Here is a 72,089-nt window from a genome sequence, read left to right as displayed (position 1 = left end):
TTGTGCTTCATTGATAGTTTGGGCAAAATTTTATTCAACTATAAGTGAAGACACATGCCCAAGCTTCTCCATCATTCTGTTATTCTTGAATATCACCAAAAATAAGTCTGGTTGCTATATTCCCTTGAGATCCTACCTAATTGGAACCCACTGACTAGACTTGACTTTGTCAAATGTTTCCTGCAATTGAGAAGTCATAAAAAAGGAACTGGCAATTCTCTAGTATATTTGATAAGCGTAGGCAATCAATCCACATAGATGGGTGAATCCACTTGGGCTTTAAGACGTCAGAGTTATTTGCTTTGCTTGTCTTCACATTAGACACTCATAATGTCAGCAGGCTAATTGCAAATCTTCTCTTAGTTTTGAGTAGGCCCAAACCAAATGGCTTTTCTCATAACTCTGTCAGACCCTCAGTCCCCAAAATCTTAAGGAGAGTATTGGGATTTAGGGAATAGGAGGAAGAGTGACACTTGAAAAGTTCAAAAAATTACTCACCAAAATTGGCAAAAGCTATCTATCTGAAAGGGGGTTTGTGTCAATTAGATGAGCCATATTTCTCTCCAGCTGAGCAATAAATTGCCCCTAGTAGGCTGACTGCATGTCTTTGCTTTCCAATATATCTAACTTACTACTAAAAAGACACTAGGGAAAATTAGAGTCCAGCATTTCTTAAGCTCCCTCAAAACGAGAAGTCTTATATAAAGATATTGTATTAAATGAGTATGGTCTTTTAAATAACACTAGCTATTTCTGAAAAGTCTGAAAGCTACTTAGAATTTTGCCTGTAGTTCCTCCTGACTCTAAAACCTTGCATTATAACCATGATTGTAAAGTTTTTCTTGATACCCAACTTTTAAGTATTTTGTTTGGCTCCCTTGGTTTCTTTTAATTCACTTTGGTTGCTCTGAGTTTGAGTGGTCTTGAAAATGCAGCATAATTGAACTTACTGTGATATCTGTCTTTGGTTGCATTTGGCTGCCTATAAAATCATGGATTTTTCAAAACTAAGGTCTAAAAGTATTTTTCTACTCTACTATCATGAAACCAGAATGTGGTGATATTTTCAAAGGCTATGAAAATAATTAAGCATTTCAAATTGACAGAGCATCCAAAGAAGCAAAAGTGGGCTTCTTTTTATTTGTTTTTAAAATTGAGTCCACTTATTAGAAGGAATTTTTATTAAATTAGTGTTTAATACTAAGTTGTTTGCTGTTGCCCAAGTCATCACAAAGGGAAAACCTTGCCCATTTCCTCCCTATAGCACAGACCCTCCAAATATGCTCTTGCCCTCTTCTCCACTTGATCCTTGGAAACATCAAACTATCTTTGACAGTTCTTATCTCATGTCTTCTCTGGGTCCTAAACAAACATAGTTGTTATTTACATTATATAGCCAAAACATTGGAAAGAAAAGAATGAGGAAAAACAGAACTCCAAATGTTCTCTGTGTTAAGACCATAAATACTAGGGGCTAATGAGTATGAACAGGGGAGCAGGAATTGGGAGCTTTAACATGGGAGGTAGAGCTGGGAGCTAGTGTGAAAGATGAACTGGGTGTCAGGAGTCAGTTGTGCAAACACATACCACAGGTCAATGTATAGTAGTGTATAGCAGGGACAAAAACCCCTGTCTTAGAGCTTGCATTCTAGTGCCATTCAGGTGTCATTCCCTTCCAAATTTACCATCTAAATGCTTTGGCCTTCTTTTCCATCTCTATTCCACTGCCACAACCACAGTCTCATCTCAAATTCCCTCCTGTCCAAACTATAGCAATTGTCTCCCAACTAGTTTCCCTGTCTCCAGGTTAATACCCCTGAAACCCACCCTCCTAATTGCCAACAAATTAATCTTTCTAAAGCCCATCTCTAAGCATATTACTCTTTTGCTCTAAAACTTCCAGTAGTTTCCCATTATTCTGAATTAATCCTAAAACTCATTAGTTTGGCATTTGCGACCATTCACAAAATGGCCCCACTTACCCTTTCAGCCTTGTCCCACCCTACTGACCTACCCCTACATTTCAGCCTCTCTATGTTTTCTCAACTCAATTCCTTTGTCTACCTTAGTCCCTTTGACTTGAATTCTGTTCTCCCCACAAACAATCCCACATGTCCAAATCATACTTATCTTTCAAGGTACACGTGGCACTAAAGTGGGTAATCACAGATAATCTGTATAAGTGATCCTCTTCTCAGCCATATGCCCTCCTCTTCCATAGAGCTGTCTTTTCAGCTACACTTGCTTTTGCTCAGATTTATCCCTAGGGTAAGATATAGTCCAGGGGCTGGGCCCTTTACAGCATGTGGACAGACATACTCCTTGATGACCTGACTTTCAAATATCACCTACCTGAGGTACCCTGCACTATCCTAGTGAACATATATGTCCCAGGTTCTGGCTCTCTCTCCTTCTTTTTCTGTCACATGTGGTACTATGGACTGAATGTTTGTTTCCACCTGAAATTCATATGTTGAAATCCTAATCCCTAAGATAATGGTATTGGGAGATGGGGCCTTTGGGAGGTGATTGGTCATCAGGGTAGAGCCCTTAAGAATGGGATGAGTGTCCTTATAAAAAATGTCATCACCCCTTCCACTGTGTGAGGACATAGCAAGAAGGTGCCATCTATGAGAAAGTAGGCCCTCCCTAAACACCACTGGCACCTTGCTCTTGGACTTCCAAGGCCCCAGAACTGTGAGAAATAAGTTTCTATTGTTTATAAGCTACTCAGTTCAAGACAGTTTGTTATAGCCGTCCAAATGGCCTAAGACATGTGGTCACTAAGAAACTTCATATCTGTTGCCAAGACCCAAAATGACAAATCATGGCCTTCACTTATCTACCAACTCTACCACTTTTCCTCCATTGGTTAGTTGCTATAATCGTTAAGTGTGAGGAATTACACTAAGGTAATCCTCTATATTAAAAGGTAGCAGTAGTGTATGTTCAGAGCTCACTGAGCTCACCTCAGTTCCAAAACCTAAGAACTTCGGATAGCCTTCCTTCCCCTCCCCACTCTGCCCATTGTCCCAGGCTGTCCAGAATCCAGGAAGCTATCCAGAATCCACAGCACCCTGTAGTTACTGGTGTTAACATTTAGAAGGGCAGCCCCATAAAAGTGATGTATGATTGCTGCCCTTTGGATGAACTAGCTCTCACCCAATTACCCCCACCAATATTTTCAACCAAAACACTTAGTTTGGTGACCCCTTAAAGCCACAACAGTTTTGACTAGTAAATATAAAATACTCATAATATAAAAACCTGTGAGAAGACTCACAGTATTATAATGATGATAATAATAATAAGTAACATTCATTAAGTATTTATTATGTCAGAGTCTGTGCTGATTACTTTGCCAGTATTATCTCAATTCTTCCAACAACACTATGAGGTAGACAATGCACTATTTTTTGTCCCCTTTTTACAGATGAGATAACAGGAGTACACAGAGATACAGTGACTTAGAAAGGGTCACACAGCTAATAAGTAGCAGGAACCATGACATCTGCTGATTGTGTTCCTATAGTCATCTCTGCCTAGGATATCAACTCCAAATGCCTTTTTTTCTGGCTTTCAGAACTCTTGCCTATCTACAACCCTCTTATTCTAATTTTTGATTACTGCCAGACAAAAACTCTCCCCTTTAGCTAAGCTAATTATCATCACTCTGGAGAACAATATTTCTTCAATTTTGGAGGTCTTTCTTTTATTCCCCACTATTCTCTGGCCTTCATCCTTTTCAAAGCACACTTCCAAACACATCTTTCTAGGAAGGCTCAACTCCATCTCCAATATTTAGCCCAGAAAATCTATAAAGAAACATAGAAGCATCAAAACATCAGTAACCAGTACACAGTACTCTTCAAAGTGCTGCCCTGCTTAGAGGTCAAGGAGGATTCTTTGAATTCATTCATGCCACAAATATTTACTAGGAGCCTACACTATGTGTGAGACATAATTTTAGGCTTTGAGGATACCACACTGAGCAATTCATGCCTTTAGAGGGGCACATACATCCTGATTGGGGAGACAACGAACAAAATAAATAAGTGAATGTTATAGTATGTTAGATGGCAGTGAATGCTAAGAAGATGGGAGTGGGAAGTGTTTTATGAGAGTGGGCTTCAATTTGTAATAGATTGGGTAAGATAAACTTCACTGAGAAGATGATATCTGACATAATTTAGGTAAATATCAGAATTGCCCCACCTGACAGCCACTTCCAGATACTTGCTAACTTGAGTAGCAAACTGGGTGGGGGATGGGGGGTGGGAAACAGGTGTTGAATAAAAGCTTTTGAAAAAGTTTGACTCTTTTAATGTGAATAAACTCACATTCAGAGAAGGTCTTTATTTAAGGTGTCTTCATCACAGCTTCCACCATCATTCATTCTTTTCTTTTTTTTTTCTTTTTTTCCTTTCAAAACTATTTGGGCTCTCTATAGCATAGCCTCACTTTGACAGGAAATAGATCAACATGGACCTTGGAATCAAACCACCTAGTGTTCCCATCTCAGCTCTGCCACTTACTTACTTGTGTGACTTTGAGGCAAATCACTTAACTCAGCTTCTTCTTCAGCAAAATGGGAATATAATTCTAGTCATCTCAGAGGGCTGTTGTGGTGATTAAATGGGACAATGTATGTGAAGTATTTTATACAGTGCTCACAAAAGCTAGGTTATTGTGGTAGTTGTTGCTGTTGGATTTTGTCAGTATGATATAGGTGAATTGGTGGCCACAACACCCTAAAACAGATATTTTTCAGCCTCCACCAAAAATATTAATTTAGATGTGGTTCCATATTGAAAGTAGATGTCAAAATAGTTATTTGGTGTGTTCATCTGTATGTGGCAGTGGTAAAAAATTGTACAGAAACAAACCAACAAGATAGCTGGGGGAAAATCAATAACAGCACAGCTGCAACTGGAGAATGGTTAACTTCAGCAGCCATTTACTAATATGAACAGATTCTCTTTAGGGGCAAGAGCAAGCCTTCAGCAAAGCTGGGAGTAAGAGCTATTTTGACATATGACTTGATGCCAGAAATATTCTGAATCAATAAAGATGCATTGCCTATTTAACTTGAATGTATATTTTTCTATTTTGCTGACAATTATTTGTGGGTAGAAAACACATCAAAAATATGTGTTTGAGCTAGGAAACATGCATCTTACCTTAATTTCAAACATATAAACAAACGTGTTTTGAAGCTCGATGAAAACAAATTTGTTTTGGATTCAACACCTAATATTCTACATTACAGCCTAAACTCTAGTTTTTTAACCAAACAATAAACCCATTAAGATAGAAGTACAGAATGGAAATATTGACACACTCTTCCCTCCACACTGAGCAAGAACATGATCCAAAATTAATGCTATTTGAGTCCTGAGTTTCCATAAACCTTTTACATATTTGCAACACCACTAAACGTTTTTCAAGAGGATTTTAAAAAGTGGGTGGAGGAGAGAAATAAAGACTTAGGTATTGGATTCTAGCCTAAGTTATTCTGACTACTCTTTACCAATTCATATGTATATATATATATATGTACCACACACACACACTGAGAGGTGAGTTTCATCCTAATTACTGCATTCTACTAGCAAACAAGAAAAGCAAAAACTAACAAAAACTTCATCCTTTAGCATTTCCTTCATGAGGTATACCCTTCCTACCATTTAGATCTTCTCTTCTGAGATACTTGTGGTAATTTGTCTTCCATAGATTCTTCCAACAGAATCTTGATTTCCCTCAGCATGCTTTAGACCCAGACATCACAAGAGAATAGTTGGAGAACTCCAAGAAAGGGGAACCCTCATACACTATTGGTGGGAATATAAATTAGTACAGCCACTATAGAGAACAGTCTGGAGGTGGCTTGCACCTGTAATCCTAGCACTTTGGGAGGCTGAGGCAGGAGGATTGCTTGAGGCCAGGAGTTTGAGACAAGCCTGAGCATGAGCAAGGCCCCACCTCTACAAAAAATAGAAAAATTATCTGAGTGTGGTGGTACATGCCTGTAGTCCCAGCTACTGGGGAGGCTGAGGCAGGAGGATCACTCAGTGCAGGAGTTTGAGGTTGCTGTGAGCTATGATGATGCCACTGCACTCTAGCCCATGAGACACAGCAAGACCCTGTATAAAAAAAAATCTACAAATGGCACTACCATATGATCCAGCAATTCCACTACTGGATATATATACAAAAGAAAGGAAATCAATATATCAAAAAGACATCTATGTTTCCATGTTTATGGCAGCAGTATTCACAATAACCAAAATATGGAATCAACCTAAGTGCCCATCAACAAATGAATGGTTAAAGAAAATGTGGTACATATACACAATGGAATATTATTCAGCCATAAAAGAATGAAATCCTATCATTTGCAGCAACATGGATGGAACTGAGAGTCATTATGTTAAGTGAAATAAGCCAAGCACAGAAAGACAAATATCACATGCTGTCATTCATATGTGGGAGCAAAAAAAAAAAAAAGTGGAGCTCATGAAGATAGAGAATAGATTGTCGGTTACCACAGGCTAGGAAGGGTAGGGTGGAGAGAAGGATGAAGAGGAGTTGATTAATGGATACAAATACATGGTTTGATAGAAGAAATATGATCTAGTGTTAGATAAGTAGCATGACTGTAGTTTACAATAATCTATTGTATATTTCAAAATAGCTAGGAGAGAAGAATTTGAATGGTTCTAGCATAAAGAGAAGGCAAATATTTAAGATGATGGATATCCCAAGTACACTGATTTGATCTTTGCAAATTATATGAATGTATTAAATTATTGAAACTATGTACACCTATTATTCATCATTTTAAAAGATGACATGATCTTATGTGTAGAAAGCACCAAAATATTCCACAAATAAACTGTTAGAACTAATGAACTAATTCAGCAAAGTTGTAGAACACAAAATCAACATACAAAAATCATTTGTGTTTATATATACTAATAGTGATCAATCTGAAAAGATAATTAAAAAATAATCTCACTTATAATAGCATCAAAAAGAATAAAACACTTAGGAATAAGCTTAACCAAGGTTGTGAAAGACTTATACTTTGAAAACTACAAAATGTTGATAAAAGTTAATAAAAAAGACAGCAATAAATGGAAAGACATTCTGTTTTAATTACTATGAGATTCAATATTGTTAAGATATCAATACTTCCCAAATAAATCTATACATTCAATGTCATCTCTATCAATATCCTATTTTTTTGCAGAAATAGAAAATTCCATCCTAAAATTCATATGAAATCTCAAGAAACCCCAAATATACAAAATGATCTTTGAAAAGAACAAAGTTGGAGGTTTCATACTTCCTGATTTCAAAACTTACTAGAAAGCTACCATAATCAAAACAGTGTGGTATTGGCACACAGACAGACATATAGACAAATGGAATAAAACAGAGAGCCCAGAAATAAACCCTAGTGTATATGATCAAATGATTTTCTCAAAGAGTGGCAAGATCATTCAACGGAGAAAGGCCAATCTCTTCAATAAATAGTGTTGGAATCTCTAGATAACTACATACAAAATAATGAAGTTAGACCCTTACCTTACACCATATACAAAAATTAGCTCAAAGTGTATTAAAGGCCTAAACATAAAAACTAAAAGTATTAAACTCTTAGAAGAAAATATAGAGGTAAAACTACATGACATTGGATTTGGCAAGGATTTCTTATATATGACACCAAAAACACAGGCAACAAAAAAGAAACTAAATAAATCAGACTTCCTCCAAATTAAAAACTTTTATGCCTCAACAAACACTATCAACAGAGTGAAAACACAACCTACAGAATGGGAGAAAATATTTGCAAATCATATATCTGGTAAGGGGTCAATATCCAGAATACATATATAAATAATACCTAAAACTCACCATTCTTCTAAGCAAAGTATTTCAAGAGTGGAAAAATAAACACCATATGTACTTAATACTAAACTGGAACCAATTGATCAACATTTATGTGCACATATGGAAGTAAAACTCATTGGAAATCAATTAGGTGGGAGGGGGAGGAGGGGATGCTTAAATTCATACCTAATGAGTACAATGCACACCATCTGGGTGAAGGGCACACTTATAACTTCTACTCGAACTGTATAAAAGCAAATTATTTAATATGTAATCAAAACATGTACACCCCTGTAATATTCTGAAATTTAAAAATAGAATATCTACAACTCAACAACTAACAAAGTCAATGTAAAACTGGGCAAAGGATTGAAATAGACATTTCTCAAAGATAGTTATACAGATAGCCAATGAGCCATGATAAGATACTCAACATCACTAATTATTAGGAAAATGCAAATCAAAACCTAAATGAGGTACCACTTCACATCCATTGGGATGGCTATTATAAAAACAAACAAACAAAAAACTCAGAAAATTGCAAGTGCTGGCAAGGATATGAAAAAATTGAAATCTTTGTCATTGTTAGTGGGAATGTAAAATGGTACAGCCATTATAGAAACCAATATGATCATTCCTCAAAAATTTAAAGAAAGTTACCATAGGCCCAGCAATTCCATTTCTGGATATATATCCAAGATAATTGAAAGCATGGACTCAATATATACGTGTACACCAATGTTCATAGTAGCATTATTGGCAAGAGCCAAAAAGTAAAAACAACCCAAATATTTATCAAAGGATAAATAATATGTGGTATATTCATACAATGGAATATTATTCAGCTTTAAAAAAGAATGAAATTTTGGCCCATGAATGAAGCTTAAAGACATAAGCAAAATGAAATAAGCCAGACACAAGAAGAAAAATATTTTATCATTTCACTTACATGAGACACCTAAAGTATTCAAATTTATAGAGACAAAAAATCGGTGATTGTCAGAAGCTAGAGGAGGATGAAATGGGACATGTTTAATGGATACAGAATTTCAGTTTGGGAAGATGAAAAATGGAAGATGGATGGTAATGATGGTTGTACAACAATGTGAATGTACTTACTGCCACTTTTAAGTGTACACTTTAAAAGTGGTTAGAATGGCAAATTTTATTTTATGTATATTTCATTGCAATATAATCATCCAGAAAAGAGTGACTAGCTGAGCTGGAGTAGATCAGTAAGAGTGTGATAAGAATCAAAATTTATAAAACAGCATAAGAGATGTAGTTAGAGACTAGGGGAGGAGTTTGGATTTTTATTGTAGGTAAATAGACATCAACTGAAAGTTCTCAAACAGAAGAATGATCCAATGGAATCAGTATTTCAGGAAAATTTTTCTGAATGAGCTGGAACGTGAAGATAGTGTAGCAGGGGCCTAGTGAGGAGTACTGTAGTGACAGTAGTTGAAATCATGGGAGTGAATGAACCCAAGTCAGTAACAGCAGAAGATGAGAATCAAGCTCTCCTCCGCTTCTGAAGGAAGCCAAGCATGTTCCTACCTCAGGGCCTTTGCACTTGCTGCTATCTCAGCCTAAATTTCTCTTCCCAGCCCCCAACTATTTACATGGTTCACACCATCATTTTACTGAGGTCACCTTATAAAGACTTCCCTGAGCACTCCAACTAAAATATCATTCACCCTGCCCCTGTAAAACTCTATCCCCTTACCCTGTATTATTTTTCTTCATTGCTCTATGAACAGTCCACGTTATACGTTTGCTTGTTTAGTTTAAGTTCCTTCCAACTACAACGTAAACTCCATAAAGGAGAAAATTTGTCCAATTTGTTCACCTCTGTATAACCAGCGTCTTTTACAGTGCATAGGGTATAGGAGGAGCTCAGTGAATATTTACTAAAAATGAAAATGAAGGCTTGAGGTTCTGAGTGGTAAGTGAATGATAAGAAAAAGAAAAACCTATAAGAGAGACAGAGTATTCAAAGAAAGGCAGAAAAACTCTGCATCGTGCCAGTTGCAAGGCAGGAGTTAAAATGTTTGCTTCAAGCCTCCAGTAGTTGAGATGTGCATGAAGAAAAGGGTGATCAACCATCCTGGTTTATTGGGAACAGTCTTGGCTTCAGAAATGAAACTGCTGTGTCCAAGAAAACCCCTTAGTTTTGAGCAAACCTGAACAGTTGGTCACTAGTCAGGGATTAGTTTTTAAAAGAAGCAGCCTAGTCTCAAACCATAAAAGACTAGTCACAAGGGGTCAGGGTAGTTGTTGGGGTGGCATGAGAATCTGATAAAGGAAGCAATCAGCTGCCAAGGCGACAGATGAGACAGGCTGCTGTTTAAGGAAGTGATTGAAAAGCAAGGTTAAAGATGTGTTTTAATAACAGCTTTTTTGAGATATAATTCACATGCCATAAATTCATCTTCTTAAAGTATAAAATGTATTAGTTATTAATATATTCACAGAGTGGTACAACCATCATCACTAACTAATTTCAGAATACTTTCATCACCCCAAAAGAAAGCCCATGAAGCCACCTGAAGCTGGGCTTTCTTTGTGGGTATTTATTATTATTATTATTACTAATTAAGTCTGTTTACATGGTATAGGTGTATTAAGATGTCTATTTCTTCTTAAGTTTCAGTAGTTTGTATGTCTTTGTGGAAATTTGTCCATTTCACTTATCTAATTTATTGGCATACAATTGTTCATAGTACTTCTTTATAATCCTTTTTATTTCTGCAAGATTGTTAATAATGTCATATTTTTTATTTCTGATTCTAGTCATTTGAGTCTTCTTTTTTTTTCTTTGTCAATCTACCCAAACATTTGTTAATTTTGTTAATCTTTTAAAAAGAACCAACTTTTGGTTTTATTGATTCTCCTTGTTGTTTTTCTGTTCTCTATATCATTAATTCTCACTCTAATATTTATTATTTCCTGCCTTTTGCTTACTTTAGGCTTCTTTTACTCTTCTTTTTCCAATGTCTTAAGGTATAAGGTTAGGTTATTAATTTCTTTTTAAAAATAGAGCTATAAATTTCTCTATAAGGGCTGTTTTGCTGCATCTTATAAGTTTGCGTATGTTATGTTTCATTTTCACTCATCTCAAAGCATTTTCTAATTTCTTAAGAATGTGTTGTTTAATTTCCTCACATTTGTGAACTTTCTAAATTTTCTTCTGTTATTGATTTCTAAAATAATTCTGTTGAGGTTGGAGAACATACTTTGTATGATTTCAATTCTTTCTAACTTCTCAAGGCTTGTTTTATGGCCTAGCAATGATATATTTTGTAGAATTTCTTGTGCACACAAGAAAAATGTGAATTTTGCTATTGTTGAGTATAGTGTTCTGTATATATTTGTTAAGTCTAGTTGGTTTGTAGTGTTGTTCAAGCCTTCTATCCTTGCTGACCTTTTGTCTAGTTCTATTCATTACTGAAAGTGTGGTATTGATATCTTTAACTACTATTGTTGAACTGTGTACTTCTCTCTTTAATTCTGTCAGTTTTTGCTGCATGTACAATCAATCCTCATTATTCACAAATTCCATATCTGAAAATGCACATACTGGCTAAAATTTATTTTCAATCCCAAAATCAAACCCCCATAGGGTTTTCATGGTTATTTGTATCCATGTGCACAGCAGCAAAAAAAATTGAGTTGCCCAAAGTACACATTCCCAGCTGAGGTCAAACGAGGTGATGCTCTGTCTTCTTGTGTCAGCTCTCATACAGAGATGTCCAGAGGATGGAGGGGGTAGGGGACAGTGCAATGTAGTACAGGAAGCTCTGGCTCTGGGGCCAGTTGGGTGTGTTTTGAATTCCAACACTGGCGCTTATTAGTAGAACACCTTAGGCAAATCATTTAACACCTCTGAAGCTTGTTTTATCTATCAGGATGACTTGTTTTTAGGATTTAAAAAATATAACATATATATCTAATATATACACATATTTATATTTATATACACATATTTATATCCCCTAGGAACAATGATTCAGTATTCATGGTGACTTTATAGGACACAACTATGATAAATAACAAGACTATCTTTATGCTCTATTTTTGAGTGTATATGTGTTTATCATTGCTATATTGTCCTGATGAATGACCATTCTATCATTATAAAATGTCCTTCCTAGGCTCTTGTAACAATTTTTGCCTTGAAGTGTATTTTTGTCTATTATGTTATTATCACCACTCCAGCTTTTTTTCCCCCCCTTTGGATACTGTTTGCACAGTATGTTTCTCCATCCTTTTACTTTCAAATTATTTGTTTCTTTGAATCAAAAGTGTGTGTCTTGTATATAGCATATAGTTCGATCATGTTTTTTAAATTCATTCTGCCAGTCTCTGCATTATAATTGGAAAGTTTGATCCATTTACATTTAATATAATTATTGATATGGGAGAACTGCCATTTTGCTACTTATTTTCTCTATGCTTTATATCTTTTTTGTTTCTCAATTCTTCTATTACTGACTTCTTTTGTGTTAAATAGATATTTTCTGATGTATCATTTTGATTCTCTTCTTGTTTCTTTTACTGTATATTATTGAATTATATTCTTAGCGGTTGCCTTGGGGATTACAATTATCATCTTCATTTATATCAATCTAGTCCATATTAAAAAAACTTAATTTCAACAGTATACAAAATCCTTGCCCCTGTATACCTCCACCTCCCTTTTATGCTGTTACTATCACAAATCATATCTTTAGACATTGAGTGCCCATCAACATAGATTTATAATTATTGCTTCATGCAGTTGTCTTTAAATCTGCTAGATAAAAAAAAACCCTCTCAGTTTTTGTTTACCTGGGAATAATTTAATTTCACACTTGTTTTTGAAAGATAACTTTGTCAGATATTGAGTTCTTGGTTGACAGTCTTTTTCTTTCAGTACTTTGAATATATTATCCCACCAATTTCTGGCCTCCATGGATTCTGATGAGAAGTCAGCTGTTAATCTTACAGAGAATTCCTTGTAGGTGATGAGTTATTTCTCTCTTGGTGCTTTCAAGATACTCTCTTTTTGTTTTAGGCTTTTGACAGTTTTATTATGAGGTACAAGTTGTGCTTACCTTTGACTTTATCCTACTTGGAATTTGTCAAGTTTTCTAGATGTGTAGAATAATGCTTTTCATGAAGTTTGAGAAATTTTCAGTAATTATTTATTCAAATACTATGTTTGGCTCTCTTCTCTCCTCTCCTTCTAGGTCTCCCATAAGGCATGTGCTGGTATGCTTGGTGCTGTTCCACATGTCTCTGAGTCTCTGTGCATTTTTCTAATGTCCTTTTGTTTTTCTCTTCCTTAGATTGGATAATCTCAACTGACCTATCTTCAGGTTCACTTTTTCTTTCTTCTGTCTGCTCAAGTCTGCTCTTGAGCCCCTCTAGTGAATTTGTGATGTCAGCTTTTATACTTTTCAACTCCAGAAAATCTACTTCCTTCTTTTTATATAATTCCTACATCTTTATTGATATTCTCCATTTGCTGAGACATTGTTCTCATACTCTCCCATAGTTCTTTAGACATGGTTTCCTTTAGTTCTTTTAACATATTTAAAATAGATAATTTAAAGGCTTTGTCTAGTAAGTCCAACATCTGGGCTTCCTCAGGTACAGTATCTATTGATTGCTTGTTTCCTTTATGTAAGCTATACTTTATTTTTTCTTTGCATGTCTCATATTTTCATTGAAAATGAGTCATTTTAAATAATTTAATGTGGCATGTCTTAAAATTCCACCTAGGGTTTGTTGCTGTTACTGTTTGCTGTTGTTACTGTTGTTACTGCTGCTATTTGTCTGTTTAGTGACTTTGAGATAATTCTGTAAACCCTATTCTTTGTTATATGTGGTCACTAAAGTCTCCAAATTACTGTTCAGCTAATAATTGGACAGAGATTTCCTTAAATGCCTTGAACCAACAAGTCTCTTATCTTTTGCAGAGGGGCTTTATTTGCTTGTCGGGGGTCTGCCTTTAATGCTCTGGTGGGTTACAATTCTGCCTTAGCCCTCACTCCCTGCTTGCACAGAGCCTCAAAGCAGCCATAGGTGAAATATTAGGTTTTCTCTGATCTTCCCTACACATATACACAGCTCTGCACATGTGCATGGCCTTCTGAATTCCTAGGAATAGGTCAGAACTTTTCAATGCTCCCTATAGACATCTCATTCCCCAGTTTTTACTTTTGAGTTTTTTTGGTCAGCCTCTTGTTTACCTAAACTGTCATCCCTGCCTAATGTATCTGTAATGTTAAACTATCTCCACTGATTGTTTTTTAAAACTACTCCTGGGAAAAGACTTCACAATGAATGAACTCTGAATCAGGTCAAATAAAGACCAGTCATATAAATGGGGATTTCCAAGAAGCTGTCAGGCTGATAAAATTATAACAATAACAATTCTTTGGAAATAGGGCTTTATGTGAGAACTCCAAATCCATTTTCCCTCTTCAGGTGGCTGCCAGGCTGCTGGTTCTCACAACTAACATAATTGTGAAGCAGTTGGTTTTCAAGGCTACCACTGAGCTAGGAAGAAAGAGATGGAAATAGACCAAGTTTAAATGCCACAAAGCTCACTGTTCTTATCAAGATTCAGTCATTTTTCCTAAATAAACAGTTCTCAGATTGTTGCAAAATTTTGGTTTACTTCCAAAAAAGTTTTTAAAAAGTTAATTTTGACAATTTTTCCTGTGTTCTTGTTGCTGTTATGGAGGAGTGGATTTTTGGAAGTTCTTATTTTGCAAATCCAAAAGTGCTTTCCTTCGGGCGTCAGGCAGATAGGGGAGGGAGAGAATGGGTGAATGGGTATATATAAACATAATGAGTGCAATGCACACCGTCTGGGGGATGGACATGCTGGAAGCTCTGACTCGGGGTGGCAGGGCAAGGGCAATATATGCAACCTAAACATTTGTACCCCCATAATATGCTGAAATAAAAAAAGTGCTCTCTTATAGCTGTGGTTTAATCCTAAAATGTTTATTATTTCAAACAAGTTCCAAGTATCACCAAACCTATTACACATACATATCACTCATACTCACACATATCAGATTAAGAACTACATACACATACACACAGAGTTTTCACTCCATTCCATCAATAGCCAAGTAGATCAGTATAAAGGAGGGAAGTGCTTGAAAAGACAGCTTGTCTTCTGCATTCACCCTGTGAATACATGAAACATCCCATGCAGGTAGATAACTATCCAAACCATGGAAAACAGTACTGGACCATGTGCCATATGACTTAAGGAAATCATGATTGGCCTAATGAAAATAGTAAGTGGACTAAAGACAATTATGAGGAGCTGCTAGAAAAATACTTTTAATAGACTGAACTTCCTCTCTGTTTCTTTCATGTTTATTTTTCATGGCTTCTGTGTTTGACATAACTTTATAGATCATAGCTTCAAGCAATGTAAATATGTAACTACTCTTCTCATTATAGTATAATTGCTTCCAATGCCTGCTTAATTTAATGTGAATTTTTTTTCTCCTGGCTTGAATAGAATGCTTATTTTAATTCACTTTGGGAAACTCCTTGGGATAGCATTTGAGGCTTCAGAAACACTTGGCAAAAAAAAAATGTATAATTTAGCCTTTCTTCTAAGAGATGTACAGTCAGCTGGTGAGAGGAAAAACCCTCTTTAACAATTATAATCTGTAGTGGAGAAATAAGGATGGGGAGGAATTAGGACATTTGTACTCTGCCTATGTTCCCATCAGTTACTGCCATGGGAAGGAATGACGCTAGGCAATTGGGAAGGAGATGGTATGAAGTGGGTAAGAAGCCTTGTTTGAGCTCTTACAAAATATTTCCCCTCACCCTGGTTTTGAAGCCTTAAGAATGCTAAGATCTCTTTAAATTCTTCTAAACCCATCAATTATTTTTTCAAAAAATCAGAAGTAACTTGGGATTGGAAGACACCCTAGAGGTCATATAATCCAATCTAGTCTACTATCTAATACTGGAAATTCTTCTGCAACACATCTGCCTAGTGATCTTTCAACCTCTGTTTGCTCACTTCCAGTAATAGAGGAGCTCACTACCTTCTGAGACATCTTCCCCTTTTGAATGGCAAGGAACATTAATAAATTATTTGTATATTGAATTGAATCCAGTTGCCATGGAATCCCCCCTGCTACACATGTGCACAATGGTTCTGATTTACTCTTTAGAGAAATAAAAATGGTAACTGAGCCTTCTTCCTGTAGACAGCAGCTATGTTCACCCAACTTCTCTTCTCGAATCAAAACATTCATTGTTACACCGCACCTCTCAGACCCAGCCTGTTTCACTGTATTTTAAGCTCCAGTGTGGTCTGTTAGTAAATGTTTAACAATCAGTTTTCCAGGGGAGGGAGGATGGGGGTGTTGTTGAGTTGTATTATTTGTCAATTTCTGTAGTGTAAATATTTCCATCATGGCCAATGTTAAGCTACTAACATGATGTCACTGAATGCAAAGTTTGGAAGAGATACACATAATCAGTGCTAATGAACTGGTGCAAGTCAGCTCCAGCATACCACAGGTCTTGACCCTTCTTCACTGCTCAGGCCTTTGGACTCAACTCTACAGAAAGCATTTTATTTGCCTTGGATCAAACCTTAACCCAGGGAACATGGGATACATTTTCCACCTCCATGGACAAGAAGCGGGCTTTCTATATTCTCCAACCTCTGCTCTCTATGAATGTATGAAAATCCATCAGCCCCTTGCCATATCAGAAAACAGAGTCAATTTGGGATCTATGATGTCTTTTTCATGAGATTATCAACTCAATGTCATGTTCTTTAGCAACCAGAAAGAGTTAATGTGACTCTCTGCATCCATATTGCCTATAAGTCATGCATGACCAGTCTGCCACAATAAACTTTGCTTGAATCAATAGAAGGAATTAGGTTCAGAATACAGTCAGCCCTCTGTATCCACAGGTTCCGTATCTGCAGATTCAACCAACCAAAGATCAAAAATATTTGAAAAAAATAAAAATAACATCACAACAATAAAAAATAATACAACTTTTAAAAATACAGTACAACTATTTACATAGCATTTACATTGTATTAGGTATTATATGTAACTAGAGATGATTTAATGTATACGGGAAGATTGCATAGGTTATATGCAAATACTATGGCATTTTATATCAGGGCCTTGAACATCCAAGGATTTTTTATCTTCAGGGTCCTAGAATTAATGCTTGGAGGGGATGACTGTATAATTCATTCCTGCTAAATGCACAGTTAATCTCAAATACAGCCTATTCTTTAGTCCACATTCTTCAGAAAACAACTCTTGGCTTTACTTTGTCTATATTCAGAACTCCAAACTCCTGCTGGCTGGTGCCAGTGACACATACATGGCTCACACTGCATCCTGGTGAGTAATGGGTTTATTTGGTTGGACGTTCCATTGACTTTACTCTCTTACATGGAGGTCTTGATAGATCACCTTTTAAGATCCACTTGGCAGCATCTGTCCATCTTCCAATGACCTTTAGGTGCCTTACTGAAAATAAATCAAATGGCATTATTTATAGAAATACACACCCAGGCATTCAGAAGAGTCTGGAGCTGCCAAAACATAGGCTAGAGACACCAGCCTCTGGCCATGTTTACCTTTCATTCCAGTTGTTTGTGAGGTTGTGTTAAGTTCTTCTCTCCTAGCCTCATGGCACAGAGATTCTTGAGATTGCATCTCTTTTGACTTTTCCTTGTCCTGCTGAAAGACAAACTGGTAAAAATAGGTAAGAAAAAATTGTTTTCAGCCAAATAAGATTTTCACAATTAAAATGTAGTGCTACACAAAATTTATTTAAGCCAGTGGTTCCCAATCTTGTTCTACATTGGAATTATCTGTGGAGCTTTAAAAAAGCAGATGCCTGAGTCTCACTCCTCAGATTTCTAATTGGTCTGGGAAGTAGTCTTAGCATCAGGATTTTTAACAACTCTGCAGGTATTGTGCCATCAAGGTTGAGAACCACTGATTTAGAAAATCATGTCTTTGTTTTACTATCACTGCTGTAACAAATTACCACCAACTTAGTGATTTAAAACAGCATAAATGTATTACCCAGAGTATTGTTCTGGAGGTCAGAAGTCTAAAATGGCTCTCAGTGGGCTAAAATCAAGGCATAAGCAAGACTGTATTCTTTCTGGAGCCTCTCTGCAGTAATCTGCTTCGTCACCTTTTCCAGCTTCTATAGGCCACCTGTATTGCTTGGCTCATGGTCCCCATCTTCCATCTTCAAGGCCAGTAATATCAAGCCAAGTCCTCCTCATGCTAGATCACTCTGGTTCTCCCTCTTCTGCCTCCCTCTTCAGGACACTTGTGACTACATTGAGCCTACCCATATAATCCAAAATAACCTCCACATCTCAAAGTCAGCTGATCAGCAAGCTTAATTCCATCTATAACCTTAATTCCCTTCTGCCATTTAACCTAGCATATTCATACTTTCCAGGGAGTAGGATATGGACATCTTTGGGGAGTCATTGATGTACTTACCACCTACCATACTTGGATCTCTCCTGATCATCTATAAAATAATTCTGCATAGAATAGGGAGGGGTTAGATTGAGGAAGAATATATACCAAAGAGAAAATAGCCAAATCAATTTTGTTTACCTTCAGAGCACCAGAAGAGAGAGACAGTCACACACTCATGTTTAGATGCTCACTTAGCCATATATATAGTCAATAAACACAAGAGAGCCTAATATACATTAGTAACTCAGTAAATGTCCAAGTAATGAATGAAAGGATGGCTAATTATATGTTTCTGAATGCAAAGTTCCTCAAGTTTTCCACACATCTCTGTCTTGAATTATCTTGCCTCAGTTAAAAAAAAAATCAGTGTCCTATCAAGGTCAAACGTTTGCTATAACACAGTTTGAGTAAAGAGAGAAATTTAGAAGCCAAGGTGCTCAGAAGAGGGGTAGAATCCTCAGTAGCAAGGCCAAGTGAAAACCACAGCAGCAGCAGGAATAGTGGCTAATGCCTTCTGAGCCTCATCAGATGAGAACTGTATTTAGGGATGCGTGATCTCTTCTTCCTGGTGTCAGAAGTGAAGACAGTACTTCTGCCATCTTGAAGGTTTAGTAGATCAACAAGCCAAATGCTATACAACACATTCCATGAAAATTAATAACATGAAGTGGTTATTTTTGTAGATTATCCCCATTTGGCTCCATATACTCAAGAACTACAGCTCCAAATCCTTGCAATCCCATTTCTTCCTGGGCTATTTTTCATCCCACATCTGTCTTTCAAGTTCAAAGAATTCAGCTCGCCCACCTGGTTCATATGTTCATGTGCTTTGGATCATGAGAATGTGGCCATTTTAATTGGAGTCTAGAAACCCTGATGCTAATTCAAAAGCCAGTGAATAACCTCTGCTCCTGTCAGGGTTCCTAATTGTGTGCTCATTTCAGGAGTCAGTGTTGGGAGAATGTCTGCAAAAGCCTCATAGAGGACTATAGGGAATCATGGAAGACACCAGATGGTTTCTTTTCTTTTTTTCTTTCCTTTTTTTTTTTGAGTCAAGGTCTCACTATGTTGCCCGGGCTGGTCTCGAACTCCTTGGGCTGAAGTGATCCTCCCACTTCAGCCTCTTGAGTAGCTAGGATTAGAGGTGCATGCCACTGCCTCTGACATCAAATGTTTTCTGACTGTATTCCTTGGGTGTATCTCTGAAGAATCCTCCAGGACACTCAGAAAAGTCTTTATAGTTGTAGAGACCAGAGTCAGCAAAATACGGGTTATTCTTTTGTGACACTGACAACTCACTTTGCCATTCTGAGATTCAACTCTATTGCTTCCATAACGGGCTTTTGCTGGGCATCACTATATCTGCTGGCCACTGTCACCTCTGCCAAACACTTCTTTTGTTTCCATGGACTGCCACTTGGAGTCCTCAAGGCACCAAAGCTGCATGCAGTTCTATGGTGAAGTGGAAGGAATGAGTCTCTCATTTTATTTACACTCTGTCAAAGGGGTGCCGGGTTAGGGACACAGCCAAGTGACATATCACAGAGTCCTCCAAGTTGATCCTCCTCTCCCACTAAGGCAGTGTAATTGGAGCCTGCCAGCCTGGCTCCCTCTCCAGTCAGGATGAACTCCCTCCCAGGATGTTTCTCAGTCACTCATGCAAGTAGACTTGCATGCAAGGATACATCTGAATCCCAGTCATGGGCACAGTTTAAACTTAGAATGGACTTCTTGCTATATAAGGTTGAATTTTAGGTCCTTCCCAAGTATTGGCTAAGAGGTGAATAGTCTTCTCTCCAGAGCGAAAATGAAAGCTTAAGACAAGGCTATGAGGGGAGTTGATATTTTGGCTTTGCTAACGCTCAGATTCCCACCCTAAATAAAGCCTAAACGTTTTTCTTCAACCATCACCAGAAGCTCCTAGATGTGTGCACATGCACACATGCAGTTGCACATACCACTGGATTTATTAATCTAAGACGTCATCAGGGAGCGCTGTGCCAGTAGAACGGCAGAAGCAGGAGGAGGACATAAAGGACTTCTGTTTCATAGCCAGGGCTAGTAGACAGGCAGGTGTTAGAAAGATTTGATAGTGAAAGAAATGGGATGAGCTGCTTGGGGAAATGACTGGGTCAGCAGGCAGACTAGCTTTGCTTCTACATCCAAATCTAAGCTCTAACACTTTACCAGCCGTGACCTTGAACAAATCACTTCACTTCTCTGTGTCTCCATTTTATCATTATTAGTATTATGATTATTAAATAGAAATGAAGACGTCCAGAAGACAGCATGTTCAACAGAAAGATCAAGCTCAGAGCCAAATGGTCTAAACACATCCAGCCTTTGAAACCCCAGTTAGCTTTGTCATCGGAACTAGGTCATCTGACATCTCTGGGTCTCAGTTTCCACATCTCTAAATTGGGGAGAGGGCACACTCTATCTACAGGGCTGTTGGAAATACTCAAGAGAAACAATTTTTGAAAGAGTTCTTTAAACCATAAAACGTTATTGTAGAGGTTGGACCACCCAGTAGTCAAACTGTTTTTAATGTACTTACGAAAATGATACTTCAGTGTCTCCACATGCAAATGAGGATGGAGCATGGGACATCCAAACAGTGCTAGAGAAAAATATGATATCCACTTAGTCTATCAATGGCTGCTACTGCAGGAAACACTTCTGGAACCTCTCTTGGGAACAATAAAACCAGTATCGTTGCTTTACATTTACACCTCTTTTTTATTTCTTTTTTTTATTTCAGAATATTATGGGGGTACACGTTTTGGTTACATAATTTGCTTTTGTACAGTTTGAGCTGAAGTTATAAGTGTGCCCTTCACCCGGATAGTATGCATTGTACCCGTTAGGTATGAATTTACCCATCCTCTCCTCCCCCTTCCCACCTCCTTGATTTCCTTTGAGTTTTACTTCCTTATGTGCACAAGAGTGTTGATCGATTAGTTCCAATTTACTATTGAGTACATGTGGTGTTTGTTTTTCCATTCTTGTGATACTTCACTTAGAAGAATGGTCTCCAGTTCCATCCAGGTTGTTATAAAAGATACTAGATCACCATTTTTTTTATGGCTGGCTTTTTATTTTTTATTTTTTTGAGACAGAGTCTCACTCTGTCACCCCAGCTAGAGTGCAGTGGCATCATCATATCTCACTGAAACCTCAAACTCCTGGGTTCAAGTGATCCTCCTGCCTCAGCCTCCAGAGTAGCTGGGACTACAGGCACGCACCACTACACCTACCTAATTTTTCTTATCTTTTGTAGAGAAAAGTTCTCGCTGTTGCTCAGACTGTTCTCAAACTCCTTGCCTCAAGCGATCCTCCCACCTCAGCCTCCCAAGAGTGCTAGGATTACAGGCGTGAGCCACCACGCCCAGCCTACACCTCTTTTAAAAAAAAAAAAAACTTATTAATAGTATTACCCAGCTTGAGCACACATCTCATTCACTAGACTTGACTCTCAATGATTTCTACCATTTCCAAAATCAAATCTACCTTCAAAGAAACAAGAGTCATTGCTGCTGAAGATATTTGATGAATGTGTCCCTGCAACTAAGGCAGTTCTACAAAAGATATTGCGCAGCTGTTTTTTGTATCATAGTCCAATCTCTAAAATAATACTTGGCATGTTAAAGGATTTTCACAATACTTTTCCCCTGAGTTTCATCAGCAACCCTAGTAAGTAAGGTTCATGCTATTCCCAATTTAGAGATGTGCCCACTGAGTCCCAGAGAAGCTACATGACTTAGCCCTGGTCACATGCATGATGAGTGGTAGCACCTGGGTATAATTCAGACCATTTTGCTTGGAAATAGGTGAATGCTTTCCCAAGTGCCAATCTTGAAGGGAGAAACAGTCATTTTGTTGTATTATATATTATGCTTATTTAAAAGTCATTTGCCAGTGATTGCCTCAGCCCTAGATAAGATGGCAGTGACTAAACTAACAGAGTGATAGAAGCATTAAGGATGGAGAAAAGTGTGTGGAGGTAAAAATCAATGAAATTTTCTATATTATTGACTGTGGGAGCTTGAAGGTTAAAAAAAGGCCTTTAGGGGCCAGGAGCAGTGGATCACACCTGTAATCCCAACATTTTGGGCACTCAAGGTGGGAGGATCTCTTGAGCACAGGATTTTGAACCCAGTCTAGACAATACAGCAAGACCTCATTTTAAAAAAAAAATTAGCTGAGCATGGTGGTGAGCACCTGTAGTCCCAGCTACTCAAGAGGCTGAGGCAGGAAGATTGCTTGAGCCCAGGGGTTTGAGGCTTCAGTGACCTATGATCATGCCACTGCCCTCCAGCCTAGGTGACATAGAGAGACCTCATCTCTGAAAATAGAAAAATTTAAAAAATTGCTGGGCAGGTGGCATGCCTGTAGTTTCAGCTCCTCAGTAGGCTGTCAGGACGATCACTTGAGCCCAGGAGTTCAAGGCTGCAGTGAACTATTATGACGGCACCACTGCACTCCAGCCTGGGTGACAGAGTGAGACCCTGTCTCTGGAAAAAAAAGGATGATTTCGGGTTGGAGGATTGGAGGATGCTTCCTGCTTTATCCACTCAGCAGCCTCCTCCATTCTTCTGGGAGTTGTCTCTCTGTCCACCCCAATTTTATGTCCCATAGGGAGCTGCCATGATCTCACATGACCCCCCCCCTTGGGCCACATAGGAATGATCTAGGAGGGTGGGCATTGGCTCAACTTCACCAATGAGGCCCCTTTCTCTCACTTTTTGTGCTTTGGTCCAAAAGAACTCAATCAATCACTCCCCAAGTAGCTATAAGTTGTAATGCCATAGAGCAGTGCAGTCCAATAGAAATATAATATGACCCAAGTGTGTAATTTTAAATTTTCTAATTGCCACATTCAAAAAGAAACATGTGAAGTTATTTTTAATAATTTATTTTACTTAGAGCAATACATCCAATATGTTATCGTTTTAACATCCAATCAATGCTTTCTTAATTAATGAGACCTTTTTTTTTTGTACTAATTCTTCAAAGTTCAATGCATGTTTTCCACTTACAGCCAGCACATCTCAATTTGGACCAATCACATTTCAAGTGCTCAATAGCTACATGTGACTGGTGGCTAACCATATTGGACAGCGCAGGTCTAGAGGACCAGATTGCCCACCAGGTAGAGAAAGTCAGCATATAGAGAGAAACGAAGTAAGTCAATGTGCAGAGATATGCAGAGATGAGAAGCAGAAAGAAAAAACAAGAATACTGGTCCATTCAAGAACTTCTCTCAGTTCTTGAGGACCATCTGCACCCCCCACCCCCAGGACCAGCCATTGCCTGGATGTTCTATGAGGTATTCCAGTTTCCTTTCAATAATATCCTACTTTGCTTTTTTAAAAATATATTATTTCCTTTATTATAATTATCATTAATAATAAATTAAAACCACTGGCATGAATTTACCTCAAGGATGGCGATTTTCTCAATTTGTGTACTACATCCCTGTTCTTAGCAGGCATCAGTAATTAATTGCTTACTTTCCCTCTTTCTCGTGGATCCTAAATGTGACCTAAGGATCTTTTCAACAATGCTGTACCACTACCCGGTAATTGGAGTACACATGTAAGTGAAAATGTATCTGCCACCCCTGCTTTATAGTCACAATGTGTACATTTTATTCTTTCCCTTGATGAATAATGAAAGATCTGTCTGTATGAGCTCATCACATGTGAGGCAACCCTACTTCTCGTCGAAATGGTGTGTGTGCATATTGAGGTTGGCGGGGAGCATGACTACACAGGTGACTGAAGAACCTGCAAAAGCCAAAGGAGACAGAGTTAGAAATAGACGGTTTGAATAGTTATTGTGGCCATACACTGTATATTTTTTGTCCCCAGGCTGGGGTGGCTTGGGATGCCACCTTGACATGAAGAAACTTAGCCACTGTGAAATGTGGCAGGTAATCGAAAGATTTAATGGGGAACTTCTGAATGATTCTTTATAATAAATCCATTTCCTAAGTATTCCATTTTTTAGTTGTAATAAATATAAGCCAAGAAAGGAAGAGCCTGAAAATAATAAATGCCACGATAAGAAATTCTGTCACTGAATCTGTGAATCAAACTCTGGAATAGGTTTCATATGAATCTGAATGTTTCCCTGGTGGTGCTGGTGGAATTTCCAAAGAGGAAAAGATATTTGTGCAACTGTATCCAAAGGAGACCAAAAGCAAAGAGGTTTGATTGGAAATGAAAATGCAAAATCTTTCTTTTTCCAATTTAACCAAATCTTAAATTGGTTAATGGACAATAAAATTTGCAGGAAGATGAAGCACACTTCTTCCTCTGGTTTCTCTACAGTTTTTCAGAAACTGCCTGCCCTTTGTAAGAATGTCATTTATGGAAGAGGAAGAAACTACATTGCCAAGTCAAAGAAGTCTGAGTGGGACTGCACCCCAGCCAACATTATTAGAATAATTACTGATACAATGCTGCCCTCTAGCAATGGCTCAGACTGGGCTTCTGCCCCAGCAGTCCTCTCCCCTGGCCAAGACACCTTCCTACACCCAGAGCACATCCAAAGGGGGAGAGAGTTACCACCTAGACTGGCTCCCGAGTGAGACTCTAACAATAGTAAAGATGAAGTAATTGAGGCCCAGAATGGTCAAGTGACTTCCCCAAAGTCACACAGGTTGTCACTAGCACAGCTGGAATTGGAACCCAGATTTTCGACTTGTTTTATTCTCCTCCCTCCTACCCTCTTCCTCTCTCCTTCCTCTTCCTCTTCCTCTTCCTCTTCCTCTTTCTCCCCCTCTCTCAGGGTGGAGGTGGTTAACTTTTGATGATCGGGTTATGGAGGAACTCTGAGTAATGTCAGAATAAGAATTAAATTGGTACTAATTGATCAATACTTATGTGTACATATGGAGGTAACATTCATCAGGTGTCAGGCAGGTGGGAGCGGTGCCCACTGTCTGGGGGATGGGCATGCGTGTAGCTCTGACTCAGGCGTTGCAAAGGGAATATATGTAACCAAACTGTTTGTACCCCCATAATATTCTGAAATTAAAATAAATGAATAAATAAGAATAAGAAAGGGTCCTAGCCCAATGAATGATCACAGCAATTAATTCTTTGTTTAGGTTATTTTAGGTTTTAGTGGAAGGAGGAAGAATTTGCAAGAGAGGCCACATTTCCCTGGGAATTCTTATTTGGGTAAGGTTTCTGGGCCTCCGGCAAACCCGACAATACAAGCCCACACTCACCTTTGTACAGAAGCAATCATCGTTGCAGAAGGCAGCAACTGAATCTGAGCAGGGCCAGGAGAATTTGCCTTTATAAACCCCCTCTCTCATCCTGAAAAGGTTTGGGACAATAGTACAGTTGGGGATGGGCTGGAGAGCAAGGGGAACGGTGGCTTCTCTTACCATATTCTCCAAAATTAGTGTCTCCCAACAATATGTTGCAGGATGGTTGAGTTTGTAATAAAAACATATTGGAGGGAAGCTCGACATTATTATCCACCAGGAAAGTGCAATTCAAAACCACAATGAGATACCACTTCACACCCACTGGGATGGCTATAATTAAAAAGTCAGATAATAAGGCCAGCAAGGTGGCTCATGCCTGTAATCCTAGCACTCTGGGAGGTCGAGGCAGGAGGATCGCTTGAAGTCAAGAGTTCAAGACCATCCTGAACAAGAGCAAGACACCCGTCTCTACTAAAAATAGAAAAAAAAATATTAGCCTCATGTGTAGTGGCACATGCCTATAGTCCAAGCTACTCAGGAGGCTGAGGCAGGAGGATTGCTCAAGTCCAGGACTTTGAGGATGCTGTGAACTAAGTTGACGCCACTGCACTCTAGCCCGGGTGACAGATCAAGACTCTGTCTCAAAAAAAAAAAAAAAAAAAAAACAAGTCAAATAATAACAAGTGTAGACAAGGATGTGGAGAACTTAGAATATCACATACTGTTCATGGGAATGTAAAATGATGCAGCCACTTTGGAAAACAGTCTGGCAGTTCCTCAAAAGGTGAAACAGAGGGTTACCACATGCTCCAGAAATTCTACTCCTAGGTATCGACCCAACAGAAATGAAAACTTATGTTCACACAAAAGTCGATAGCAACATTCATAATAACCAGAATATAGAAACAGCCTAAATGTCCATCAACTAATGAATGTATGAACAACATATAGTATATACATATAAAAGCATATTATTCAGCTACAAAAAGGAATGAAGTACTGATGTGTGCTACAACATGGATGAACCTTGAAAGCATTACGCTAAGTGAAAGAAGCCAGTCACAAAAGGTCACGTGACATATGATTCCATTTATATGAAATGTCCAGAATAGGTAAATCTATAGAGACAGAAAGTAAATTAGTGATTTCCAGGGACTGGGGGGAGGGATGAATGGGGAGTCATTGCTAAAGGGTACACAGTTTCTTTTTGGGGTGATGAGAATGTTCTAAAATTAGATTATGGTGGTCATTGCACAAATATGTGAATACATTAAAAACATTGAACTATACACTTTATTATTATTATTTTTTTTATTTCAGCTCATCATGGGGGTACATAAGTTTAGGTCATATACATATACACTTTAAATGGGTGAATTACATGGTATGTGAATTATAGCTTACTAAAGCTGTTATCAAAAAAATAAAGTTTTTAAAAAGATATTAGAGGAAATTGTGGGAAAGCAACGGTCAGTCTGTTCAATACCCGTTTACACATCAGTGCTTAGACCAGTGAAATTCTCAGCAAAGTTCATCAAAGGGTGGGGGGCTTCTTTTTCTTAAATCTTGCCAGCTTTCCCAGGTCCAACCTAGCTCAAAGTATAACACCTTTTATAAGAGTGGTGAATTGTCTTAGTCTTTGTAAAAAAATGTTTTGATTTCATACTAACTCTTGAGTGGTAGTTGAGCAGTGTATATACAATTAGAGGTTCACAATTTTGCTCCTCAAGTGCTGTGTAAATATTCCATTGTCAGCTACCCTAGGGCTCTTGTCACTCCACCATGCAAGCCCTAGGGGCCTCGAGAGCTTCTTGGTCTGCCATTAAGGTCCCTCTTCATTTTTTGGGATTTCCCTTTCTTTATATCAGGCTCAGCTCTGAGTTTATATAGCATTTCTTTGCGTTTATAACGGGAAAAGCCACTTTAGATTATCTATACCAAGTTGCTGAAACCAGTGTCTGGTACCTTCCCTCCCGCCCCCAATGTTAGAACTAGGGTAATCTTCCCTAGGAGTGGTGTGGTGTTAGTCATTAAATATGGAGTATCTAATGACTAATCATTGTCCTTCCTTCCACAAGTCTCTTCCCTGAAGGAGAAGTGAATAAGAGGGGAAAATGAGTGCTGAGAAAGATGTACCAGCTCTTGGTGTTACAGAAAACTATAACTGGTCTTCTCTAACACTTTCAGAATCCTGTACCATTCCACAGATGCCTGGGTCCAAGATGCATTTCTGCTCAAAAGGAAGGTGCTCAAGGGAGAATCTTAGCACCTTTCTTGGGCCAGAGCTCAGAACAGAGGCTGTGTCCACTGTGAGGCTGCAGCGAGACCCTGGGCAGAACCTCCTAAGTGCAATAGCATTCCACAATTATTGATTCTTTTCCTTGAATATCGAAGACTTTCCTCAAATACCCCCAGGAGGATTCACATCTGGATCTAAGACAGGGAAGGGGAAAGCAGGGCCATTATTGCTCAGGCCTCCAACTTTATGAGCTTCAAATGTTGGCTGCTGTTCGGTGGCAAATTTGTTTGGAGGAACAGGGTGAGTTCTCATAGGGGCCATCTGGCTCTGACTAATAAAGCTGTACATATAGTGGAGCAGCTGCGTGTGTGGGCTCTGAGGTCAGACTGAAATGTGTTCAAATCCCAGCTCTGGGGCTTCTTAGCTCTGTAGCCTTGTGGCAGTTACTTAACCTCTCTGTGATTCAGATTCCTGGTCGGTAAGATAGGATTAATGAGACCACCCACTTCTCAGGGTTGTTGTGAAGATTACATGAGATAATCTAGATAATGCAATTAGTCCAGAGTTTAGGCCTCAATTAAGCACTCAATAGTTAAGTGCTTCATAGATGCTAATATTAAACTGGCTTTTGCCCATCTTTGGCCACTGGTTTGCTTTTAAACTTGCCCCCACAGTTTAAATAGAATCCCTGAAAAGTTTGAATTCTGAATATGTCCCAACTAGTCCTATATCCCCCACCCACTTCCCAACCCCCTCATGGCCAAGCTTAGGTTTACAGTGTAGGAAAGGAAAAATTTTTTTCCTCTATCCTTGTATGTTCTATAAGCGGGGCCTGCAAATTAAACTGACAAAAGACAGATTAAAAGGAGGAAAAAGATACACATTTTATTTCATGTTAATATTTAATATTTAAATTTTTATATGCACAGAGACCTTCATAGACAAGAAGTGAAGACACAAAGAAGTGGTTAGACCCAGGAGCTTATATACTATTTTAACAATGAGTGATAATTTTTAGAGAAGTGATAAGACAAAGGAAAAGAGGTTTGGGCTTCTAGGGGCAGTAAATTGTGGGAAGGTAAATATATGGGGGAAACTAATGGAAGATAAGGATGTTTTAGCAAGGTCTAAATGGTTGTCTTTAGAAAGGTTTTGTACAGAGCCATCTTGGTCCTGACTTTCTGTTCCCAGTGATAATAGTTGTTTTCCTCATGGTATGGGAAAGGAGAGGAGGAACACTTTCACAAAGGGAAATTTATGTCCTGCTTTTAGGCAGATGCAGGGAGGGCAAAGAGCTCTTTCTGCATTTGTTATTTCCTAATTGCTTTCAGCTCAAAATACTCAAAATACCAATTTTGCATATTTGGGGGTAGCATATTCTAGTCCTCTTCAATAGCTAATAACAAGATCTTACATTTGTATGTCTTGCATTTGATTTTTCCAAATACTTTCACAACCTTTATCCCACATTGCCATGAGGTTAGCAGGACAATAATTATTCCTATTTTAGAGAGGAGAAAACTGAGGCCCTGAGAAGTAAAATGGCCTGTCTAAAACTATCCAGTTTGTTAGAGGGAAAGACGGGATACTCAAAGTCAATTCTCTGCATCCAGTGATCATTTCAACCTCGTACAATATCTAATCTCTTATGAATCTTCCATTCAGTTGTAAGGGATCTAGCAGTCTGATTTCCCTGCCCCACAGCTTTACAAGCTGTACAGTCCTTTCAGACCATGTGAGAAGGAAGGAAACACAATCCATAGTGGGGGGAAATCTCTCTACATCTCTGAGGAAGGACAAGTTATTTTATCTGTAATATTCTGGTTGGAGAATGAGGTTGAGAGTGCCTCAAGGTCTCAAGCAATGGTCCAGTGGAATAAATGCAGGGTGAGAGTCCTTCATTTCATTTGATCAAACTAGTCCAGTGTAGTGTGGGATCCTGGCTGAGCCCAAAGTGAGACTCAGAAATGTCTGAAAACTGCCTGAAGTATTCATCATTCAGCAGCAGCCTGACCCTGTACTTGCATGGTAATGGTGGTCTTTAAGAGAAGGTTCTCTATACTGTTGGTCCCTGAGGAGCAGAGACAGAGACCAGGTGGTGGGTGGGAGAATGGCAGAAAGATGGAGGAATGCAACAGAGTGACATTTACTCTCTGGCTGTGCCCCAAGGACAGGCTGTGTGGAGAGGGTTCCTGGCATCTCTTCACATGGAGTAAAATTGTTTTGAAGAGATCTGTGGATTTATAGGACCTCGGGATTAGAGGGGTCAGATATAGAGACCAGGTAGAAGACTATGGAAATGAGGGCTAAAGGGTGGGTCTGGAGAGGAGACCTGCGGGCCTTTGTTCTCCTAGCACAGGAACCAAGTCTAAAAGTCTGAGCTGGGATGGGGAGATGTTGCTGCAGGGAGAAGCTGAAGCCATTTTTCTCAAGGGCCCTCATTGAAAGGCAGGGTAGAAGCAATGTTGTTAAGCGTCTAGGTGACAAAATGCGGCACAGAATTCAACGGGGCATTTGCACCCTTCTGGGTGGATCCATCAGTGCCTTCAGCGAAAGCTGCTGGGAAAGTCTGGGCATGGTGGCCCACGCCTGTAATCCTAGCACTCTGGGAGGCCAAGGCGGGAAGATTGCTTGAGGTCAGGAGTTCGAGACCAGCCTGAGCAAGAGTGAGACCCCCGTCTCTATTAAAAAAATAAAACTTAAAAAAAAGAAAAGATTTTAAAAAAAAAGCTGCTGGGAGAGAGGCAGCACCATTTAGGCCCTTCTTAGATGTGCAGCTGTGAGCGCCCCCGAATGCACGCCACCCCCCAGCAAGGGCCTCTGTGTTCCCAGAGTCAGCGGCACCCACCAGCAGCTGGGCTCAGGAGAAGGAGGTGCCCTCAAGTGGCAATATGGGCAGCTGACTGCCACGGGGCAGGGTAGGAGTCAAGAAAAACAAGAGAGGACTATCTCAGAGCAGGTGAAACTGCTGGGGTCTTCCATAGGTAACTGGAAGAAACTTTCAAGGGATTGAGGTCCTGTAACACAGGTGGAGACAGAGGTCAGTGACATCTGAGTCTTTCTTACTTATGGGACCTTATTTTCCCCCATGGGCTAGCGAGGCCTGGAGAAACTTGAAAGACCATTTTATAGCAGATGAAATTATCTCAAGTACTTGGGCATATGACAGCCCAGCTCCATGTAGATGCTGAGTAGCTCTTGAAACCCTTCTAAATATAACTTTAGGATGGGTAGAACAGAGACTGAGCTCTGGTTGGGTATGATTAGGCTCCATTTGTTCCATTTATCTCTAGTGATGTTAGCTTGAAAGAGAGGAGAGGCAAAAGCAAAAGGAAGAAGAATGGCTAGGGAGAAAAATAAAAGGATTGTGATTTTTCTCTATTATCATGGCTATAAGAAAATCAGCTTCATTTTTAAGACATTTTCCTTCCTATGTACATTTTCCAGGCATGAGTTGTGAATTCTGTATTATCTTTGTGTTTTTTTAAGTATAGAAAAAACTCGACAGTGCTTTTCCTAGCTAAGAGCAATCCTGGCTGAACATGGGCATCTGAACTCCTTGGGCCTGGACTAGGCCAGGTGTGAACAAACAGGCCCAAAGAGGGGGAAAACTGGGTCCCCAGGAGCTGGACGTCTGCCTGGAATCTGTATTTCACAACTTATTGCACCCTCTTTTTCCCAAGGCACCAGCACTGGTGATTTCTATGTACAGTATCATGGCGCTGCCAATTTGTCTGACAATCTTTGTTGTTCTGAGAATCATTTTCTACTTCCTGGAATCAGACCCAATGTTTAGGGTAATGGACCAGTGGACTTGAGTCCTCAGAGAGGATTTGGTCTCTGTCCCATCTTTCCATCTCTGCTGCCACCAATCTAGATTGAGTCATAGGGCCAGTCACCTGGACTATTGCAGTAGGAGGCTCAATTTCTCTCTGACCCCTTCCTCCATCCTGCCTCCAAACTATTGCCAAGTTAGCTTCTAAAATATGTTTCTACATTCTATAATAAAGACATCTGCACTCGAATGTTTATGGCAGCACAATTTACTATTGCAAGGATGTGGAAACCCAAGTGCCCGTCAATCCATGAGTGGATTAATAAAATATGGTACATGTATACAATGGAATACTACTCAATCATAAAAAACGACTGTGATCTAGCACCTCTTATATTTTCCTGTATAGAGCTTGAGCCCATCCTCTGAAGTGAGGTATCACAAGAATGGAGAAATAAGCACCACACGTACTCACCATCAAACTGGCACTGACTGATCAACACTAAGGTGCTCACATAGTAGTAATATTCTTTAGGGGTTGGGGAGTGGAGGTGGGTAAACTCACAACTAATGGATGCAGTGAGCATTGTGGGAGTGGAGGGGCACGCCTCAAATCCTGGCTTGGGTGAGGCAAAGTCATAACATGTAACCAAAATGTACCCCCATGATATCCTGAAATAAAATATGTTTCTAATCACATCACTCCTACTGTTTTCGAAGGACCTTTGAGTAATTCATTTATATGGACTATTATTGAATAAATAAATTGACCCTATTTGTATTAAATCCCCCATTATCCAGATTTCTTGTCTTCATAGCCTTCACCACACTCCAATCTAACTTAAGTGTGTTCTTGCTTATTGTCTGTCTCCCCCACCTATTGGAATGGAATTTTCATATGAGTAGGTCCTTATCTGTCTGTCCCCAAAACAGTGGCTGACACATTAGATAATAAATATTGGTTTGCGGAGCCCATTCTCTGAAGTGAACTATCATAAGAATGGAAAAACAAGCACCACATGTACTCATCATCAAATTGGTACTAATTGATTAACACTGATGTGCGCATGTGGAAGTAACATTCATCAGGTGTAGGGCAGATGGGAGGGGGGAGGAGGGGATGGGTATGTACACACCTTATGAGTGCGGTGCGCACCGTCTGGGGGATGGACACACGTGTAGCTCTGACTCAGGTGCAGCAAAGGCAATATATGTAACCTAAATGTACCCCCGTAATATTCTGAAATTTTTTAAAAAATGGTTGATTTAAGGACTCAATAAATCAAATTCTAGTAGCCACAATGAATTCTTTTTTTCATAAATGAATTTTATTTGCTTTTACGATTACAAATGTAATACATGCTTGCTGTAGAGAATCTGGAAAGTGCAGAGAAGTAGAAAGAAGAAAATAAGAAACACCCATAACCCCACCACCTGAAGGCCAACACTGCTCACATTATGTTCTAACTATCTGTGCCCGTTTAGAGACCAAGCCCCTCATCAAGAGTGCTGGCCATGAAACACAAAAGCCAAGGGGAGTGAGGGAAATTAATAACTGAGGGGTTCACCCAGAGGTCAGAGCTAGAGATTCCACGCTGAGGGACCAGATAAGAGCCACGGATCAAGAGGTCAGAAGCTGACAACACAAGAGCAAGTTGGGTTACTGTAAGAATGTAGTGAGATGGTGCTTGTCAAGAGTGTAGCCCAGTGCCTGTCACATGGTACATTATCAATAACTGTTAGCCATTACTATCACTATTATTATTATTATGGGTCAAAATGAATGGCTCAGGATGGAGACTATAAACAGGGCAATGGCCCTGGAGACCCATTTTAGGTGCTATGAGTTGACGCATATAGGGGGAAGTCTACTGTATTAAAAGGGTGGTATAGGAGTGGGCATCACTCTCCTTATAGGCTCCCCTGCCAGGCGAAATGGAACCAGGGCTTCCTCCAGTTTGCCTGCTGACACATGGCAAAATACTCTAAGGTGTTTCTGAGGTAGGATATGATTTCTCCTGCCTAGACTTCTCCCTGGACCAAGAACTAGGACTGGCCTCAATGATGCTGGGAGTTCAGAACCTCATACACCATATGCTCTTGTAGTCCACACTCTGATTGTCAGGGCAGGTCACAGGCATGTGGGTGAAAGAGAAGGTCAAGTCAGCCAAGTGAGAGATAGGGTGGGATGTCCCTGGAGGGGGAGGCTGAAGGGTGAAGGCAACAAGGTTTATGATGTAGTTGAATGGAATGGGTCCAGGATCCAGTCCACAAGTTAGCAGCTGAGTCAGATATCACAGGAGAAGAGTCCAAGGAGCACTACTTATTGGTGGGGGCCTTCTGATGGCCTGTGCTCTGTCCAAGGTGGTCGTGAAGACCCTCTTGGGGATCTCCATGCTCTTTCAGGTAGTAACAGCGTTTGGGAACATGCTGGTGCTAGAAGTGAAAAAAATAACAGCGGTGAGAGCCACATTTACTATTACAAGGGGTGTTCTGCCTGGTTAAGTTCGGTGACCTAGTAGATCAAGGAACCCGGCTAATTTATCTCACTTGTATAAAATGTGACCAAGGTGTAGACTAGCCAAATTCCCTAGCTGTCTGAGTCCACAACACATGTGGCTGTATGTGGGTCCCAGCCCCCAAAAGAAGACCGCTCCCTTAGAATTAGACTTGGAACAAGTAGAGAGTTGGGACTGAGCCCAGCTAGTTCCCTCATATTCAGAAGACTTAGGACTCTAACCACCCTAGGCCCTCAGTAACTTGGGCAGGACACTGCTTCTCAAAGTGATTAATACTCCCAAAATAACTACAGAGCCACACTCGCCTTAGCTCAATGCTTGCCCCTTGCCCCTTCCTGATTTCACTCAAAGGAGCAAGGTGTATTCCCTATCATTGCCTCCTCATTTTTCTGCTCAGAAACCTTGCATGTATTTCCCCCTCATTACCTCCTCTGTCTGCTGCTGGGAGCTCAATTCATTCTCCATGGCCTCCTCATTATTCCGCTTGCAGGCTGTCGGCAGAACCTGGCTTGAGTTGCCCGGGGAATCCTTCTCTTCAGCCAGCTGGCACTCGGTATAAAGAGACCTGTCTATTAGCTCCTTCAGGCTGCTGGCCACCTTCAGGAAGATCCGACCCATTTTGGTGGTAACAGCTTCCGAGAGTCCTTCCAGAAACCTGGTCCGTAGAATGGCATCGGACCAAGACAAATGTCGGGCCAGCAGTAGGAAGTCAGTGGCATATTGCCTGACTGACTTCTGGCCCTGCTTAGGATGGCAGAGAACAGCACTGAGGATGTCTATCTCAGATAGGGAGTCATATAAGCCCTGGGATCTGCTCAGGAAAGATTTATTTTCATCTGAGAGGGGGTTTCCTACCTCCATCTGCAAGATGGACCACCTCTCTTCTGCCCCCAGATGAAGAGACACCAGAAATGCCATTTTCTCTGAATCGTCCAAAAAAACCTTCATTTGCTTCTCCTCATCAATCTCCATCTCTTCCTCCACAGAGCACGAGCCCCGGGCTGCTTCCTGCTCTTCTAAGAGGTAATAGAGTGCTGGGGTCAACATTCCAAAGGATGGCACTTCCTTTGGCGGCGGGTTCCTAGTTTCAGGCGTTCTGGCAGTCCCGTGCGGTGTGGGCTTTGATCCGGAGGCTGTGGTGTTGATATGAGAGGCAGATGCCTCTCCAGAGTCTGTGGTTTTGATTTCCAGAGTGGACATCATCCCAAAGGTTGTTTGCGGTGTGGATATTGCTCCGGTGTCTGGGGCCCTCCTTAGTGGCATGGACATAGCTCCAGAGGCTGAGGATCTCATAAGCGGTGTGGGCAATGCTCCAGAAGCAGAGGCTCTCATTGGTGGTGTGGTCATCCTTCCAGAAGCTGTGTGTGTCGTCTGTGGCAAGGACCTAGATCTAGAGCTCATGACTCTGGTTTGCAAGGCAGACATGGCTCGAGAGGCTGTGGTTTTCTTTAGCGGCACAGACATCTCTCCAGAAGCCATTGCTGACTTCAAAGGCATGGGCATTGTTCCAGAGGCCGAGGATCTCCTTAATGGCTTGGACATCCCCCCAGAGGCCATGGCTGTCATTTGTGCAATGGACATCTTTCCAGAGGCTGGAGCTCTCATTAACTCTGTGGGCACAGCTGCAGAGGCTGAGGGTTTCCTTAGTGGTGTGGACATAGTTCCAGAGGCTGGAGCTCTTACTAGTGGTGGAGACACCCCTCCGGAGGCTGGAGCTCTCACTGGTAGCGTCCACATGTCTCCAGAAGCTGTGGGCATCATTTGTGGTGTTGATGTTGCTCTGGAGGCCGAGGTTCTCATCAGCGGCGTGGACATCCCTCCAGAAGCTGTGGATGTCACCTGAGGCATGGTCAGAGCTCCAGAAGCTGTGGATCTCATTAGTGGTGTGGACATTGCTCCAGAGACTGGAGCCTTCCTTCGTGGCATGGACATCATTCCAGAGGCTGTGGCTGTCATTTGTGGAGCAGACATTGCTCCATAAGCTGGGGCTCTCAGAGGTGTAGCTATCTCTTGTGAAGCAAGGGGGGACATTAGTGGCAGGGACATCTCTCCAGAGTCTGAGGCTCTCATTAGTGGTGTGTTCATTGCTCCAGAGGCCTGGGCTCTCATTATTGGTGTGGACATCATGTCAGAGGCCGGGGCTCTCATCTGCATCCCTCCAGAGGTCATGGATCTCATGAGTGACGTGGACATCCCTCCAGAGTCTTGGGTGCTCATCTGACTGGGCATCTTTCCAGGACCTGTGGCTCTCATTAGTGGCATGGGCATTGGTCCATGGCCTGGGGCTGTCATTGGTGGCATGGACATTGCTCCAGAGGCTGTGGCTCTCCTTCGCAGTGTAGACATCCCTCCAGAGGCTGTGTCTGTCATTTCTGGCATGGACATAGCTCCGGAGGCTGTGTCTCTCATTAGCGGTGTGGACATCGCTCCAGAAGCTGTGGTTGTCATTTGCTCCATAAACATTGTTCCAGAGGCTTTGGATGTCATTAGTGGCTTGGATAATGCCCCAGCGGCCGGAGAGCTCATTGGTGGCATGGACATCCCTCCTGAGGCTGTGTCTCTCATTAACAGTGTGGATGTTGATCCAGAGAATTTTGCTGTCATTAGTGGGGTGGATATTGCTCCAGAGGCTGTGGCTCTCATTTGTGGTGTAGATGTCAATCCTAAGGCTGTGGTTCTCATTTGTGACATGGACATTGCTCCTGAGACAGGGGTTCTCGTTTGCAGCACGGACATTGACCCAGAGGCTGGAGCTGTCAATTGGGGCATGTACATTGACCCAGAGGCTGTGGCTGTAATTGGTTGTGTGGACATTGCTCCAGAGGCTGGGGCTCTCCTTAGTGGCGTGGACATCTTTGCACAGGCTGGGGCTCTCGTGCTCTGTGTAGACATTGCTCTGTTGGCTGTAGCTTTGATAAAGCCTGTGGGCACTGCTCCAGAAGTTTTGGTCATTGTTAACTGTGTGGACATCACTTTAGAGGTTGTGGCTGGCATTTGCTCTGTGGACATTGCTGCAGAGCTTGTGACTGTCATCAGTGGGGTGGCCATTGCTCCGGAGGCTGGGACTGTCTTTTGCAATGTAGACATATTTTCAGAGGCTGGGGCTCTCATTAGTGGTGTAGGCATTGCTCCAGAGTCTGAAGCTCTCACTGATGGTGTGGACATCACCCTGGAGGCTGTTGCTGTCATTGGTGGAGTGGCCATGATTTCAGAGTCTAGATTTTGTGTTACCCATGGGGACATCACACCAGAGCCTGGGGCTGACATTAGTTGGGTAGGCATCACTCCAGAGGCTAGGGCTGTCATTAGTAGTGGGGACACTGCTTCAGTGTCTGGGGCTGGCTTTGGTAATGTAGACATTTCTCCAGCATTTGGGACTGACAGTAGCAGTGTGGGCATTGCTTCAGAGTCTGGAGCTGACATTAGCAGCGAAGACATTACTCCAGAGTCTGGGCCTGACATGAGTGGGGTGGACATTCCCCCAGAGTCTTGGGTGCTTGTTGGCTGGGTTGACGTATCTCCAGAAGCTAGGGCTGACATTATCAGCGATGATAGCGCTTCGGAGTCTGTGCCTGACATTAGCAGTGAAGATATCTCTCCAGAGGCTAGGGCAGTCATTAGCACTTTGGACATTGCTTCAGTGTCTTCATCTGTAATTTGCAATGGGGACATTGCTTCAGAGCCTGGATCTGAGATTGGCTGTGTGGTGGACATCTCTCCACAGTTTATATCTGGCATTAGGAGTGGGGATATCTCTCCAGGATCTGGAGCTAGCATTAATGGTGTGGACATTGCCTCAGAGGATGAGGTGCTCATTATAGATGTAGACATTGCTCCAGAGGACGGAGCTGGCATTTCCAATGGTGATAGCTCTGCAGAATCTGGAGCTGCCATTAATGCTGTGGACATGGCTCCAAAGTCAGCAATTGTCATCATCCCAGGAGACATTAACCCGTAATCTGAAGTGGACAGCAATGGTGATAATGTTTCCGAATCTGAGGCTGGCGTTAGCAACGGGGACAGTGGCCCGGAATCTGAGGCTGGCATTAGCAATGGGGACAGTTCCCCAGGGTCTGAGGCTGGCGTTAGCAATGGGGACAGTGGCCCTGAGTCTGAATCTTGCATTAGCTGTGGGGACACTGCTCCAGAGTTTGGTGCTTCCATTAGAGATGTAGACATAGTGTCAAAGCCTGAGGGTGTCATCAACTGTGTGGAAGTCCCTCCAGGATTTGAGGCTGAAGTTGAGACTGTAGGCAACTGTGCATGAGAATGCAGGATTTGGACATCAGCTCTGGTCTCTAGCATTGGTCTAGAGAAGGTCATCCCCCTGTTTTGAGGGTCGATATTTTCCTCCCTCATCGTATCGTTGAATCGCAGTGAATGTAAGGGTATTGATATATCTGCCACGGCCACAGGACAGTGTGGAGAGAGCCCCTAAAGTGATGACATCAGGGGTCCTGCTGAAGCCCAAGTAGCAAGAAAATCTGTAAACAGGAAACAAGTTGAGTCAAAAGTCATTATCAAGGAGGTTGGGAGACAAATGGTTCATGGTGGAGACCTGTTTTTATGTGTTGCCAGGTACATGGTATTGAAGATGGGCCTCTTAGATTAAAAAAACTATGCAGCAGTGAACAACTTTGGAACTAGAGAAAATACCCCTTCTGCCTCTATCCTTTTCAAATCAACCCACCTAGTTACACAGCACAGCCTCTCAGTTTACAAGTGCTGTAAATGCCAGCAACCTAAGCAGCGAGCCCAGGCAGTCCTGGATCAAATGAAGCGGCAGCACCACCTTCTGGCCGTATGTAAGAAGTGCCGGTTCCTGGGCTACGTTCTGGCCCACAGCCGCGCTCACAAGACAGCCAAGGTACTTACTGGCAGGTCTGAATGGGAAAGCCCTTTGCCCCAGGATAATCATTAGTTCCTCGAGCTCGCTGAATCCTGGCCAGCGGTTTAGTCCCCGTTTTACTACTCTGATGGCCTGAATGTCCTCCTCAGGAAAAGGAAGGCATTTATCTGATCAATGACTAGGAGCAACATTCTATGAACTGAAAATCCTCTTCATTATTATCATTATTATTATTAATAACAACCACCACTACTACTACCATTTATTGCTCACTTATGTGCTAGTCACTGTACTTTATGCAACTGTACACAACTGCCTATAACGTGCATGGCTTTATAAGCATTATTCCATGTGGGTCTTACAACATCCTATGCAATAGATAATATTATTATTCCCACTTCACCAGCTTTTTCAGATTAGCCAGAATTGGGGCTAAAATAGGATCACTGCGACAGTAACAAAATGTATATCTTTGACTCTCACCCTCTCCCAGAGGTTGCCTAGTCTTTGGCATCCCTAAAGTTGTATTCAATTATTTCTCTGACATGCTAGACCATGACTCACTTGAAGCCCAGTCTATAGTATGTACAGATTTCAAGTTCCTCTGATGACATAGGGGTGGACAATCCCAAAGTCCTACCCCTCCAGCCCTGCTGCCATAAGAAGCCCCAAAAGGGGCTCTTTGACACACAGCTTGGAAACTAATGCAAATATTACACAATGTTGACATGTCCCCATAGCCTACCCATGCTAAAACTGGAAGACTTGCTACTTTGGGGACAATGTAACAAAAGTCATCAGCTTAGTGGCCTTGTGCCTTCATAATAATAACAACAAGAAAACTAGCAACAGAAATACCAACAGCGAACATTTCTTGAGCACGCACTGACTGGCAAGCACTCTGCTAGGCACTTCACATGCATCACCTCATTTGATCCCCACAGCAACAGTAAGAGATTTTGGTAGCATTCTTCCTTCATCTTACAGATGAGAACATTCAGGCCCAGAGAAGCTTAATAACTTGCCTGCAGTCACACAGATTCCCAGGTCTGTCCACCTCCAGAGCCCCCTACTCTTCACTATTGTGCTCCCATGATCCATCTTTCCCCTTTACTCAGTCACATTACCAAGACCCCTTCCTCTATCTCCAACCCTGAGATGGGGTGTCATAAAGGAAATACTGGCCTCCTGCTGACACCTTGGTTATTGTAATAATTGGTGCAGTTGGAAAGATGAGTCAAAACAGTGGTCATAGACCTCCACCTCTCAGCTTCAGAAAAATCCCTGAACATGCCACAGTCCCCCACCAGGCAAAACCCGGAAAGATCTTACCTTGCCAGTGACAGAGGAAAGGAAGAGAGTATCCTTTGTGCCCCCAGCTCCTTTAGTCTGGACAATTGACTTATACCCTGTGCCCAACCAGTTCATTAAAGTAAGACCCAATACCAGCAGCTGTTCTCTGCAATCTCCCTTAGCTATCCCCTGCCACGCCCCCCTGCCCGCCAGCCAGCCTGCCCGCCCACCCGCTCTACTGCTCCTGACTTGCTACTGCTTGCTCTGTCTCTCTGGTCCCAGATTCCTGCCTCTATATAGGCTCTGACATTTGCCTCTGGCCGCCTTGCACTTGACAGCCCTCCAGAAGCTCCGCTTTAACACTTGGCCTATGCAACTCCACCCCACTCCCTCTCACCCCCAAGAGCCCCACTAGCCTACACCTCACTCCACTGTGCCTTCCTCTGGAAGATCCTAAAGAGAAGAGGAGATTGACACAAGGAGATGAGACTGAAAGGGTCCTGACTCCTCAGGAAATAAGACATACGCTCTCTGCAGCTGGGCAGACACAGAAGTCCTGGGCCGGGCACTGCAATTGGTATGCCATGGAAGCACAGGCAGGGCCTTCAAGGGAGGGGAACTAGGGCTGGAGATCGGGTGCAGCAGTGTCAGAAACATTCAAAGAGATTCGAGTGCAGGGAAAGCAGAGCTTGAGAGGATGGGCAGTGGGGGCTGGGGAGCAAACACCATAATAGAGCCCTGCAATTGTGATAATAACCAAGCCAATTTGCTCCAGGGTCAGAGACACAGAGGGAAATCCGGCAACCGGTGTCCCTGCCACAGGGCTAGGATTCAACAGCAAGGCTCCATGGATTTCAGGCAGCTGGCAAGAAAGCCATGCCAGTTTTGAACATACCAGGTGAGGGCTTGTTCATAGAAACAGAGCCACAGCCTGCTTTCTAGAACTGGGGCACAAGGTCAGAGTAGAATTAGCAGAAAGGTTTACCAGAGTCCTCCAGTCTTCTTGAATCAATACCATTTAAACCCTCAGTCTAAGGGCGGAATTGGTCCCTGAGCCCTGGATAGGGCAAAGCCTCCAGGTGAAGTTCAAGTAGCCCAGGCACAGGGAAGCAGAGTTTGGCGAGGGAGGCATTCAGGTTGTTATAAACCTTATCATTAGCAACTAACAGTAACTGAGCAATTGAGCTAAGCACTACACATGTATTATATCTTCCCGGCCTCCCCACAACACCTGTAAGGTAGGTACTGGCATCATTGCCATTTTATACATGGGGAAATGGGCTTAGAGAAATCGGTGTGACCGAGGTCACAGAGCTAGTAAATGGCAAAACCCAGATTTGGGCCCCGGTCAGGCTGGTTCCAAAATCATTGTCTCTCTTTGTAATCAGACAAGTGATTAAAAACTCAAGGTACTCTACTCACTGCCATTTCTCCCCACCCCCATATCACCAAGCAAGGAAACTTTCTTACAACAAATGGCTGCATCATTGCAGTAATAATAATAATACCAACTAACCTTGCTCGAACTCTTCCCACATGCTAAGAATGGTGCTAAGGGCTTTCACCAAAATTATCTCATTTGGTATTTACAACTGCCCTGTGAACTAGGTCCTTTTAATTCCCAGTTTATAGGTAAGGAAACTGAGCTTCAGTGAAGTGAACTGACATGATAAAAAGCACACAGCCCTATCTTACTCCAGAGCTCACTATAGTACACTACTCAAGAAGAAAAATTCCAGCTCCTCTCCCTTCTCCTCTAAACCAAAAAACAGTCACAGAAAACCCACTCTATTAACAACAGCATCATAACAATTATTATTATTATTAATATACCTAACAATGAAAAGCTAACATTTACTGTGCCAGGCACTGGGCTAAGCACTTACCTACGTGATCTCACTTGATACTCCCAACATCCCTATGAGGTAGGGATTACTATCACCTTCATTTTCTCTGGTTTCTGATGGGAAACCAGAGGCACAGAGAGGTTAACTAGCTTTCCCAATGTCACACAGCTACAGAGCACTTTATGTTGTTTATGTCCTAACATAACAATTTTGGAAATCACCTAAATGCCTAATGTTAGAACATAATTCATTTAATGATTAAATGAATCATGGTGCAGCTGTAGCAGCCACTAATGTAGCCATTGAAAATTATATTCTAGCATGCACATAATGATCTGATTTTTATTAAATAGATGTATAGATTTTTGCATAGAAAAAGGAAAGCCTGGAAAGATATATACCAAAATGTTAACAGTGACTATACTTGAATGGTGGGATTAGAGAGGATTTTTATTTTCATTTTCCTTATCTGTATTTTCTCATTTGTCTATAATGGACCCATAATACTTGTATGAAAAAAATAAGACAAGTTAATTTTCTTTGATCTAGGGTTCTATCTATCTCTAGCCCTTCCCACTCCCCTCCCTGCACTCTTACTCTAGGGATACCCAACATCCCCTACCCACAAAACCTTTCTCCCCCCAAAAGCTTAGTGGTTGCACCAGTAAGATTTTTGGTCAGCAATGACCTCTGAAAAGTGTCTCCAAAGACTAGCTTTTATTTTATATTTTTTGGTTTGTTTTTACAAAAAGATTTCTTGTTTCTCTAACTTTTATTTATGTTCAATAATTACATAAGTAATCTAGGAATATACTCTCAGGATAAAAACTTGAAATCCTCCATACAGATAAAGCTAAAGTCCTCAGACTACCCCACCCCCCATCCCTGCAAGTCCCATTCCTCTGCCTGTTCATAGCTGGGTGTGTCTCCTTCCAAACTTTTTCTAGCTGCAATGGCATTCAGAGTTCATATCATGCAATTGCTTGCAAAACCCAGTGTGTGCAAAGAGCTACAGTTAGAAAACCATTCTGGCACTGGTTACCCCAGGGTTCCAAGTTCTGGCCCATTGAGACTGTTTTCATTAGCCTGCTTCTAAGGAGGCTACTAAGAGAGGGCTCTTGCATGCTCAGCTCACTTGAGGCATAGACTTCCGTTCTATTAAAGCCAGAGTCTCTAGGAACGCAGAGAAGGGAGGCCTTCTAAGGAGAGAAAAGCCCAGAAATTGCTGCTTAGCATCTCTCAGGTCCCTCACATCCCACCTAGTCTGCACTGATACAGCTAGGAGGTGGCATGCTCCTGCTGCCTCACAAAAGGTAATCAAGTTTGGGGGATTGCATGGCTAGCTGTGCAGGGAAATGAGAATAAACAAGAGACAGTTCAATATGTCAACAAATAGCTTTCCAGCTGTTGAAAATAAGCCTTTCCCTAGATCCACTCCCCCAGCCCTAGCAAACAGGCACCCAGAAAACTGAAAACAGACAGCCTAAGGATAAAGAAATACCTGGTCTACTTTAGGTTTCTCTGCCTTCCCTGATCATTCGGGAAAGAAAAATGCTCCCTACTTCCTTGCTCACCAACAGCCCTGACACTTAAAATGCCCACCCGGCTGTTTATAAATAAAGGGGGGGCGGAATAGCTAGCATTTACTGAGTGCTTACTATGCCAGGCACCATGTTAAACGCTTTACATACATTATAGTATTTATTGCACAGTAAACCAATGAAGTGGGTTTTGTACCCTCATTTGATAAATCAGCTAAAGAACTGAAGTAGAGAGAAATTAAAATGAAGTGACTTACCTTGGCTCTCACAGCTGAGAGGGAGTGAAGCTGGGCTTGTCACTCGGGTCTGTCTGAGTCAGCTAGTGCTCTTAACTCACGGGAGAGTCACACACTGTCTTCAAGTCTCTGAAGGGCTGTCATATGGAAGAGAGGGTAGGTGTGTTCTGGGTAGCTCCAAAGAAAAGGATTTGACTGTTAGTTGGGAATTACGCTTTCATTGGATGTGCTGCAAACTCCCCAAATAACATGTATATGCATGTCCAACTCTATAGGGAAAAGAACATTATAAGAACAGCAAACGGAACTGCCTTGCATTAGGTGCCGTCCTGAAGGATCTCTGGAATCAGAGAGAACAGGAGGGATACTGGAACACTGCAAATGGGCAGTGTCCCAATTTTCTTAAATAAGGAAACTACAGACCGGTATACTGTAAACTCCAGAGCTGTAAGCTTGATGTCAATCCTCGGAGAGATTCTGCTGCAGATTATGAAACAGGTAATTTATAAGCACTTAGAACATGAGTGGCAATAGGAGGTACCTAGAGGAACTAGCAGAACTCTCAAAATTAGATCAGGTTCCTAGACTCCCAGCTATTGCAAACCAAAAAACTGGGGGACTGAAATCAGGTTGACAGATTTTTATTTTTCCAAGTAAAGGCATTAAGAAATAAAACAAAACAACCCCATATTATCATTTCCTAAAAAGAAAGGGCTTTCTTTAAGCACCAAAAGAGAAAGAAAGAAATCTCAGAATAAAGGACAGTAAATGAAATAGATTTCTCTTCTCTTTAAAAAACATATACTACCTAGTCCTCAGGCTCTCTCATTGCACCCTAGACTGCTGCAGTTTTCTTGGAGGATGGGCACTTGTCCAAGGACCTGCTTTGGGGAATCACTCAGAATTAAAATATCAACACAGATAAGATCAGAGACCTGTAAGACAGGAAGTCTTTCTGGCTAGAAGAGAGAAGAACAGAGTTTGACCTTAGCCTAAGTGAGGGCATTAACATAGATAAAGAAAGTATCCACAGGAATGAACTGAGAGAAGTAAAAGTTGCCAAGTGTGGATTCAAGCCCTGCTGAGGCGGGACTTGGCCGCCACATTTGACCCGTGCCACCCCTTGGATCACACGCCTCTCTTGTAGGAATAGTGTCTGATGCCATTAAGTATTTGGAACACAAAACAGTTTCTGGCTTGAGGCTCTCCAAGCAACCTTCAGACTATTACTTCTCTTCCCAGTGAGAGTTTCTAAAGGCAGAATTCAAAACCAGCTGAGTACCACTTCCAGAGTGGGAGTTCTACAGCGACCTAGAAGGAGGTCTCTAGCCTTGATGCTCTCCTGTTCAGCATTTTTATCAATGGTGTAAATAAGGGCATGGATGGGATTCTTGCACAGATTGTCTAGGGATGAGAAGAACCTCCATGATCAGCCTAGCAAGTTGGTTTACATTTTAACTTTCAAAGTTTACAATATGTCTGTCTGCCTTTGGTAATTTTCTCTGTTCTTTGTTGCCAGTGCACTGAGTTCCTGCAGTCTGTGCTCTTCGTGGAAGAGGCTTAGTGAAAATATATGCTAGCTAGGAGCTCTTCACCCACCCTGAAGAGGCAATAGAATTGTCTGTACTGCTGAGCACTCACCTCAATCCCATCATCTTCCCTTAAATAACTGGTGTCAATGTAGACTTCCTTGATGAGAAAAGAGAATTGACGTCCTCTTCTTTGTAGAATTGGCCCCATTTCCAAAACACTTTAAATTGGAGTTTGACCACATCTGTTGACACTGACCCTGTTTCTGAAGGTGAAGGCAACACAGTACACAGTATTTGCCGTACTCCCTACAACTGCATTTCTCAAAATAAAAGCATGGTGGGGCAACGCTTGCATCAGCTACACCCTGGGAGGACTGAGAAAATGCAGATTTGGGGGTGGCACTTTCAAAGAGTCAGACTCTGATAGGTCTGGGGTGAGGTCAAAGAACCTGCATTTTAACCCAAGTGATTCTGAAACATTCTAGAGTTTAAGAACCACTGGCATTGGGGTTCATATACCCTGATTTTAACTTCCAACAGGCCTGGGCTTGAACCCCAGAACTTCAAGTTACTTCACTTCAGTTTCCTCATCTGTAAAACAGGGATAATAATAGTGCCCACGTCACACACTCTTTGACTGCTTTAAACAAAACATGTGTAAAGAATCTGGCATATAGTTGAAGCTCAGTAATCTCTCCTGGTTCTGCTTATTCATGGGCCCTGCTGCCTGCCTCCTCTGTGTTCAGCTTCTGCCCCTGTTGCCAACTGATCACTCTTTCTAGGTCTGGTATCCAAACCCCCCAAGAGAGAGGCTCTCATTGGTCCAAATTTAGTCACCACTGTACTTCTTGGGCAAAGTTCTCATCGCAGGTTCCTTCATAGGCTGCTCGCCAGCCTATAGAGTGACTGCTTGTGGATCAGATGCCCTCTCTCCTGGCTCAATCAGCTATTGCCAGGGGAAAGCAGGATCACGTGGTCCCAAACATAACCACCTATTCATAAGAAACTGCTGCTTCCCTCAGCTAGGGTCTGTGGATGGAAACTCCTTAGAAGGGGCCCGTGGGTGTGGCAGGAATTCTGAGGCTTAGCCCGTCCAGTACACCTAGGCTTCTCATTTATCCAGCCTGCCAAAGGAATGAAGCATTCAAGTTCACTGAAGTCTCTATTTAATTCTGACTTTTCATCTCCACCAGGCTAAGAACACCAGTTTTCAAAAAACTAGACCACAGTCAAGGGGGGAAAAAAAAACCACTTAACCCTAAAATGAGACTTTCTGTTTCTACAACAAGTTTGTAAGTTTCCAAAGCACTTTCACATCTATTTCCTCATTGCAGACCTTACAAACTGGCTTCACAGGCTAGTTCCAGACTGCAGACAGATTTTATTTGACCCATACAGTGTTTTTAACATTTTTAAATTAGTTGCCAACATTTAAAAATCAGGAGATTTCATATAAAAAGCTTCTCTGGGAAAAAAAAACAGAAAGACTTGGATCCTCACTTCAGCATGGCAACAGTCAGCTGGAGCTGAGTAATCTGCTAGTTGCAGAATGGGGCACGTGCTCACCACTGTGCCTCAGTACCCACCCGGCCACCTTTACTTCTTCACAGTGACCTGCTTGGCCCCTGTAAGCTTTTGAAGCCTCATTTTAACCCCGTGGATTAGGTAGAGAAAGTGGTTAAATAGCACAAATTTTCAAGCTGAACTGTCTGGGATAGAATCCCAGCTCTGCTCCTAACTGGCTTTGCAACCCTGGGCAAGTGATTTAACCTCTCTCAGGAGTCTATTTCCTTATCTGTAAAATGTGGATGATAATAATAATACGGCCTACCTCATAGGCTTATTGGGCCAACTAAATGAGTTAATGCATACTCAGAACAATGCCTGGCACATTGAAAGCACTAAATAAGCATTAACTTCTTTCATTGTCCACAATTTCCTATATGTCTCTTTGATATACCAAAGTTTCTAAAAACTAAAATTTTGTGGCAAGGTCACTTGGTAGCAAAGTTGGGCATGAATTGATGTAAAGCTATTCATTTATCTCATTTAGAAGTAGTAATATGTTTGATCACAGGGTACTGCCCAAGATCCCATTAAGGAGTGCTATATAATATATATGTACCATATTGCTTTTCTAAAATCCAAAAATTCTGAACTCTAAAATATGCCTAGCTTCAACGGTTTCAGATAAGAGAGTGTGAACCTGTATTATTCATAGTAGTATACCCACTTGACAGATTGGAAAACTGAGCTACTGAGCATTAGGCAACTTGCCAAAAGTCCCACAACTTGAAAGCAGAAACAATTTCACCCCTGAGACATGAAACCCATACTGCCTAGCCTTATGGGATACATTGGGCTCACTATAGGCATGTGGATGCAGGTAATGACTACCAGTAAAGGTCCCCTGAAAAACTGAAGGACATCACCATCTACTTAACAGTGACAAGCCGTTCCGTAAGTAGCATTCTTTCAACTCTTTGCATTACTCTTTGCACTATACACCATTAGGCTAGAATTAGGACAGGGATTACTGTCTTCAGTTTACAGAAGAGGAAACTGAGGCCCAGAGAAGCGAAGCAACTTGCCCAAATTCACACAGCAAAAGACAGGCAGAGCTGGAACTAGAAACTGAATTCTGCGCTTTTTCTTCTTAAACCCCAGGGCCAGTCTAAAAACGATATATGCTGACCTTTCCACATATTGATCCTCACTCTCTGCAGACAGTCCTAACGTTTTCAACATACCTGATGGAAGGAGAATGTCCCAAGATCTCAGCAAATATAAAAATGAGACAGCATGTCTGGGTGGACCTCATCCTTCCCAGTACCATAGGCAGCAATGTACAGACACCATCCAGTCAGAAGTCAGGGAGGAGAGATTTCTCAAATCCCAAGAAAAATCACAGAGACCCTACTGTTTGCTCTTCTCTGTTGATTTTTTAAAAGCTGACATTTACTTGTGCCAAAGGCCAAAAGAAATGAAAAATCTACTGGAAAGGGAATTTCATCAGTCATGAAGCAATAGCTTAAAGAAACCTTTGCATAGTATCAGTTCCCTTGTTTGAAATGCAGAAAATAAAGCAATGCTATCACATTGTTAGCACATCAGAAACCAGGACGGGAAAACAGCATCCCTAGGACCTTTTTCCAGCCCCCTGCCTCAGCATAGGGGAGCTTCCAGACACTGCCACCAACTTAAACAAGTTGGAAACAAGAAGGCAGGCCATGACCCAAGTGACCTCGTGTCGCTCCTAAGCTCATGGCTTTGAGTTCCTCCTACCAACAAATCTGCACTTTGATCACACACCCACAGCGACCCAGATCTTTGAATTCAGCAATTCTTTCTCAGGTTTCAGCGAGGCATTGGCAGACTGAGCTATTTTGGGACACTTTCTCTGCTGTGGATGCCACTTTCGGAATACGCCAGGAACATGCTAAGGACCTGGAGCTCTCTATCCTGGACCCATTTTCGGGTTTGCGTGCTCTCTATCTTTCTCTGGGCTGATCATTTGGAGGACAGTCGCTCTTGCCAACCTAATCCCAGGAGCCTGACTACCTTGCCAGGCCACAGGCTCAAAGAGGCAGTGTGGCTGCCAGCACCCTCACGGTAAGGGGCACGGAGGCACCAGGCAACCTGGCAGGATGGGAGATGTCCTAGGGGATGGTCTGAGTTTGGATGCGGGCTGAGAAGATAAAGTGGGGGGGCGGGGGGGAACAAGATTTTCCAAACATCTTATTTTTACGATCATCACTTCCTAATCTGATGCAACTGACTCGGCTGGCATTCAGGAGCCTGTGAGCTCCATTTTCCTCTTCTAAATTCCTCTGCACCTGTAAGTACCAGGCTCACTGATGCTCGCACTATCTTTTGGGGAGGGGGAGAGGAAGGAAGGACCTGGAGCAGGTCCTCATTATCTGACTCAGGTGTGGTCAGGTCCATGGCGTGAGAGGAATTTCTGACATTCCCACCCCCTGCAACTGCTTCTTAGTTTGGAAAAGCAAAATGTTTTTTTTTGTTCTTTCCCCAAAACTCCAGCATACCAGAAGCTCCACCTGTCTTTGGGGGTCTTCTGTTCATCAATGCTGTGCACACCTGATTTCTTACGTTGCACTTAATGGGAGAAGTGCACCGTTGGCATTTGAATGTCTTAAATGCAACCACAGCTACTATTGTGGGCACAGCCCCTGCTGGCTTCTCCATCTTTTATGCAGCAATTTGCTGAAACAGTGAAAGATGTTGCAAGTGGGAGTGTATAAATGAGAATCTAGAAAGTCTTCCATGGTAAAAAGGAAGAGCAATGTGGCTGATTCTCAACGCAGTTAGAAATGCTGCCACAATGGGGAGGCTCCATGCTATGCGGTGAGATGGTCCCTTTCGGTGCCTTCCTATTTTAATGGAAAGAGTGGCCAAAATAGCTACAGGCTTCCCAGAAAAGGAGCATTTCTAATGCTTTTACTGCTTTACTGAGAGACTGGACATTGTCTATGGCTGGCTCATCAGTCCCTGAAGCAGCTCCAATGGCTTCTCTGAAAGGGAGAATCAGCCTTTCTTTTCCTTCTTTTGGGGACTGCTGAAGTCCCCTCAAAATAGCCTAGGATGCCAGAGGTAGGCCTTTCTACCTATCCTCTTCCCCCAACACTGACAAAAAATCATTCTTAGGGTACAGAATTTGTTTGGGGGTGAGGGGGAGGGATATTTGGAAGCCATTTGGAAAAACTGCCATGACCCATACTAAAAACAGTGTCCTTCTGAGCTTTCGTAATGACTTCCTTAGCCATGAATAAGAACAGAACAACGCAAGCATATCTTGCCTTTTTATTTCTGCACAGCACCATGGAAGGAACATTGTCCTTAGCAAAGAAAAAAGTGTAAGATATTCATTAGACCAAGGCTGGCTACCTTCAGTTTCCCTAGCAAAATAAGCAGCTTTTTATTTGTATTCTACCAAGAGTGTTGGGTCTGAAGAGGAGTTGAGGAGAACAATGTTATTATCAGTGCTAGAGAAATCAAGAAAAGAAAATCACCTTGTGTCTGGTGGAGACTAGATTAGTTCTCAGGCTATAGAACAAAACTAGTCTTGGGAGGAACTTATTTTGGCCTTGACTACTGCCTGTTTGTGTGGTCTTTGGTAACTCATGAAGTTTCTTAGCCCTCCTCCTTCTGAGGAGCTCTGAGAAAACCATGCTTGAATCACAAAGGTTCATTGTCTGGAAAGCTTTTGGTCAAAGCCTTGAGTGTTGGGTAGGGGGAGGGAGATTAGACATTCTGATTATAACCAAAATAATCCAGGTCCTGGCTTGGCAGTAGCCTGAATTTTATGTCTACCTTGTGGCATTCCAGGAGCATTAAGAATGTCCCCTTGGCCTTCCAAATCTCCCCTATCCACTCCCAAGGGCTTGAAAATTTTTAAGTACATAATTCCTTTGACTCAGGGCTTTGGCGTCAGTTAAAATGCCAGCCTCTTGGGAGGGTCAACCTGTTAAGTCTCATCTGGAGGCATCCCATACTGAAAGCAGACTCTGATAGAGGGAAGAAGAGAAAGGGAAGAACATGAGATCATTGTACAAACAAGAGCCTCAGAGCAGGAGTCTGGAAGCAGGACCCGGGTCAAGGCCAAAAGTACTAAGAAGCTCTGTTGGCAGAAAGGGAAGGTTCCATTCTTGCTAAAATGGGGTAGAAGGCAACTTATTGAGGCAGAAACTCAGGATTTGGGGAATGAGAAAAAGACTCACTTAATAAAACTGGGGTACAGGAAAGAGGAAGACTCTCACATATTGGAGTGGGATAGGAGATGGGACAATTCCCTGCAAGGGTACCCTGGGCTGAGTTACCTGAGTCACTAAACTAGGGCTCCAAAAATGTTAAGAGGCCTCAGTATAAGGAATCAAACAAATCTAACCCTCTGCTGCCCCTCAACCCTGGCATTTTCTTCAGCTCAGTGGGGGTGGGGTGTAGATCAAAGGAAGGGAACACACAGGGACTTAGACTTTAAGACCCTCCTCCCACCTTTCCTTCCTCTGGGACCAACATTGAACTCATTCCCAAGGCGATTCATGGCAGATACAGTTATCCGCCTTGTTTACCAAGAGATGTAAGGTGTGAACAGGGGTTGGCCATGTAGAGCCACAGGCCAAGAGTGAGGCACCCTCACATCTCTATGTGGGCTCCTTCCTAAGGCCTAGTGGACAAGGTCTTGGAATAAGACCACCTGGGTTCAAATCCTGGCTCTGCCACTTTCTAGCTGTGTGGCCTTGGGCAAGTCACATAACCTATCTGAACCTCATCTGTAAAATGGGCACAGTAATAACAGAATCTATCATACAGCATTGTGAAGATTGAATGAGATGATGCATGTAAAGCCTGCACCATGCCTGGTACAAAGGCAACACTTAACAAAACCCAGCAGTGATCAAGATTCCCGGCTCTGCTGTATGCTTCATCGACTGAGGATGGGTTATAGCAGCAGATGGTCCTGCTCAGTGCAGGCCTCACAACATCAGGGTTGGGGGCTCACTATCTCCTTCATTTAAAGTGGCCCTCCTCACCTTTTCCTCCCAGTCCCAAGCCTTTCCTCTCACTAGTTCTGCATCCACTCCACCCCCCAGCTAACTAAATAGATGGATTCACTGCTGAAGCTTCATGAAATCTTTTCCCTGGCTTTCCTCAACCACAGCCTGGGCTTTGCTACCCATTCCCTAGGGGTGAAATGAAATCACTTCTGGGAGGGCAGGTTCCAGAATGGTGCAGCTCCTGAAGCACTCACAAAAGAAAAGGAGTCCCACGTAAAACTTCGGGTCTCTGGTTCCTGTACAGCTCACTGCAGCTATGGCATCACTCCACAGCCACGGCTACTCCCACTGTGGCTCCTTGCCCCTGAGGCTCCTGGCCTACGGCGCCTCTCCTTCTCCAATAGTCCTGCTCTCTCCCTCCCTCAGGGGACTCCCTTTTCTGGGCCCCAGGGTGCTAGGGCTTCCAGAGGCTTTTGTAGCTTCCTCTCTCTTCCCCTCCCCGCCCTCTCCTTGGGATACAGAGTTCACTCTTTCATGGGGTGTGGTGGCAGAAAGGAGCTCCTCTTTCTGTGCAGGCATGCCTTCAGCGTGCTCTCTAAGTTCTAGCCCTCCCCGCTTCTCTGCTCAGCAGGCAGGGTGGGGGGAGGCGGAAGCACCCCTAAGCAGGTTTATGGTACCTCTAGAATCAGAAGACAGGCCTACATCCTCTCAAAGACTAAGAGAGTGGTTCTCAAACTAATTCAGTCTGGGAGTTTGCTAAAATGCATATTCCAGCATCTATCTCCGTAGAGATATAGAGTTTCTGGGCTTGGGCTTCAGCCCTGGAACCTGCATGGTTTACAAAGCTCTCCTTGAGCCACGCCCTAAGAAACACTGCACTCCATCCTGTAGAATGGGGTTCACGGGTGGGGTGGGAAATGACACACTTCTGATTCCTATAACAAGCCCAGCCTACATCCTGACTCCCTGTGGAAATGGCTACTGAGTCCTGACCCTGTCTTGTCCAAGCAGCTCTGAGGCTGCTTCACAAAGACCCTGAGCAGTTTCAAATATCTGGACTGCAGATTGAAATCAGTGATGCTACCAATCTGAGGTGCAAAATGGACAGGGCGTCCTCATCTAGAGCCATTTAGAGCTAGTTGGGACTATAGAAGAACTTTGTGGTTAATAGCAAGCTGGAGCCATACTGGGAGGGTTTGACACTCAGCCTAGGCCTCTTATAGGCTGTGTGACTTTGAACAAGTTACTTAATCTCCCTGTAATTTGTTCTTCACCTGTAAAATGGTAATAGTAATAATACTTCATAGTGTTGTTCATGTGGAATTATGAGTTATTCCATGTAATGTGTTTAGTACTGTGCCTGGCCTACAGTAAGCACTCAGCAAAATTTATCAGTTTTTCTTGTTACTCTAAATACTATTTTTATATCATATTATCCAAATAAGGTCTATAATATTTATAAGGAATAAATGAGTTGATGTGTGTAAAGTGTTCAGAACTATTATTGGTGTGGTCCCAGGGATTTAACAGAGAAAGCAGTAGAAGTCCTCAGGGTCTCAGGGGAGGCCAATGCCACCCTGGATAAATATTTCTGGTGGAGGAATTGGTCAAGGGTCATTCAGAGGCTCAGAAAGATGGCAGTTAGGGGTCTCTTACATTCAGAGTGTGACTAAAACTCTCATGCCTGACTTGTTGCTATAGATTTATGGGATTACGGGATTTAGTCCTGGGACCTGCTAGGTCTAATTAAAGTTTTAGGACTCCTAGGAGACCGGCTGTGGCTCACACGGACTGGATCTTGAACAATGCCGTCGTGAATGTGCTCCCAGCTCTGTAGCTGGGAGCAGGAAGACGCAGTTGTTTGCACTGAATGCTCCAGTGGTCGTTGCAGAGTTCTGGCATTAGTCCTTTCTCTCCCAAATGCCTAGTCATTAATTTGCTGTTAGAAGACACTCCCCTGCTAAAGAGCTCAAGAGCTGAAGCTACTGTCCTGCCCTTGCCTTGTGCCCTGCTCCTCCCTCCCTTCCTGCCCTCCTCCCTCCCCCACTCCTTTCTTCCTTCACTGGCCAGAGGGCAGCCCTGGAAAGAGGACTCTGACCCTGAGGGGAAGGGAGGGGATGATGTTTTAGGGAAGGGCCAGAAGAAATGTGTTTTCTTACTCCGGGCCAGTGTCCCCCAGCACCTCACCCCTTAAATGCTGGGGCTCACCAGGCTCTTGTCCCCCAGCCCTTGCCCTGGAGGAATAAAGCAGGAGAAGAGAAACCCCGTCCAGTCCCAGGGGATCAACCAATACCACTTGGACCCTGGTGGCCTCCCAGTCCCCATGTCCCACCTGGGCTCTAAGCCAAGATCCCCAGTTTCCTGCTGGACACGTCCACTTGGAAGTCCCTCTGTCACCCCAAATCTAAGCACAAACTGACCTTGTCACCTGTCTCCCCTCACTCTCCCTCCCTACTAAGTCTAGAATTCCCTGCCTCAGTTAAGAGTATCACCACCACCACGGACCCGAGCTGGAACCTCAGGGTCATTGTCACCTTTCCCCTCTGCTTGACCCTCATGACGGCCAGCCCTGAGGTTTCTAGCCATTGCCATGTGCTGGGAGCCAGGAGCCATCCCCTCCTCTCGGGCCTCACTGCCACTGTCCTGGTTCAGAGCACTTTCCACTTCTCTCCTGGCCCCTGGAGACGGCCTCCCAGTTGGTCCACCTGCATCTAGCCTCCCTGCCCTCCAATCCTTCCCCACCCTGGTGCTGTACGCATTGCCTTCCTGGTCTGTCACTCCTCTGCCTTAATAACCGCCAGTGGCTCCCTATTGCTCACAGAACCAAACTCTCAGCTTGGCCTGCAGAGCCCTGATGTGTTCCTCTACTCCAGCACCCACTGCACCATGAGGGCTTAGGTGTGCTCGGTCCCTCCCGCTAGATGGGGAGGTCTCCAAAGGCTGCCTGGGGCCACATTTGGGTTCTCCTTTGCATTCTTAGTACCTCCAGGCTTGCATACAATAAGGTATTAGTTTCCTTATTTGTAAACCAGGGATGAAATAATAGTTACTACCTCCTGGAGCTAGAAGGAATAAATAGGATACTGTATATAATATTCATAATGATAATGAAGATGATGATGATAAGAAGGAAGAATAGTTATATCCATCTAGTGCTTACTAAGTGCCAGACACTGTCCTAAGCACTTTACCTGAATGAGAGTGAGCTAAATAGATGAGTTAGTCCATGATGGAAAGTGATTATGCATGTGTTTATGTGTATAATATACATATATATTATAAACATAATACAAATGACATGTGTATAACATAAATTCCACACTGTACCTGGTGTTCAGTAGAAACTCTAGTTTTTCCTTTCTTCCCCCCATCTTCCTGTCCTTCATCCTTACCCCTCTCTAGCCATTCTCCCTTCCCCTCCCTCCAAGGCTGAGTAAGAGAGAGACAAACGCAGAAGGGGTCTCTGCGTCACTGTTGCTAATAAGTGACTGCATTGTGGAAGAGAGAAGCCCTCAGAATTGCCTTTGGACTTGGTGTCTGAGGATGTGTCCCCATTCTAGTTATCATTCTTCAAGAACAGGGGCTATACTGTACCCCGTTTGTGTCCCCCTTAAGCACCAGCATGGCGGTGGGCATGTGGCAGGCACTAAATAAACTCTTTTAGTCTGGGCTCGGCTTTGGAGTCCTGGTTTTGGGTTCAGCTTCGGGGTCCTGGTTGTCGGCACCATCAGCCTTTTCAGCGACTGCTGAGGCAGGTCTTGGAGCCACAGCTGACAAGTTCTCATGAGCACACAGACAGCAGCAGCTGGAACCACCCGGTAGCGGCCCTTTTGGCAGCACTCTGCTGGGGACCGGCCACCAGGCTGTGAGGCCAAGGACTCGCCTTCCAGAGGCAGCTCTGCCACCAACCGTCTGGGTGACCCTCTGCAAATCTCTCCACTTCCCTGGGCCTCAGGCTCTTCACCTATAAAATGCTGCCCCTCAGGGCTGTCTGAGGATGCATGGCATGGCAGCTGTGAAAGCTCTTTGCAAAAGGCTGTGTAGAAATGAGGTGCTCCTAATTTCAAGTGCCGGAGCATTGCTCACTAGGAAACATTCAGGAAGTGGGGGTGGGAGAGAGAGCAGGGGCTTGTGTATCCAGGACATATGGGGGCCTATATTTGTTGTCCTCCTGCTTAGCAGCATTAGTGATTCAAGCTGGTCCTGCCTGTGGAACACTCTGTCTTTCGGGATCCTCAGGGACAGGAGGGGTTGCAGAGCAGCGAGGCTGCAGCCAGCACACAATACAGTGAAAAATAGAGTGATAGCAATGAGGCGCCACGCACACAGGTTCATACACAGGCATTCACACTCCTGACGGCCCCCAATGCTGCCTCACAACAGCAGCTGGAGTTAATTACAAACAGACAGACAGCGCCTCCTCCAGCTCTTCTCTCCAAGCTGTCAACCCTCCCCACCACCACCGCCGCCCGCCCCTGGGGATTGCCTGAGATCTCAGAAGGGGTGTTGCTGGCGCCACAACTAAGTGCCTAGAAAGAACACTGGAGGGGGGGTGCACAGGGGAGTAGGAAGCCACCATGTGGCTCCCTGTCTTGTGGGGATGGGCAGAGAGGAGGGGACGAAAGGGGAGAGAGCTGGCTGGGATACAGATGCAGCTTTGTGTTAACAGATGTGCTCTCCTGGCAAGACGGAGCCTAGGCACTTAGCCCCTCCCTTCTCCTTCATCTGGATCCACCCAGGGATCCCCTCTTAACTCTTCTCCCTTTTAAATCCCCAACTTCCTCTTCAACTCAGTATCTGGCAGAAGGTTCAAGAAATGTTGAATAAATGGATGGGTGAATGAACACATGAACCCTCCTCAAACCTTAACTACTCCCAAGTCCTGTTCCCACCTTGCAACCATATTAACTCCATAAGCCCTTTCCTCTGCTTTTCTTTCTATAGACCAACTCCCTTTGGGCAGTTTTTCTACTCTCACCTATATGCTCTGAACTCCCAAATCTCTCTTTGCAGCCCAGACCTCACCAGCTGCTTGAATGTTCTCCATGCTCCTCAAACCCAACATGCCTCACATTACAGTCCTCAGCAATGGCTTCCCCAGGGGTTTTCTAGCAGCAAGTCTTGGTCTGTCAGGGGGATGCAGGAGAGAAGGGCCTGCTGTATGCCCCCTAGCAGTACAAGGGCAATGAACACACTGGCGCAGTCATCAGGGAGAATTCCTGATCCCGGGGCCTGTGTTCACACCAGGATACCAAAGTTCTTCCCTTCCCCCTCCCTTCACCATCACCCCTCCCTCCCACCCATACTGGGGACTAACTGCCCAATCTGGGCTTCTAAAAGTAGAACTGGGCAAGTTGTATTGCTTCTGTTACCACTGCTGCTCTCTTCTCCAATATAGGGTAGTAATTAGATGTGTTTCTAGGATGCCTGGGTTCATATCTGAGTTCTGCCATTCACTAGCTCTGTAACCTTGGCCAAGTTACTCAGCTTGTCTGAGTCTGGTGCCTCCTCTATAAATTGAAGACAATAATAGTACCTATCTCGCAGAGTTATAGTGAGAATTAATGAGTTAATACACACAATGCACTTAGAATGTTACCTGGCACATATAAGTGCTCAATGAACATTAGTAATTATTATTTTCCTGATGCACCTACCATCCATCCTTTATTAACACTAGAGATTACAATTCTTATTGGTCCTCCAACAGAAGATGGTAGAGTGCCTTATTCATTCAGCCATTCAATCAACAAATATATGTTGAGCCATCTGCAAGTCCCTGAGCTAAGCGTGGGGTCATATAGACAAAGAAGACATGGCCCCTGCCTTTGGGACTAAACAATTCACTGAAAGCAATCCTGGATTAATAGTGCCCTGAAGCACCTGGAAGAAGCAAACACAAATCCTCTCTGGAGGAACACACCCTCAACCCAGTTTTCATAGGATTACCAAGGATAAAGTCTGGCTGAACATGAACTCAGAATCCAAAATTACAAAGCACACAATGAAGCCAGAAACAATGAAAACAGAATTAGGTCCTCAAAGACCTCAGGTATTGCAATTATGTGATGTAAAATAATCATATAAAATAAGTTTTATGTGTATTAAAAAACAAAAGAAGATTTTGAAAACATTGGCAAGAACAAGATACTAGCAGAAAATAATAACTTTTTCTAAGTATCATCTCTTTATAGATGGCAAAGCTAGGGCTCAGAGAAGTGAAGTGACTCCTTCAATGTTACACAGCTAATAACGAGGGACTCAAATCAAGTTTTCAGTGACAAGTGTTCTTTTGGCAGACTCAGTGACTATGGCTGTGGCATTCCTTCCCTGAGTCATTCTACAAGTGAAATGAGTACAAAGCACTGTTCTAGGTCTGTAAGAAACACAAAGATGAACTAAACAGAGTCCTGGCCCAAAAGTAGTTTAAAATTTGGTAAAGAGACAAGACTACACACATATAAAAATAATTACTAATATCAGGCTATGTGGTAGAAACTGCTATAGTCTGGAATGGTAGGAGGTGAGACTTGAGCAGATCCCTGAAGAACAAGGTGGATCCTACAGGGAAGAGAAGCTCTGGATTGGTAGGGTAGAAGAGACTGGAAACAGCCTGACCAAAGCCATGGAGAAAGTGAACCTACAGAGCAGTTGAGGGAAAAGAGAGTACATTTGGCAGTGCACCATATGCATGGAGGGTCAGGCCTGTGCCATTGCATAGGACCCTGTACTCAGAAGGGCCCCATGCTTGGTTTAATGCTCTACTCTTTTGCTGTCTTGAAATCCTTAATCATTTTTCAACACAGGGCTCCACATTTACATTTTGCACCAGAGCCCACAAATGATGTGGTTGGTCCTCCAGTGGGAGGATCCAGAGAGGTATGGTTGGAAAGGCAGAGCATTCTTGGGATGGAAGGATCTTGAATGCCATTTTGATATTTGCTCTGCAGACAAGGAGGAATCACTGAAAGTGTTTGAGCAGGGGAAGCATATGGTGCCTGTGTTTTTAGAAAGCCACATATTGGCCTGGGGGGGGGTGGGGGGGTTGGTGTTCAGACAGATTGGAGAAAGCAGAGATGAAAATTAGTGAGGAGGCTATTGCAATGAAGCAATGGGGGCCTGGACAGACATAGTGGCAGAAGATATGGAGAAGAGGACAAAGGTCTTCATTTATTTAGTTTTTCATTCTACAGGTGGTTACTGAGCACCTGTAATGTGCCAGACACTGTGCTAGGAGCTGGGACAGAGGAATGCAGAAGACTCTACCCCTTACCTCAAGTTTCTCACAGTTCAGCGAGGGAGGCAGATAAGTAAACAGACTATGATAGCCCCATGTGCTCACAGCTAGGATCGGATTACATTTAGGATGTTGTGGGAGCCTAGAGAAAGGGTACCTATCCCAGACAAGGGACTCAGAGATTCCAAGAAGTGATATCTGAGCTGCATCTTGAAGGCATGGACAAGGCACAGAAGAGCACTCCAGAGAGAAGAAACGGGATGAGCAGAATCATAGAACATATACTGTGTTCCAGGCTGAGAATCCTGCTCTCATGACAGTACGGGAAGCAGACAACTAACCAAAGAATAACAAGCTCATGTGTCAAGTGCTATGATATGGACACCACGGGAGTATGGAGGAAAGGCATCTGACCCAGACTGGGGGGAGTGGGTCAGGGGAGTCTCTTCCTCAGAGGTGTCTTCTGAGCTATGTGTTGTAGATGACAAGGTGTTAGCTGGGTGAACGGAGGGAGAAAGGGAAGGGCACAGCAGTAGCAGTGACGTGTGCAAATGCCAGAGGTAAGAGACTGTGTGTGGCTCTAAGAGAATTGTAAGTGACTCCCTATGATTCAATTCTAGAATGAACGAGTGGGAGCATGGGGAGAGATGACCAAGGAGATAGACTTTAAATGCCAAGCTAAGGAGTTTGGACTCATCCTATGGAGCAGTAGTTCTCTGCCTTGACTCTATATTAGAATCACCTGGGGAACCTGAACAGCTACTGATGACTGGATCTCACCCCCAGGGACTCTGATTTAATTAGTCTGAAAGGGAGGCATTGGAATTTTTAAAAGGTCCCCCGTTTATTCTAGTGTGCATCCAGGATTGAGAACCATGGCTCTAGGGGGCAAGTTTGCAAATTTGAGTGGTCATCAGAATCACCTGGAGGGCTTGTTAACCACAGGGTCAAGGTGGGTACTCCCAGAGTTTCTGATTCAGGAGGTACTCTAATGAGTACCTATTCTAGGTCTAACAAGTTGGCAGAGAGGCTGGTACTTCTGGCCCCAGGACCACACTTTGAGGCCTCTAGCCTCAGGTGTTGTGAGGCATTTATAAGTGTGAAGTGGAGGGGGGTAGGAGTGTGAAATGATCTGATTTGCAGGTTGGAAAGATCACTCGGCCCCTTTGGAGAGAATGGTCACAGAGGGGGAAGAGAAAGAAGGTGAGAAAACAGGAAGCTATTGTAGGAATCAAGGCAAGAGATGACTGGAGGTGGGAGGAGTCCTGAACTAATGCAGTGGCAGTAGGAATGGAGAAAATGGGTCACATTCAAGGAATGCTTAGGAAGTAGACTTGGCAGGGCTTAGTGACTGGCTGAATATAGAGGTGAGAAACAAAGATGAGTGAACTACAGCTCTTGGGTTTTTGCCCTGGGCAACTGGTGACTCCAATTGTACTGGGCATGTTGGTTACTGTAATCAAAAGTTAAATGTGGCCGGGCGCGGTGGCTCATGCCTGTAATCCTAGCACTCTGGGAGGCTGAGGCGGGTGGATCGCTCGAGGTCAGGAGTTCGAGACCAGCCTCAGCAAGAGCGAGACCCCGTCTCTACTATAAAAAATAGAAAGAAATTATCTGGCCTACTAAAATATATATATAGAAAAAAATTAGCCGGGCATGGTGGCGCATGCCTGTAGTCCCAGCTACTCGGGAGGCTGAGGCAGGAGGATCGCTTAAGCCCAGGAGTTTGAGGTTGCTGTGAGCTAGGCTGATGCCACAGCACTCACTCTAGCCCGGGCAACAGAGCGAGACTCTGTCTCAAAAAAAAAAAAAAAAGTTAAATGTGGGGCCAGGCGAGGTGGCTTATGCCTGTGATCCTAGCACTCTGTGAGGCCGAGGCAGCAAGACTGCTTGAGCTCAGGAGTTCGAGACCAGCCTGAGCAAGAGTGAGACCCCCCCATCTCTAAAAAAAACTTTTTTTAATTATATAAAAAATTTTTTTAAATTATATTAAAAATAAAGTTAAATGTGTTACCAGCCATGGGGGGGTGGAGGGGAGGAGGGGGACACTTCTGCCCCCAAATCTCATAGTAATAGTCCCTGGGAATTCAACAAGCATCTCTCACTCTCCACTCAACCCCTATTTCCAGCACCATGAGTCCTCACCTCGACCCTAATCAACTTGGGATTCTCTTCAAAATACTCAGAAAGGAAAAGGAAGATGGTGATCACTGAAGGAATGACCTAGGTTTGAGGACTGCTCCTCTGGAATTACCCTAGGTATGTTTATTTCATTCATTCATCATTTTAACAAATATGTATGGGGCTTCTGCCTCAAGTGATTTTGGAATATTCACAGAGGCCACGTTTCACATGCAGGTAAAGAATTCATAACCTGCTCTTGTATAACCAGCAAAGCAAATGGAGCTTAAAGGGCAGCCTGCAAAAAAATTTATTCTGTGTGGATTTAAAATGTATAAAAATGAGCAGTTTTCCAGTGCATCATCAGTCGTGACTATTTGTAAGTCTCTTCTGTGGGCAAGTAGACTGCCAGGAATGAGCAAGGCCAGCAAGAATGATGGATGGGATAATTGTCCATTAGAGCACAGATAACTTTTGTACCGTGGGAGGGTTCGACAGGATAGGGACATGATAGATGGAAGAAGAGTTAGCTAATGTGATAGGAGTTGCAGCTCCATTTCTGGTAGTAACTATTCTCTAGCTAAATCAATGAGTAATCAAAGACACATTCTCATTTGAAACTCTTTGCTCACCGGTGCACAGCCCCCGCTTTGGGTTAAATTTAATAGCATCATTAGCAACTGCTGTTCAAGAAACTCAAATTACTTCTCTCCAGAAGAAATCATGCCACAGTAGAGAGTGCTTTTGTGAGCTCCTGGAGGGCAATGGCCATGTAAGGGGGGTGTGTGTACACGTGTGTGTGAGTCTTAAACATTTGAATCCCCAATGCATAGCACAAGGGCTGACACATACAGAGCACTCAGTAAATGTTTGTTAAAGTAAAGTGAAATGAAGTAATTCATTTGTCCATTCATTCATTTGTTCCTTCAACAGATATTCATTAAATACAGGAATTAAGAGCTCTGGCCCTGGAACTAGATGCTTCAGGCTTTGAATTCCAGCTTCAGCCAGCTATATGAACTTGGGCAAATGACTTAGCTTCTCTGAGCCTGATGCCTGCTCTGTAAAATGGGGGAAATTATAGTATTAATACTTGCTGTTGTAGGGCTGTGTGAGGATTCAATGAGTTAGTAAGTGTTTAGCACAGGCCCTGGCCCATAGTAAGTACTCACTAAAGGGCAATTGTTGTTATTGTTGTTATTGTCTGTGCTAGGCTAGGCCTTTTCCAAGTAACTAGGTCATTATAAGAGTCACAGAACCTCTTAAGAAATGACAAGGCTTTGGGCCAAAGCTGGTTTTCATTAAAGTGGTTATTTATGGTTCCCAGCCCAGAGCCCCACTGCCCTAGGCCTGCCATTCCTGGCCTGGTGCCCTCCTGTGGCAGCATGGATTGTCACTATGTGGTTTGTGCTCTCTAGAGAAGCCTGAGAAATTGCGGAGCAGGAAGGTGAAGGAGGAAGGTAAGAGCTGGCCAGGATCCAAGTAACCATCAACATGCAACCCCCGCCGCACCCCCATCATTAACTCCCTTGGGTGCCTTTCTATGCTTTTGTATAGCTCTTCCTGGCAACATTTCTACCTACTAATTGCTATTTCTAATGTTTATCCTCTTGGCTCAGTTGAACAAGATTGTCCTTGATTTTAATTGTAATTTTAAGGCAACAGTACAGAATACTTGGGAGTTTAGTCGAGAGATAAAGGGAGGCGATACAACTTAGTGGTTATAAGAGGATTCTGGAGATAGAGACAACTGGCCACTGAAGATCTGTGTGACCAAGGGTATTACCTAATGTCTCTGAGCCTCAGCTATAAAAAAGGGAAAGTGAAAATATTAATTTTCAAGACTAAATGGAAACCACTCGTCACAGTGCCTGGTGCACAGTAAAGCGTTCAGTAAATGGCAACTGTGACCATTATTCCAAGGTCCCCAATGTGGAAACAGAAGCCCAGAAAGATTAAGGAGACAATACTTATATAGCTATTTTGTGGCAGAGTTTTCTTGCTCCTTGTTCTCGCTACTAAACCAGGCATGCCTCTTTCAAGCCCTTTACAAATTCCCATTCACCCATACTCTGATACACTAATTACAGGTCATGCTTGCTTTTTTACATCAGGCAAATTTAATAAATTTAAATTGATGCTTCCCGTATCTGTCTGCCTGGGAGGTCTTATAAAGCAACTTAAGGGCAGGAGCCATAGCGTGCTCATTTAATATGTGCTCAATAAATGTTTGGTGAATGTTGATCTTGCAGTCAATAACCTATCCAAGGTGTGCATGTCCCACATCTCCAGTGTTTCATTATAAGCAGTACGGAAAAGTGGAATGAGTGCACTGGACTCATGTAGGCCTGGGTGTGAAGTCTACAATTGGTAGCTAGTATAAAGCATCTACCAGAGCAGGAAAAAATGCAGTGCTGAATATTAGTAAATAGTAAGAGGAGGAGGAGCAGTAGTAGTAATGGCAACAGCAGCAGCAGCAGCAGCAGCAGCAGTAGTAACTATTAGCAAAAAGTGAAGTAGGAAAATTTCCCTGAGAATGAATTTTGTTCTCGGGGGCTGTGAAGGGCCTAAAATATGCTATGTGGAGGAAGTCTAGTGTAACTGAGTCAGATAAACCTGGGTTTGAATCCCAGCTCGCCACTTATTGACTGTGTGGTCTTGCATTATTATGCTCCCTGAGCCTTAGTCTCCTCATTGTAAGATTAAGATAATGACATTACCTACCTCACTGCTTGGTGATGAGGATGAAATAAGATATGGTACATAAACCATACCACAGCACAGCACCTTACCCATAATAAGGACTCAAAAAAGGCTATTTGATGAATTAATGAATGTGTATTTTTAGTGAGATGTCTTGAAGAAAACTTCAGACATCCTTTAGCATCTGCATGAGATCTGGAGAAAGATAATTCCCTGTAAGAACTGGCTCAACACTTAGCCACCTGTCTCTTGCCATGAAATAGCTAATGTTGAAAACACTGGAAAATTAGGGTTATCAGAACAAACCATTCCCAGCGAATGCACAGAAAGAAGGCACTTTTCACATCACGGCCACACAGTTGCTGGACCTGAGAGAGTCCCTCAGAAAGCGATTAACTGTTGGGAAGGATGAGCACAGAGCCTGACTCCTATGGAGTAATCGATCATGTTAGCTCCTTTCCTACCCTCCTCTCAAATGGGTAGAAACTAATGTGCTAATAACCCACAAGCCCACAGCAGAAAAACTGAGTTACCGTGGTTGAGAACCAATCATGGTGGTGACCTCACTGGACTGATCGATCCTTCACTCTCGGCCCTGGAGAGCCTCTCAGACTGAGCAATTGACCCTGGCAGGGAAATCTGCTGTCACAATGCCACCATATGTCCTCTCTCCCTTTATGGGTGAGTGTGTGTCTGTGTGTGTGTATGTGGACGGGGGGGGGGGGGTTGCAAAGCATGATGGGGTGGGATCAGCTTGTAGCCTAGGTTGCAAAAACTGTCTTTTCTCCTCTTTCTGTTCTTCCCCCCCCCCACAACCTCATTCTTGTTTGGACATGCACTGAGAATAGTATTCAGAATTCCTGCATTCTCTGTCTCTTTTTTAATGTTTGGACTGGCTATGTGCCAAGGCAACTGAATAGCATTTTGAAAGATCAGGTGAGTTTGGGGAAGATCTCTTATCTTCTCCAATACAGTAACTCCCTGCAAATTAAAGCAGTCAGCGACCCCCTTGGAAAGAGTATATAAGCACTCCAGGGCTACCAAATTAAAGTCCCAGAAGATACTCAACAAGGTTTTCATTTTCAAAGGAAAAATACCCAGGTTTGGTAGCTGCTTTTAGGAAATTTGAGAACTGACCTGCAGGTTACATTTCTGATGTGAAAACCATTCTATGTTCCTTGTAAGCAACTGTTTGATGTGTGGCATTACAGTCATGGGTGTGAAACATCTAGTTTTAACCAGAATCTGGGTGATTTACTCACAATTGGGGAGGGCAGGTAAATATGGCTTTGCCTCCTGGTCTCGTATCTGGCCCAGACATGCAAATTCCTGTCTGCAAACTTATTCTTCTCTGCCAGAATTCAATAGGTTAATGTCAGCAGCTGGCAGCAGCTTGCCTGTGGTTACTGTGAGTGCCACATGGCGACAGGTAAGGACAACAGAAGGCTGCCAGAGAAGGGAGCCTAGGTTGTCTGAGTGCCAAGTGACCTTACTTGCCAGTCAGGGGAGGGAACAGTGCAGGTCCAGGACCAATGTTGGAGGTACAGAGAACAGAACCAGAAGAAACCTGGACAAGGAAAAAGAGACAACAGCTACCATTTGTTGAGCACTTATTCTGTGCCAGCCACGACACCAGCTCTGGGTATGTTTTCTCACTTGATCCCAGCAAGAACCCCATTTTCCAGAAAGAGAAACTGCAGCTATAAGGAAAAGGCAGATCAAAACCAGGAACTGGGAACAACACAAATACCAAAGCACCCAGAAGGCAAAGCAGTTGAAGTCAGTTGCCAAGAAAAATCCAGGAACCGGAGTTCTTTATTAGCCATGGCAATTGGGATTTGGAGATTTGCTTCTAAGCCACTCCGGCCGTTCAGCTGACTCCCTTATTGGGTCAGCTCTCCCTGTTACACTGCAAGGTAGCTGGCAAGGGCACAGAGCTGGTTTGGCAAGGACTAGGACCAGAAGAGGGATGTACAGGTGTCTGCAGTAAATTCCTTTGAAGAGTACCTTAGTGGCCACATGCCATATAACTTTAGCATGCCAGTGGGAGAAGAGGATCGATGAGTTACAACAGACAAATTGGCACATGAATTTGAGCTCTGTTTACATTTCTGCAATCAATGCTATCATTTCCTTGTTTGGAACTAAGATGTTCTACCACTGTTAACACACCTATCGATAAATGCAAATATGCTTGAATTTCATTAGCAGAGAACTCTGCTTAAACGTACTGAAAACTGCAATGAAAGCACGGGTCCTACTGAAACTCGCACACAACAGAAGTCACAACAGAACTCTGACACATGACTTGTCTACATAGTCTTCCCCCACAGACAACATTAGCTCTTGTTTGTTCTCGAGCCAAAGCTGTCCTTGGCTCTGATCAGCAGTTAGTGAACAAATGACACTGTATTACAGCGTCCTGCCACTAGGGTGCACAACTCCCACACGCATGAAAAGCAAGCGTCTCTCCCCTTCAGACTGCTGTGCCTACAAGCAGAAAAGGCTAAGTGCATGAAAAGAGTTAGATCCTGTTTGGTCCTTTGAAGGGCTACAAAGCATTTTAGAGGTGACATACATCAAAGCGATCCGTTTACCATGGCTGCACTGTGAAACCAAGTCCAAGGGGCTGGATGAGAACCTTAAACAATGACAACACAGTTGCATTCCCAGCTGTGTTAAATGACCAGCATATCATGATTGCCTTTTCACGCAAATATCAATGACATAATCCTAACAGGCCTGCAGCTCCCTCACTGGTGTAATAAAACAATGACCCAATTATTTCCAAGGGCTGAAGCAGCAGATGTGATGACTGGGTATGTTGTGCAGGGCGCTGCGTGTGATGGACGGGGCACAGTAGGGCAGCAAACTGCCTCCAGAGCCAAAACTCCTGCCATTCATCTGGTCGGAAAAAAAATAAAGCCATTCAGTATGAAAGTTCCCACTTGTTCTCATGACGGAGGCCAGTTGGGAAAATGTGGCACAGCGCTGATTGAAGCAAATTCTGTTTAAAAAACCAGCCGGGTTGTGGGTATTTGTTTATTTATAACTCCCCCTTCTCTGCCTCTCCACACCCTGCCTCGTCCTGCAAAGGATTTGAGACAGCATTGGAGGAACACTGGAAGTTTGTTTAAGTCCTAAACAGGTCCAGCTACTTTTTAGATTGAAGACAAAATGAAACCCTTTGGACTAAGCGCCTTGCTCTATAGAACCCTGCTTTGGTTTTTCCCAGTTAGCCCTCTGGTGAGCAGGACCTCTTGCACCAGAACGCCCTTGTCCCCAGTGCTCCACTTTATCAGGGAACTACACATAAGCCCATAAGCCTGAAGCCTGAGAAAATAGAGGAACATGGACTCACTCACTCCCTCATTAGTTCATTCAACAAATATTGACAGGTACCTATTCTGGAACGAGCTCTATTCCAGGCACAGGGGAAGCAAAAATGAAGAAGGCCCAGTCCCTACACTTGAGAAGCTCCCATTCCAGTGGGCAAGACAGACAAGTAAACAAACCCCTGCTCTGCATGGTGACCAGTGCTGTAGTAGAAGCACGCCTGAGGGTGGCATGGGGGCTGTAGGGTCGTGTGAGGTGGGGGCTGTGGGTGGCATAGTTGATTTGGTTCATGGACTCCAACTCAGACTGCTTTGGGTTCGACTTTTGGTTCTGCCTCCCTAGCAGTGTGACCTTTGGCAGTTTGCTTAATGTCTCAGAGCCTCAACTCCCTCATCCATTAAATGGGGCTGATAACAGAACCGACGTCACTGGGTTATTATGAGGATTAAATGAGATAATCTGTGTAGGACATTTAGAACAGTTCCTGGCACACAGTAAGCAGCCAATAAAATGTTAGCTTTTTATGCTTCTATTCCTTTTGTTTAATTTCATAAGATTGTGTCTGCTGATGAGACTTCAAGGTCTGGTTTCTAAAACAGAACTGTTTTCAACAAACTTCTCCCTTTTTGCCTGAATTTTGTTTTTCATATGGAATGACACAATTTTGCCATGATTTTTCCCTCCGTAACCATATGTCTGGCAAAAACCTCAGGGAGACAATATTTCCCAGATGGTTTTGTTTATGTTAGCCTACTATGTGCCAAGCACTACTCTAGATGAGAGGGACACCCTGCTGAGTGACACAGACAAGGTCCCTGTCCGCTTGGAGCTTACATTCCAGTGGGAGAAATATACCAGAAACAGACAAATATAAATAGACAAAGTTACCCAGAGAGGTAAGTGGGATTAAGGAAACATTGCTGATAAAGGGATATTAGGGAAGTGCAGGACAGAACTAACTGCAGGTGGTCAGAGCAGACTCATCTCAAGAGGTAGCATTTAAACTGTGACTGAAGGGTTAAGAAGCCGCCTATGCAAAAAGCAAAAGCGAAGGCAGTCCAGGCAGAAGAAGCAGCATGTGCAAAGGCCCTGGGGCAGGAAAAGATTTTGGGAATGTTCCAGAAATGGAAAGACCAGTGTGGCTGAGAATACAGCCCTGGTAGAAAGGCAAAGCAGGCAGGATTACTACATGCATTTTGAAACTGAGGAAATGGAAAGCCCAGAGAGATGAATGGACTTACCCACAATGCCTTGCACATAGTAGGTGCTCCATCTGTTGTAGAATGCTCAGCCAGGAGGGCAGGGCTGAAGCCTTTTGCCTTCCAAATCAGACTGAGATTTCTCACCACAACTAGGAATCAGCTACCCAGGGAGACTGAAACACGCAGTCGTTTTTGTTGGTGAGTCATAGGCAATGCGCATTAGAGTGTGGGGTCGAGTGGCCCCAGCTGCTGCCTGTGTGTAAGGGATGGGGGTGGGCTCAGGCCGTGGCTGAAGCTTTTTAGCATGTTTATGATGAGCTGAAAGCACTCACTGCTTAATTTAAAATACCGCTCACACATACACATACAATTCAGCAGCTGGGGGAGCTGCCAGGAATCGAGGCTAAGTGTAGAAAATTGGAGGAATAGGAATATCAAGCACCCAGCTCTGTTTCCCAGCTCCCATGGTCTGTCATCCCTACAGAGAGTCTCATCTTCCCTAACCAACTCCCAGGGTTCAAGACATGGATGGCAACAGTGGCAGTTTGGGGAAGGGAGGCCTCTCCAGAGCCCTTCGAGCCAGCAACACTGGTTGCCCCACCTGGCCTTAAGCGTGCCTGCCTTCCTCTCCATCCATGCCTCAAAGCCCAAACCCACCCTCTTGGTGAAGCCTCCCCTTGCAGCCCCTCCCAACCCACCCCCATCTCCATGTTCCTTGAAATCTGACAGATGGGAAAACTCATTTGGCTCTGATCACAAATGCTGTGCTGGCTGCTTGTTTTTCTCGATGTGTGTATCTTGTCTCCCCGGCCACACGGGGGCTCTCAGCACACACTTGAGGAATTGAGTTGTTTTCTTTCGTATTCACCACGGCTCTCAGCACAGTAGTATGTACACAGTGAGAGTCTCATTTGTGTTTGCTTATGGGTTGCATGACAGTATCCTTTGAAAAGGCTTTTGGGTGGAGTACCTGCTCTTAATTAAAAAATATGAACTTCAACTTGACAAAAAATGTGGTAGACCCTCAGGGGTATCTCCAGTTTCCTTCCCTTAGCTTCGCTCCTCTACACCCGGGGTGCCCTGCCTGCACGCTGGATGAACCTACAGCTTCTCAATCAAAATGCTCTACAAGCCATCTCTTTGGGTCATTTTCTCAGAATATCCCTTCTGACAGAGAGGCCCTCTCTCCCAACTCTACCTATCAAAACCCCATCTCATCCTTCAAGGCTGGTGAGCTGGTATAAACCAGTTGGGTTTCAAATCCCTACTCCATCACTCCCCAAAGCAACCTCAGTTTTCTCTTCTGCAAAACGGGATAACAACACCAGCCTCACAGGCACGTTAAAAATTGCCAATTAAATAATATCTGCAGCCCACTTAGCACAAGACTTGGCTTCCAGAGCTCAGTAAGTGTTACTTGTCATCATCATCTTCATAGTCTCTGGGAAGCCCGGGAATGTAATGGTTAAGAGTGGAGACTTGGGAACCAGACACATCTAGGTTCTGGGACTGGTTTGGTCACTTCTTAACTATGTGACCTTGGGCCAGTCACTTCCTCTCTGAGAGACCCAGTTTCCTCATGTGTAAAATGAAGTGATATCAGTTTACCTACCCCCACTAGAATCTGTTGGGAAGGCGCAAAAACATAATGTGTGCAAGACAAACCATTGAACAAGGGGGCTCATTGCATAAAAATGGCCCATTTGGATCTACACACCCCTACAACCTAGAAAACACGGTAAGGGCACAGACAATATTTTACTTATCTTTGCATCTCTCACTGCCTAGCTAGCCCAGAACCTCTGCAGCTGGCAGGCCCACAATAAATCATTGTTGAATTGAATTGAAAACCCAAACCAGATGTGCCTCCTCCCCTGTCAAATGAAGCTTTCAAGCTGGTGGGTTGGGCCTGCTGCCTCTTCACTCCCCCTCTCTCCGAGCTGAGCAGCCACCATTGTCTAGGCCTGGTTCTAGGGAGTGAGGCAGGGTAACAGGGAGGGATAAGAGGTAGGGAATGACAGATGGGACTAGGTGGCACGAATGGGGTAGGGAAGAGCACTCTGCTCCTGGTGACCCCAAGCAGATGGCCTTTGAAGGGTGCTATCCTGAAGTCTCTGTTGAATGCAAAGAGGTGACACTCCTAAAAATCCTTTGCCACCCAGTGCCTAGCTCTGGAGGAAACCTGGCTCTTCCCCAAACACTGAAAATTGGTGTAAATGAAGGTATTAGGAGAAAGCTCCCTTCTCCCTTAGCAGATGGTGATACTGAGTTTCAGAGAGGTTTAGCTCTGAAATCAAGACACCAGGATTCAGGCCGGGTGCGGTGGCTCACACCTGTAATCCTAGCACTCTGGGAGGCCGAGGCGGGTGGATCGCTTGAGGTCAGGAGTTCGAGACCAGCCTGAGCAAGAACAAGACCCCGTCTCTACTAAAAATAGAAAGAAATTATCTGGCCAACTAAAAATATATATAGAAAAAATTAGCCGGGCATGGTGGCGCATGCCTGTAGTCCCAGCTATTCGGGAAGCTGAGGCAGGAGGATCACTTAAGCCCAGGAGTTTGAGGTTGCTGTGAGCTAGGCTGATGCCACAGCACTCACTCTAGCCTGGGCAACAAAGCGAGACTCTGTCTCAAAAAAAAAAAAAAAAAAAGAGACCAGGATTCAAAGCTGAGTTCAACTAGCACCACAGGCATGCTGTAACCACTTGGCAACCTTGTTTCCAGGCTAGTTTTGCTATAGAAGGACAGAGCTTTGTATTTACCCCTTTCTCCACCCCGTAAGACCCCTGGGAGCAGAAAAACACAGGGCTTTACTGGGGAAAAATACTTCAAAAAGTACAAATCTTCTATAAAACTACAAAAAGAGGTCCATGTCTTGAATGTTTCTGAGCCAGAGCTGTGTAGACAGGGCACCGGGGGTGGGGGGATAGTGTGCTATCCAGCAGAGTGTCAAGGTTACAAACCAGACCCCAGAACACAGCCATCTGGATTATAACTCTGGCTCTGTCACATGGTAGGCTGCCTGATCCCAGGTCAGTGACTTAACCTCCCTGTCCCTCTATTTTCTCATCAGTTACATGGTATTAATAATAGTACCTTCTCACAGGGTTGCCTATGAGGATGAAATGATCTAATGTTTGTAAAGCGCTTACCATGTCCCTAGCACACGGTAAACACTAAACAATTGTTTTTTAAATAAAAATAAATACATACCTCTGTCCCTCTGGAGCCAGACTAGCCTAGAGGCAGTGTTGCCAAATGGTTAGATTGTACTCGTGCAGCCAGCTGAACTAGGCTTCAAATCCTGGTCTCGTGATTTCAGAGCTGAACCTCTTTGAACCTCAGTATCACCACTTCGAACACGGGTGTAATAACAGCCCCTTCCCAGAAAGCTGTTGCAAGTTTTAAATGAGATATCTCCAAAGTCCTGAACACAGTGCCTTGACACGGCAGAGTAAGTAAAGACCCAATAAAGGCAGAGGATTCATCATCTGAATCTTCTGAGTTAAC

General features: G+C 43.0%; 1 protein-coding gene across 1 annotated transcript; it reads right to left on the bottom strand.

Annotated features, from left to right (window-relative positions):
* Positions 1-33,171: 33,171 nt before the first annotated feature.
* Positions 33,172-49,411, bottom strand: RTL9 (retrotransposon Gag like 9). The gene is made up of 3 exons (XM_045537813.1): positions 49,313-49,411; positions 34,595-38,602; positions 33,172-34,085 (listed from the first exon to the last, which is right to left on the bottom strand). The coding sequence occupies exons 1-3, from the start codon at positions 49,409-49,411 to the stop codon at positions 33,969-33,971; spliced, it is 4,224 nt and encodes a 1,407-aa protein (XP_045393769.1). The 3' UTR covers positions 33,172-33,968.
* Between the last annotated feature and the right edge of the window lie 22,678 nt (positions 49,412-72,089).

This window comes from Lemur catta, chromosome X, assembly GCF_020740605.2.
Source record: "Lemur catta isolate mLemCat1 chromosome X, mLemCat1.pri, whole genome shotgun sequence".
In the NCBI taxonomy this organism is placed as follows: domain Eukaryota; kingdom Metazoa; phylum Chordata; class Mammalia; order Primates; family Lemuridae; genus Lemur; species Lemur catta.
Note: the sequence above shows the minus strand (reverse complement) of the source record. Positions and strands in the feature narration are given on the sequence as shown.

Excerpts from the sequence above, each read along its gene's own strand:
- RTL9 (XM_045537813.1), bottom strand. The coding sequence starts at position 49,411 with ATGGACCTGACCACACCTGAGTCAGATAATGAGGACCTGCTCCAGGTC. Across the intron at positions 38,603-49,312 it reads TGCGAGCATCAGTGAGCCTG|GGGCTCTCTCCACACTGTCC; the intron begins GTACTTACAGGT and ends TCATCACTTTAG. Across the intron at positions 34,086-34,594 it reads CCCAGCAGCAGACAGAGGAG|CACCAGCATGTTCCCAAACG; the intron begins GTAATGAGGGGG and ends TTTCACTTCTAG.